The 62,847-nt window shown below is 42.9% G+C and overlaps 5 protein-coding genes and 1 long non-coding RNA gene across 7 annotated transcripts; 5 read left to right on the forward strand and 1 right to left on the reverse strand.

Moving 5' to 3' along the window:
• The first annotated feature begins 3,150 nt into the window (after nt 1-3,150).
• LOC134444332 (transcription factor Ovo-like 2) lies at nt 3,151-5,743 on the forward strand. Its single transcript, XM_063193664.1, has 2 exons — nt 3,151-3,515; nt 4,902-5,743. Exons 1-2 carry the CDS (start codon nt 3,347-3,349, stop codon nt 5,576-5,578), a joined length of 846 nt encoding a protein of 281 aa, XP_063049734.1. The 5' UTR covers nt 3,151-3,346; the 3' UTR covers nt 5,579-5,743.
• Nucleotides 5,744-6,594: 851 nt separating this feature from the next.
• On the forward strand, nt 6,595-17,825 carry vbp1 (von Hippel-Lindau binding protein 1). The gene is made up of 6 exons (XM_063193667.1): nt 6,595-6,725; nt 9,326-9,450; nt 10,864-10,930; nt 12,906-13,004; nt 13,946-14,084; nt 17,090-17,825. The coding sequence occupies exons 1-6, from the start codon at nt 6,648-6,650 to the stop codon at nt 17,161-17,163; spliced, it is 582 nt and encodes a 193-aa protein (XP_063049737.1). The 5' UTR covers nt 6,595-6,647; the 3' UTR covers nt 17,164-17,825.
• Nucleotides 17,826-24,222: 6,397 nt separating this feature from the next.
• On the reverse strand, nt 24,223-41,561 carry rab39bb (RAB39B, member RAS oncogene family b). The gene is made up of 4 exons (XM_063193677.1): nt 41,518-41,561; nt 40,136-40,362; nt 25,077-25,257; nt 24,223-24,594 (listed from the first exon to the last, which is right to left on the reverse strand). The coding sequence occupies exons 2-4, from the start codon at nt 40,348-40,350 to the stop codon at nt 24,349-24,351; spliced, it is 642 nt and encodes a 213-aa protein (XP_063049747.1). The 5' UTR covers nt 40,351-40,362; nt 41,518-41,561; the 3' UTR covers nt 24,223-24,348.
• On the forward strand, nt 29,983-33,101 carry LOC134444349 (uncharacterized). 2 transcript variants are annotated; one of them, XR_010033940.1, is made up of 3 exons: nt 29,983-30,259; nt 32,243-32,327; nt 32,453-33,101. It is a non-coding gene; the product is annotated as an uncharacterized LOC134444349 (long non-coding RNA). The 2 variants fall into 2 exon arrangements; XR_010033941.1 differs by lacking the exon at nt 29,983-30,259 and having other exon boundaries at nt 32,200-32,327; nt 32,453-32,602; nt 32,965-33,101.
• On the forward strand, nt 33,545-37,069 carry LOC134444345 (uncharacterized). The gene is made up of 5 exons (XM_063193675.1): nt 33,545-33,619; nt 34,215-34,438; nt 34,750-34,921; nt 35,017-35,144; nt 36,259-37,069. Exons 2-5 carry the CDS (start codon nt 34,337-34,339, stop codon nt 36,574-36,576), a joined length of 720 nt encoding a protein of 239 aa, XP_063049745.1. The 5' UTR covers nt 33,545-33,619; nt 34,215-34,336; the 3' UTR covers nt 36,577-37,069.
• An 871-nt stretch (nt 41,562-42,432) lies between the features above and the next one.
• On the forward strand, nt 42,433-57,545 carry zgc:162171 (uncharacterized protein LOC565931 homolog). The gene is made up of 4 exons (XM_063193676.1): nt 42,433-43,057; nt 45,521-45,651; nt 47,338-47,487; nt 57,244-57,545. Exons 1-4 carry the CDS (start codon nt 42,865-42,867, stop codon nt 57,448-57,450), a joined length of 681 nt encoding a protein of 226 aa, XP_063049746.1. The 5' UTR covers nt 42,433-42,864; the 3' UTR covers nt 57,451-57,545.
• Nucleotides 57,546-62,847: the final 5,302 nt, after the last annotated feature.

Consider the following 62,847-nt stretch of genomic DNA (forward strand, 5'->3'; position numbering starts at 1 on the left):
TGGGATTCTCCATAGAGCCAGGTCTGTTTTTTTTACAAACCTGCCATTTAAAAAGTATTGGGAGTTGGGAGATGAAACTTTGACAATTTGGAGACATCCCATAGAGCTCGCTAACAACGCGTCAACTAAACTTCTAGGTGAAAGTGTTGATGTTTTATGACCGAAAAAGCCTCCTACACTCTAATCTCTAGAGTGGCGGAACTTTGGTTCATGAAGGTTCCACCATAGTTTTCAATGGAGACCCAGGCTTTCACAAAATCGCCAAAAAAACGGGGGGGAAAACGACAAAAGACACGGAAAAGCCTATTAATATACGCGATCTCCAAGCCGAGCCGGTCGTTTTAGTGTTTGAACGGTGTCTCTATCTCGAAAGGCCTAGGAGGATATCCATTTTCTATTTTTACTGTCCCCCTGCACAAGAACGATAATAATAAAAAACTAGAAATGCATTCTCACAGAAAATGCTGGAAGCGGGCTTGCCTTTTGGGGCAGAGATGAAACAAAGTACTATTGAGAAAACAAAGCTAAAAGAAATCTTGGAAAAACTCCATCCACCCAGTCAGAAGTTATGGGCCAAACAATTCAGCCATCTTGGATTCAGCCATCTTGAAAGTGTTGTAGCTCTGCGTTTTGGGGATATACTAAATGACATAGATGGTATTTTAAGTTGGCTAAGGAACACTGCATATGATATAATTTTGAAAATCAACATGGCTTCGAGCGGGATTAGAACTCACAACCTCCATATCTGTAATCCAACCCCTTTGCCATTGATATTAAATGACATACAATACATGATATTTGAAGTTGGCTAAGGAACACTGCATATGATATCATTTTGAAAATCAACATGGCTTCGACTGGGGTTCGAACCTCCAACCCCCATATCCCTAATTCAGCACATTTGCCATTCATACTAAATGACATACATGGCATTTTAAGTTGGCCAAGGAACACTGCATATGATATCATTTTGAAAATCAACATGGCTTTGACTGGGATTCGAACCCCCAACCTCCATATCTGTAATCCAGCACATTTGCCATGCATACTAAATGACATACATGGCATTTTAAGTTTGCCAAGGAACACTGCATATGATATAATTTTGAAAATCAACATGGCTTTGACTGGGTTTCGAACCCCCAACCTCAATATCTGTAATTCAGCACTTTTGCCATCCATACTAAATGATATACATGGCATTTTAAGTCGACCAAGGAACGCTGCATATGATATAATTTAGAAAATCAACATGGCTTTGACTGGGATTCGAACCCCCAACCTCCATATCTGTAATCCAGCACATTTGCCATGCATACTAAATGATATACATGGCATTTTAAGTCGGCCAAGGAACGCTGCATATGATATAATTTAGAAAATCAACATGGCTTTGACTGGGATTCGAACCCCCAACCTCCATATCTGTAATCCAACACATTTGCCATGCATACTAAATGACATACATGGCATTTTAAGTTGGCCAAGGAACACTGCATATGATATAATTTTAAAAATCAACATGGCTTTGACTGGGTTTCGAACCCCCAACCTCAATATCTGTAATTCAGCACATTTGCCATCCATACTAAATGATATACATGGCATTTTAAGTCGGCCAAGGAACGCTGCACATGATATAATTTAGAAAATCAACATGGCTTCAGATGGGATTCGAACCCTCAACCTCCATGTCTCTAATGCAGCGGCATGCATTACCACTAAGCCAAGCAGCTAGCTGTCATACACAGTCCAGCAAGACTATATTACATTGCATTGAAGAGCTGAACAATACACTTCTAGAATGCTTGCTCGCACCTGCTCGTTAAGAATAGAATCTTGAGACAGTGGCAGTTAAGATGGAATCCTTCATTGGGAGCACCTGTTCTGATACTAACTGACAGTTAGTATTGAGCCTTTAACAGGGGAGAAAATCAGAATGAGTTTTTTGTCTTTACAACATCGTTGTAAAAAAACTAAAAGGAGTTGGCACGTGTCCTTTTCACAGATCGGAGTCATGCTTGTGATCTCTCTAACAGTCTTTGAATGAAGTTTATAGGTTAAATTTTTCAGGCACAAATGGACCTCCGTGTGGGACATGCGCTGATCTCTTGAAAAATGCACTTTTCAAAAGACTGGGATTCTCCATAGAGCCAGGCCTGTTTTTTTTACAAACCTGCCATTTAAAAAGTATTGGGAGTTGGGAGATGAAACTTTCACAATTTGGAGACATGCCATAGAGCTCGCTAACAACGCGTCAACTGAACTTCTAGGTGAAAGTGTTGATGTTTTATGACCGAAAAAGCCTCCTACACTCTAATCTTTAGAGTGGCGGAACTTTGATTCATGGAGGTTCCACCACTGTTTTCAATGGGAACCCAGGCTTTTCACAAAATCGCCAAAAACGGGAAAACGACAAGAGACACGGAAAAGCCTATTAGTATACGCGATCTCCAAGCCGAGCCGGTCGTTTTAGTGTTTGAACGGTGTCTCTATCTCGAAAGGCCTAGGAGGAGATCCCTGCACAAGAACGATAATAATAATAATCAAACAGGACTTAGAGATTACTATAAACGGGCCTTGCTCTGCAAGGGCCATGCTCTGCATGGTCCTTGCTCCGCAAGCCCGCTTAATAATAATAAAACAGGACTTAGAGATTACTATAAACGGGCCTTGCTCTGCAAGGGCCATGCTCTGCATGGTCCTTGCTCTGCATGGTCCTTGCTCCGCAAGCCCGCTTAATTAAAAAATACTGGGATCAATGTGGCAGGCAACAGAACTTGACAAATTATTAAAAGACAGAAAAAAACGGACAGAAAAAGGGCATTTCCAAAACGATTTTCTCATTAGGCTACTTTATGGAGAAATTGTTATTATCAAAAGTGGGTTCTTTCAGTGTCTCCTGACACTTCTGTTAGGCCTACTCAGCTTCCCCAACAATCACATGTATAGCACAACACAACACCACAATTATAAAGGTGGCACAATTTTTTTTTTCTTTTGAAGACATGCCTACACTATTGGTAATTTTCAGAGCATCAGATCAAACAATGTTGAGGGTGGGTTCATTTTCTCCTCCACACCACTAGGTGGCAGGAAGTATCCTGTTTCCTTACAATCTGCCAACAAAAGAAGACTTCCATGCAGACTACTTGGAAACTAATCAAAATAGAGCTAGGTTTTGTGTGGTTTGATGCATATATCAGTTCATGTCACAAAAATATAGTTTAAGGAATCAACTCAATTATCCAGTTGATTTGGAAGGCGTTGGTGTTCTTGGTTTTACGGTTTATTGATTGAACAACATCGACTAACAGTCGTAGATCTACTGTCGTTAGAAAAGATGTCAACAATAGAATTTCGTGTTGCGTTTATTTTGGATGACTTTGCCAAAAAGGCTGCCTCTGAAATCACGAAGTTATTTGAGAGCAATTTTGCTGCCTATATCGAAGAACTGAATAAGAAGCAGAGACACATTGATCAGCTCACAAAGACACTGGAGGCATACCGAGGTGAGTTTGACACAAGAGAAACATCATAGGGAAACTAGAGAGAGAGAGTGGAAAATACTCTGGCGAACAATTTTGACGATGAAACCTTTATACTGACCAAAGCAGTGCAACAACTCGCAAGTTCAGTCTGCCCATTCAGGAAATACTTGTCGTGAAGCCATTTTGCCAAGGTAGCTAGTGTCACAGAGCATTTCTCTTTTTCGTGCATTTTGACAGTTTTACACCCCTGAAGTTGCTATGAGGCTCTGTCTATCACCCACTAAAGTTGCTCAGCTAGTGGTAGGGCTACTCATCCAAGATCAGCACCAGATGACACATCATGAAGTCTGTTTCTGACCATTTGAGCAGAAACATGCACATCAGCCCGCAAAACTCATTTTGGTGGGCTCTGGCAGTGTTGTTTCATTCCTGTGACACCTGTCGCAAGGAAGGAGCGATTCCAGATGCTTGGTTGTACACTGCCCTATGGCCTCCTCCATGTCCCCTGGTTACTGGCATGTTTTGTGGCATCTCTATCTGCTCTGGACACTGTGCTGGTGGACACAGCAAACCTTCTTGCCATGTCCACTGATCTTGGATGAGGACCACTAGCTGAGCAACTTCCGTGGATGATCAACGCCGTCTCATGCTACCTACAGGCTTTTGAAACGTTTATAAAATGCACATGTCACCGAAAAATCAAGACACATTGTGTAGGCTACAAATATCTTACATTGATTCTGGATGTTACACAAGTACTGCACTTAAAATGCATAACGCAATATGGTGGGCAGGACAACACTGCAGCTGTGCAGAAAAAAATGCATTTTCAGTAGGGATGCATTAATCGATTAAAAAACATCAATCGCAATTAATCGACAATTCAACTGACAAGAGACCCAGGTGAAATGGGCATATGAAGTGTGTGAAGAGGGGTGTGAATAGTGGAAATATTTAAATCACCTTTTCTATTAAAGAATATTATTAATTATAATATAGTATTAATTTAAATGTGGTATTTTATCTCAATTTTTAATACAAAATTTTTGATTAGTAAGCTTAGGTTTTTTCCCGAGAAACATTGAGATTTCGTGGGGAAAACGCCACTTATCAATTAATCGTAAGTCGATCGATAAGACTTACGAATTAATCGATAATTTGCATCCCTAATTTTCAGTAATGCACAGTGAAGTTTTCATACAAAGGCTATACTGTGCAAATTATCTTGTTTTGTGACACTGGAGTCATCCTTTTAGGCCAAGTCACTTTTTTTATTATTGTTATTTTATTTCGAGAATAACCCCTGGAGATGTGGCATCTCATTTTCGAGGGGGTCCTAATGACAGTACAATAAAGGAAGGAATACATGTCATTACATGTCATTACCTGTGCTGTTTTGACTTGCAGGTACCATCAACAGTGATGATGGCCATGGAGTTGAGTATGAAGCGCACTCTTGGGTAAAGCTAGAACCAGAGGAGCTGGACAATGCTACCACAGCTTTAATACCAGCTAGAAACCAAAAGCTAGAACCAGAGGAGCTGGACAATGCTACCACAGCTTTAATACCAGAAGATCCTGGTGACTTCACCAGGTCCGAGAGTGACTTCGGTGCACTGGAGTTTGAGCCAGGCATGTTGGTGTCCAGTCAAACTCAGACGTCTCAACTTGAAGACATCATGTCATCTGTACCCGGGCGGTCAAAGACAGAAAGTCTAGGGTCAGACGCCTCTGGGATAGAGCCGTCAGGCTATGAGGAAACACCACATACTAAGACGAATCGGGGACGCCGAGGAGGGAAAACGAAAAAATCGACCGGTCTGCAGCACATCTGCAACCTGTGCCACAAACGCTTTTCTCGTGCGACCGCTTTGGTACGGCACCGCTTCGACCACAAACAGGAGGGCCTGCAGGTCTGCTGTTGGTGTGGGGCCGTCTTCCCCGGGAAAAGCCAACTCATGGTCCACATGCGCTCTCACACGGGAAAGAAAGCCTTCTATTGTGACTGGTGTGCCAAGGCCTACGATACTAAAGCCACGCTGAAGGTGCATATGCGGAGATGCCACGGTTCAAATTTGAAATGAAGTGTCTGTGTGAAGAGGACTGGACACGAGAAGAGCACACCGTCCCACCAGACATCACAATTCAGATTCAAAGTGTGACAAGACAGAAAAAGAAAACAATTCTATCAAACCATGTGACACTAGACTAAATCTGTGAAATGAAATATTAAACATTCCAGTATGGTCCCGGTATGTGTTTTTTTTTGTACCTAGCTAGCTACAGGTATGACCTTGGCATTGGTTCTGGCGAAAAAAGTTTGATGTCGAATATTGTGTGTGAATTCACTGCACTCAACCCACTTACTTTTATAGCTGTACTGTGATCAGGAAAGCCAGCCTGATCACAGAGCCGCATCTCTCTCTCTCTCTCTCTCTCTCTCTCTCTCTCTCTCTCTCTCTCTCTCTCTCTCTCTCTCTCTCTCTCTCTTTCTCTCTTTTAATGCTACAACCTACAGGACTGATGTGCACCTCACTATTGGGTTAATGAATGGTCTGACCTTTGGATGTTGGAAATGTACAGTTTTAATAAAGTATTTTCCTAAGCATTACATTCTGCCGTCTACACTGTTATCCCCACTCTGAGCCAAGAAGTTTTAGCACATGGCATAATGGCTAGGTTGGTACTTAGTCTTAGGATCAGCAGGTTGCAAATCATCCCAACTTTACCAGTAGGAGAAAAGTATGTGGTGTTAATATGCTTTTATTCTGAATTAAATTGAGTTAATTAATAATTAAATGCCCCATGTACACAAGCTGAGTGAGCAAGGCACCTGATTCCCCCAAGGACCGTAACCAATAATAGCCTGTAAAAATTCTAAACAATACTCAAATGTGTTCTTATTAGGTCTAGCTTCAAACTGAATATTAATATTTCTGGGCGAAAAATTATACAACGAGATAAAACTTAAGGTTGTAGGAAACTCCATTGACACCCATTCATCTTTCACTGGCCTGGGATAGCCAACTACTGCAGTACCACCCCTTACCACCAGCGTGTGCTGATTCTCACAGTTTACAGATTCCCTGAGGCAATCAAAAAAGGGCGAGGAGAAGAAGGAGCAAGACGGAAGAGTCACAAGTCTTTCCTAAAATGGCGACGACCATAGAAAGTGGCAATGCCGGAGAGGCAAAGAAAAAACATCTTGGAATTCCCGAGGCGATATTTGTGGTGCGTATTACAAAGCTGTCACAACACCATCCGCAAATCTTCAAAGAACCCTGAAGTTGGTGTTCTCTCGTGGTTGCTCTTTTGAGCCCTCCTGAGGACCTACCCCAAGTCATAGGCTATTCATTCACATCCTTTTATGGCAGTTACGGTGACATGCAATCGCCAGATTCCTTTTAGTATTTTGGACTCAGGCGTTTGGATTTATGGTATTGTGTAAACACTGGCAAGGCCTTACTAGAGTTGGACTGTGAAGGGAGGCTATTACTCCATGTGGCCATGAGACAGTTTGGCGTTACGGTTGTCTTGGGTACCACCACATTGTATAGCGAAATGTGGCTCACATAACTTGGCTAGCACACTTGGGATATCGTATGATTGAATGGCCACAAGCTAAACCTGGGACCTAGCCTAGCATGCTTAAAACTACTTCTTAGCAGTCCCACTGATTTCTTCATAACATTGTCTGTCACCATTAGTCGGGGTTGGATGATAGTCTAGCCATGTGTATCTCACTCGTGCAAGTCCAGGGCAGGGGCGGTGGACAGCTTCCTTCTTCAGGACGCTGCAGTACTGCATCTAACCGGCTGGGGTGGGTCGTCGTCGGGCAGGGTGGGATCACGTTAGCAAGAATGCTAGTGAGTGCAGTAGAATGGATGTGGTTCTAGAAGGGAGTGGCGGTGACAGCTGTCTGTGTCCGTGCATCGCCGGTGGTTTATGTCGTGTGTTGCTGCCACCGGCGCACTTGACAGATGCTATCAATCAGTGGTATATGGGTGTATCCACGCCATTATACTTAACGGTTTTTTTTATTATCACGGCCCTCTTACAAAATAAGACATTTGGAAATACATTAGTGACACTGACACTGACCACAGGAAGAACAGTGCTCCTGACAAGGGGAAGCTGACATTATGCCAATAATCAATCAATCAATCAACCTTAGTATTAGTAGATACATTAGCCTAAAGATGGAAACATTTGGAAAACATGAAATATATATTTTTGCCATTACCTGTTTAAATCAACTTTTGAATTCATCCTAGCATATTATATTTTCTAATGAAAATCATATAAAAATTAAAGGAATTCTATCCTATTCAATGCCATTGTAGTTCTCATGCCACGAACGCATGAGTGCTCAATTATGTCAGTGTGAGCTTAGACGAGGGCTATTGTTTTCTTGTAGTCACCTGCGGGTTACTTGACCTGCCGGGGTGCATATCTGTCCATTGTTGTGCTTTGGCTGCCCACTGCAGCAAGAAGTGTAGTGTAGTGCAATGCAAACTGTAATGTGTGTACCAGGAATGTTTGTTTGGCCACGTCCACTTGAGGATATGGTCAAAGTGTAGTGTATTGTGATGTACGGTTATGGTAATATAACGTGATGTGGTTGGTCACTGAAGGTGGATGTGTGCTGTATTGTGATGTGGTTGGTTACGGCAGGAGAATTGGCCTTGGCTAAGTGTAGTGTTATGTAATGAAGTTGTTAGTCAAGAGGAGAATGTAATGTATTGTAAATTACAATTTAATGTAATGTGATGTACATTGGCCACTACAGAAGGGTGTGGCATGACGTAATGAAACGTGATTGGTGTAAGCATGATGTAATGTAATGTGATTGGTCTAAGCAGGAGCATGTAATGTATCGTGTAATATGATTGGTGGTCTCTTCAGGAGGATGTGGACTCCTTCATGCATGGAGGTAGTATAAGAACTGGAGAGAGTGAACAAGTCCCGCCTCCAGTCATTTCAATGGGAAATGCTAAGCTAGTGAATTCAGCCAAAATTGAACACATTTTCAGCTTCAAAGATGGAGTCGTTTCCGCCGACAGTTTACTCAGCCAATAACGTGCCACGTTATTGTCTGACTTACGGTTAATCAGAAAGCTGTATGGAAGACGGGCATTGGATGCATGGAGGTGCCCAACCACAGACCTGTAAAGGTTGCTCACCCACCAATCATCATGACCGACCGAAGTGGAGCGAAGTGGATGTCAGAAATACGAAAATTGTGACTTGTTAATCGGCGAAGCTAACCAGCCAAATCTTGCCCCGCTGCCTTCATGAAACAGCTGGGTAACGACACTAATGTGATTGGCCACTGCAAGAGGATGTTTAATGTATTTTGTAATGTGATTGGCCACTGCAAGAGGATGTTTAATGTATAGTGTAATGTGATTGGCCACTGCAAGAGGATGTCAAATGTATCGTGTAATGTGATTGGCCACTGCAAGAGGATGTCTAATGTATCGTGTAATGTGATTGGCCACTGCTAGAGGATGTCTAATGTATCGTGTAATGTGATTGGTCTAAGCAGGAGGATGTCTAATGTACCGTGTAATAAGAATGTGATTGGTGGTCTCTACAGGAGAATGTGGACTCCTTCATGAAGAAGCCGGGTAATGACACTGTAATGTGATGTAATGTGATTGGCCATTGCTAGAGGATGTCTAATGTATAGTGTAATGTGATTGGTCTGTGCAGGAGGATGTGGACTCCTTCATGAAGAAGCCGGGTAACGACACTGTAATGTGATGTAATGTGATTGGCCATTGCTAGAGGATGTCTAATGTATCGTGTAATGTGATTGGTCTGTGCAGGAGGATGTGGACTCCTTCATGAAGAAGCCGGGTAATGACACTGCAGACGCCGTGCTGAGGAAGCTTGACGAGCAGTACCAGAAATACAAGTACATGGAGCTCAATCTGGTGCAGAAGAAACAGAGGTACACACACACACACACACGCTCACGCTCACACGCGCTAGTACACACACACACACACACACACACACACACACACACACACACACTCACACACGCTAGTACACACACAAGTACATGGAGCTCAACCTGGTCCAGAAGAAACAGAGGTAGTCACACACACGCTAGTACACACACACACACACACACACACACACGCTAGTACACACACACACACACACACACACACACACACACACACACTAGTACACAGAACTCAAACGGGCCCAGAAGAAACAGAGGTACACACACACACACACACACACTAGTACACAGAGCTCAACGTGTCCGGAAGAAACAGGTACACACACACACACACTATTGTAAAGAGCTCAACCTGGTCCTAAAGAAATGGATTTAGAGATGTACACACACACACACACACACACACACACTAGTGCACAGAGCTCAATCGGGTCCAGAAGAAGCGGACAGGCGTATGTAGGTATATGCACACACACACACACACACACACACACTTAGTACTCAGAGCTCAACCTGGTTCAAAAGAAACAGACAGGCGTATGTAGACTACACACACACACATACACAGCATAGTCACAGTGGTGCTGCTCATGGCAGTGCACAGTAAAAAACATTACATTTGACCACCACTACCCTGTCCTATTCACTTGGGGAAGAAAAAAGATCAAATGTTAGTTGATGTTTTTAAAAAGGAGAAAGGTGGGAGAGCGCTGCCTTGGGTCTCAATGAAGTGTTGTGCAGGTGCTTTTCAAGGGAAAAGGCCATCAGAAACATCAAAGTCAAGGAAGGTACCGAGGCAATACTGATATTTAATTTTGTTTTTTTTTCTACGCGCAACACGCGTGTGGAAAAAATAGAAATAAAAAAGGAGTGTTGCCCCGGGACCCTCCTTGACTTTGTCAGTTGATGTTTAGGGATGCACCGATACCACTTTTTTGAAAACCGATACAAGTACGAGTACATTAATGTGTACTTGCCGATACCGAGTACCGATACGATACCTTTTTCCGCCAAAATACAATGAAAATAAATGCTTGGCCTTGTTTTTTTCCACCTGTGATATTTGTATTGTTCATTTCCATGTAGATTTAAATGTTATTAAATGTATGAGGTGGCAATTTTTTCCCATGCTACTGTCAAGTCCACAGAACGTGACAAGATTTTGCATTGTTTTGTGTAATAGCAGTATCGTTCCTGGTATCGGCAAGTGCTTGACGAGTACGAGTACGAGTACAATGAGCAGTATCGGCAGCCGATACCGATACCAGTATCGGCAGCCGATACCGATACCATTATCGGTATCGGTGCATCCCTTTTGATGTTGCTTGGTTTGACATTGGTAATATGGGTATGAGTTCAAGTCACCAAGATGTTCCCTTTTCCTCTCTGCAGGTTGAAAAGCCAGATTCCACAGATCAAGCAGACATTAGACATCTTAAAACACATGCAGAAGAAGAAGGTGAGCCAACCCTAGGGCTGTAACGATATTGTATCGAACCGAGAAATCGTGATACACAGAGTCACGATACTGTATCGTGATACAAGGAGGCAGTATCATGATACGCCCTTTCAAAGTTTTATTACCCATTAGTCCAGAAAAGAACCTTATGATTTGATGTGATAGTGTTTCCAAACTTCAGTGGAGATACATTTCAGAAATCGTGGGGTGTATCGAACCGTAGGTCAAAAATCGTGATACGAACCGAATCGTGAGTTGAGTGTATCGTTACAGCCCTAGCCAACCCGCATGGGATTCTCTTCAAAGGATCAATTCAACTAAAGCCGGGCATACACTGTGCGATATTTTCAGGCGTGGGTATTAAGCTCCTGCTCAAACTGCACGAGGAAATTTTGCGATTTTAAAGGTCATATCTCACGACTCACGTCCTCACACGATACAAGCCGACGGTCGGATGTGAGCAGAATGGTCCGACTGTGCGACAGGGCACGCGTGTTTCCCGGGGCTGCAGAGGATTTTTTTTGCTTCAGAGCAGTTTTGATTTTCTGGCGACCCTGTTATTGCACAATCATGAGGCGAAATCGCTTGCAGGATGCGAGACTCACGATTGACCTGCGATTGAGCCAGAAATCAGCCCGACTTTCAAAAAGTCGTGCGAGTGCCCAATCGGAGCAAAATCGGGCAAAAAGTTGCACAGTGTAAGCCCAGCTTAAGGGGTGTACTATGATGCCAAATGGACTAAATGAAGAACTTGTTTTGAATTGTTTTTTGGGATGTATTTTTGGTTTTGTTTCACAAATAAGAAAAATGTAAAAATGAAAGAGAAAAACTAAAAAGTTTTAAAAACGGTTTCATGTAACAATGTCGATTGGTTGAAAAGCGATGAGTGGACACTTGGGGACACTTGAATTGTATATATGGAGAGCAGCTGCTGGATGAAATGTTTGCCCGACGCTGAAGAAGGTTAACCCCGAAACGTCTAACGGGGCAAAAGACTTGGAGTACTGTCCTGCTCTTTATTTCATACATTCTATTCAAAGGACAATTCCGGCCATGCGGTTGTGTTGCTGTATTGTATTGTATTGTATTTAGCTGTAACGATATTGTATCGAACCGAGAAATCTTTATACACATAGTCACGATACTGTATTGCGATACAAGGAGGCAGTATCATTATACACCCTTTTAAAGTTTTGTTACACATCAGTCCAGAAAACAAACTCATGATATGAAGTGATAGTGCTTCCAAGCTTCAAATCATCATGATTATTGTATTTAAACGTTTTAAAATTGTTATTAGCCTCTTGTGACATATTCTACATATAAACTTTCAGATTTTCAAATGTTGGCTAATGTGAAATCTTGGGGTGTATCGAACCTTAAGTTAAAATAGTGAACCAGAGACAGTCTGTATGAGCGAGGGAACACTCAAAAAACCTTCCATAGGAATGAACGAGAGCATTTGGCTACGCGAACATGGCGTTTGTCGGCGTCCCTACCACCTGTCCGGTAATGAGAGCCAATTGCTTGCTGAGCTGCGCTGTCACTTATCCAATCATCTCGCCGCCTCGATGCAACCCTTTACGACTGCTCGTAGTCAAGCAGCATGCCCTGAGAATCTGCTTCAGCCGGTCGGTTGCTGATGACGTGTGGTTCACATCGGGTAGCTACTCGCATTGGGTTGCAACAGAGTCCGCGGCCACTTCATCTCACAGACTGTGAAGCAGAACATATGTCGTGGAATTCCGCGCATGACTAATCTGAAATAGTATCCCAAATAGTCAGACCGGAAGCGTAGCCAAGATGGCCGCCAAGTGATAGGACTTAAACTAAATTACTTTGTACGAACCGAATAATGAGTAGAGTGTATCGTTACAGCCCTAATTGTATTGTATTGTATTGTACTGTAATGATGTAATCAATAGTCTGCCATGGGGTGTGCCCATTTCTCATTGGTTGATTCTCATGTCTCCAGGAAACCACAGAGCCAATGGACACCCACTTCCTGCTGGCAGACAATGTTTACTGTAAGGCGTCAGTCCCTCCCACAGATAAAGTCTGCTTGTGGCTCGGGGTAAGTGTGTGTAACATGTTCGACTCTACCATCCAAAAAGGGCAAATGGGGCAAAGTAGATTTGGCATGACATGTAATGTTCAGTTATCTTACACAATATTTACTGTAGGGTGTCAGTCCCTCCACAGTGAAATTTGTGCACTGTAGAGCTCTGGTTGCAGGTTCGAATCCCATGCTTCCACTCCCTATTGCACTCCATAGCTGAGGTGCCCTTGAGCAAGACATCTAGCCCCACACTACTCCAGGGACTGTAACCAATGCCCCATAAATAATAGCTGTTAAAGGGACACTGTCCCATTTTTTAGAATAATCTCATATTAAGCCTCCCCTTGAGTTAAATTATTGGATTTTACCTTTCTCATGTACTTTCAACCGTTCTCCGAGTATGACGGTGCAAAGTTTACCTAGCTAGCAGTTAACTTTGAGTCCTATGAGACCAAGTAGCCGCCAGCTGGTCTCATAGGACTCAATGTTAACTGCTAGCATGGAGGTAAAATTCGCACTGCCATACTCAGAGAACGGTTGAAAGTACAAGAGAAAGGTAAAACCCAATCATTTAACTCAAGGGGAGGAGTAAAATAAGCTTATTTCCAAAAATGGGACAGTATCACTTTAAGCTAGGTTTAGACTTCTCCTGCGCCGAAGTTGACATAACAGGAAGCGCAGTACCAGAGGTGGGGGGGTGTTCTTAGATCTGCCTTCAAGTACGTACTCCCAGGACAATAGAGGGTGTGGTGTTTTTTTCCCCGCAGAGAATTCAAGGACGCAGATGATGTCAATTCCTATTTGTAAATTCTGTCTACTTTTCTGTGCAATTTCCCTCAGGCAAATTTAATGCTTGAAAACGTCATCGACGAGGGAGGCTATACCACTTTCAGTGTTTGTAATTTGTAAATTATAATATTTAAAATTCTTTCTACTTTTCTGTGCGATTTCCTCAGGCGAATGTAATGCTTGAATACGACATTGACGAGGCGGAAGCTCTCCTAGAGAAGAATCTCAGCACGGCCTCCAAGAACCTGGAGTCTGTAGAGGAAGACCTGGACTTCCTACGAGACCAATTCACCACCACGGAAGTCAGTATCCTTTTGAAAGAAGGGGGAGGCCTGGAAGACTTTTTTTCCCCCCAGAAAGTGCACTCAATTCCAAACTGTTTCTTTCTAGGTGTTTGGGTACGGGCAAACAGATTTTGAAAAAAAAATGTTGTAGAAAAGCTGCACTCTTGAGACTAGTTTTTGTATTTCATTTTAGTGTCAGTGGGTTAGCATGACAGACATTTCGGCCAAAGCCTTTTTCAGCGTCTTGTGTTGAATGGTAGTTGTTGTGGTGTCAGTGGGGCGTCAGAGACGCACATGTCGAGGACGGGAGTTTGGAGAATGGACTGAGAACGGACTATACTCACTGCGTGAGTGCGTTACAATATGCGACCTTGCCTCCTCCACTTGTGCCTGTGGCCTCGCCCCACCTCCTGGCCTCTCCTTCGTGGAGAAAACGATAAAGTTTCCCAGCTGTCAGCCTAGCCACAACAACTTTTGAGGGACTGTTTTTCATTCACCATCCCAATTGCAAATGAGAAGAAGCCTTTACAATTGAGCTTTTGCAAGATATTGAAATATAATGCTGTGGTCAGTGATGTCATCATGACATATTACTTCCTGGTACGAGGAGACAAGCACAAGTGGAGGAGGCAAGGTCGCATATTGTAACGCACTATGTGTCTACAGATGGCCTTTACTGGTCCTCGGTGGCCACCGTAGACACTCCTACACAATAGGAAAAAAGGGAGGGGTACGGTTTGGTTGCAGGTCACCATTAAGTCCACAAGATGTCACTAAAGTGTGCATGCAGCATTCATGTGCAAAATGGAACAGCCATTTTTGCACAAGCCCCTGGGTGCCAGTACATTTTCATACTGCTAATTAGGTGACACTTAGGTGACAGCTCTGGGCTGTCACTGTCCTCGGGTCTGTAAATTGAATAACCCCACAGACTGATACATATAGGGCTCTTCTCGAAGCTAGTGTGCTTGCCTTGGTAGTCCTTCAGCCTTGGAAGTCACGCACTCGCAAGACAAGGCTCAAAGCCTCACAAGCATCTCAGATGATTATGAACGGAACATGCTTGAAAGCGTGGACGTGAACGTCACAGCAGTTCCGTGTTGGCCACTAAACACTTGTTTTCAACTGATTTTAAACTGTAAAAACATGACCGGTTGGCTGTATTTCTGTAGTGGGGATGTTTGAAAAGCACAACAAAACTACTAGGATGTTGATCTCAATTTATAACCGTGCACAAATTGTCCGTAGTCTAAAGCTGTGAAACGCAACACAAACGCAATGGCCACAATTACCAAGTTGTTCTGAGTTATTTGAAGCTGGGTCAAAGACGTCTTTGTCATTCAGTGTTACGGATACCTTCCGCCGACTGTAACTGCAAAAAAACATGGTTTTTAGATTGTTTCAAGTGAATGGATGACAGCCGAGGCTTTCATGAATTCCCTGTAACAATAAATAAATAAAGAGTCATGTTTTTTACAGTTACAGTCAGCAGAAGGCATCCGTTACACTGAATGACAATGCCATTTTGCACGTCTTTGACCCACCTATTCACGTCTCAGAAACAACATTATACCATATATTGTGCTTAAACATGCATGGCTTTCCACACCTGTAATAGAAAAAAGCCTAGCGCGAACGTGGAGAAGTGAAGGATTCTGGGTATTTTGTCTTGGCAAGGATGCATCAAGTGTAGCCTTGGAGAATGCCACGAATTACGAGCGTGGCACTTGGTAGATTTGGGACATTGGCCAGTGGCGATGATGTGAAAATGGGCGTTACTCGTCCTAGCAAGGCTAGAACACTAGGCTTTGAGAAATGCCCATAATCTTCAGGTGTGTAAGTGAGTCAGGCAGCCATTTTCATTTCCTCAGTCTTATCTAAAAGGTACAGTTTTTACTCTCCTTTTTTTGATTGGTTATGTACAGTGTAACTAATGTTAAGTGTTACCAAAAATTAGATATTCATTATGTGTAACAGTTAAAACAATTCTTAGTTTCTTTTATTTCAGACATGTAAGTGGTATCTTTTATTTCCGTCTTCATCAGAGGGCCATGCGAATGTTGATGTTTGACGTGCAGTCATGCTGCACCACCACAAGTGACCAACATGTCAATATTGGGGCAGTCATGGGTGAGCGGTTAGGGCGTCAGACTTGCATCCCAGAGGTTGCCGGTTCGACTCCCGACCCGCCAGGTTGGTGGGGGGAGTAATCAACCAGTGCTCTCCCCCATCCTCCTCCATGACTGAGGTACCCTGAGCATGGTACCGTCCCACTGCACTGCTCCCCATGGGGCGCCACTGAGGGCTGCCCCCTTGCACGGGTGAGGCATAAATGCAATTTCGTTGTGTGCAGTGTGCAGTGTTCACTTGTGTGCTGTGGAGTGCTGTGTCACAATGACAATGGGAGTTGGAGTTTCCCAATGGGCTTTCACTTTCGCTTTTTTCACTTTCACATGTCAATATTGACTGGAAGGTCATGCCTACACAGCATCAACATCCATGTGACCCTCTGATGAAGACGGAAGAGCCGTCTAAGAGTTGCGCAAACCGGGAACCAGGAAGTCGGTTGGTGATGTGATTCGCGTAGATTAAAATGTTTCTTAACAGTACACTTCTGTTCGTTGGAAACTAACACAGAACCATCACATACCAAACAAAGATTAAGTACAAACAAATTACATTACCTTTACCACATTTTCTGTGTTCTACGGCCACCTCCTAGAACTAAGTAACTTCTAATAGAACTAAAGTCAATGGGGATTTCCATGTTAACGCTCCATGAGGCTCCATGAGAGCCGCCATTGCTGTGGAAAGATTGGTCCATAGAGGTCTATGGGAGTGACCTAACTCTGTTATTAGATGGCTCTGGAATACGGAAGTCTCACCGTCGAAACATGTCAGGTAGAGATAAAAGATTAAACTATTACATGTCTGAAATAAAAGAAACTTTAAGACTTGTCACCAAAACATTGCTTTGTCAGCATGGCGGAGGTTGTGTGGCTGTGCTCCTTAACCATCTGTCCTCAGACATGGCACGCGTCTACAACTGGGATGTGAAGAGAAGAAGCCAAGAGAACGCTCTCAAGTCGTCGTCGTCTTAAACCCCGCCCCCTCCCGTTGTCACGCCAACGTCCTTGTCACCCTCAACTAACCTCCGAAACTTGCCCTCCCAATACACCTATCCACCCCCTAGTACTGTCGTTCAGTCCTTTGCATACGCTCTCACTCTTCATCTAACCTAATCTATTGATTTTGTTACTTTTTAAAAGTATTTTTTCAAGTAAAGACAAAAAAACGAGAGGTTTAAATAGCAATTTTTTGTATCGTTATTTTTTTTTTATTATCAGTTGTTAGTTCTTCTTTGAATGACTCCAACTTCATCACGCCACTCGTGTCCCGTCTTCTCTTATCCCCCTTTTCTGCTCACCCGTTCCATGCTTTCAACTTCCTCTACGTTTTTTTCTTTCTTCTCCCCATGTCTAAGTTTCTGTGCTAGTCAGGGTATGCCATGACCACATGACTTCCTGTTTGCCCCAAGGCATGATGGGACTTGTAGTTTTGGAGTCTGGTCAGCTGGCTGCGTTCAACCAGATGATAAACTACAGAAGTAACACCCGTTCCTGTTTGTCAGCCACTTTCTTGCGGTCTTCGAACATCTCTCTGTCTCCTTTTTTTTCTCCTTTTCTCCTCTCGCTTGTCTCATCTGTGTATTTATTTGTTCCACTGTATTCATTAAATACTGAATGAGAACTGAGGAAAAACAGACTAGCCGGTGTGAATTTCAATTTGGTGTATCAGCTACTTTGTAGTGTGTGTGTGTGTGTGTGTGTGCGCGTGTGCGCGTGTGCGCGTGTGCGCGTGCGTGTGTGTTTACACAGGGCTCTTAATTAACTTTTCAAAACCAGCCAAAATGGCCAAATGCATACTACCTAATGGGTCGAAGTGGTTAGTAAGTTTGTCAATGTCTATTCTACCAGCCAAACTCAATTTTCACCAGCATTTGGCCGGTTTCCGGGTGTTAATTTAGAGCCCTGTGTCTGCGCACCGAGTGTACAGGATGTGTTTACACAAACCTACTCCAATTAAGGTACTAATCTAGCCACCCAGTCGACCTCAATAGAACACCAACATGGTGTGCAAGATGGGTATGTTGGTCTTGAGCAGCATGCTTTTGTATAGATAATCGTTTTCGCTTCATTGAGGAAAACTTTTCTTCCTGGCCCAGCCTTGGCTCAATCGGCTGGGCACTCGACTGCTACACCGGCAACCCATTTGCCAGACCAGTGGCGGAAAAATTGCACACAGGGCCCCAGGTCAAGACACTTGTAGGGCCCCCCATTCGTCCTGCCAAGGTCACATTAGGGCCCCCACCACCAATACGGGAGGGCTCTGGGCCCAGGGGCAAGTGCCCTGCTCGCCCTCTCTATAACTCTGCCGCTGTGCCAGACCCTCCCAGTCTCTTTCTCTCCACGCTAATTTCCTGTCACAACTTGTCCTGTCATAATAAAGGCAGAGAAAACCCAGAATAATACTTAGAAAAAGAAAAAAAAAGCTTTTAACCTGGGGTGAAGATTGTGTAGGCAGGTTCAGGCATTTGAAACCTCAATCACTTACAGTATGTCCTGTTGAAACATTCGTTTAGAACTAAAAATTAAAATACAGAAAAAAGGGGGAAAAACACCAGAGTTTTGTTCATCACATTTTATTTATTTTTTTAGTACAGTTCAAGTTATTTATGATAAATAATGGGTACAGAGCACTCCATACCCATGTTGAAACGGTTGAAATAGACATCTCCCCCTTCAAATCAGGACCGCGGCCGAAGGGGAGTGGGGGGGTCCGCATCCAAAATGTCAGCTCGCTCACTACAGAGTGCACCACGGAGGGAACTAAAACCAAAGAATCGTCTATTATTGTACGATACCCAAAACCACGCCTACTCAATGCAAAGGAGTGTGCTCAAGTTTGGCATCCTAAAGGGGCGTTGTCCCCTCTACCGCGCGAAGGGAGATCCATTTATTGTCGACCTAAGGTCTCCAAAGGCCTCCAAAGGTCTCCTAGAGCAGTGGTTCCCAACATTTTTCTTCAGGGACCCATGTTTTTACCATTGTAAGCTTTGGTGACCCAACTGTGCGGGCGCCTGCACGAGAGGGAGTGACATGATACCCTCTGTTTCCTGCGAAAACTCATTTTAGTAATTTTATTCCTCAATTTTCGGTCAAATATAGAATAAATGTTTAATAGCACTGAAATGTGTTGCTTCTATGCATATATTAGTTAAATCCTTTCTCATTTATTCAACATGGGTCATATATGTTATTTATAATGAAACCCCTTAAAATCAAGAGAGTTTCGCGAGCCCCTGTGGATCTTTCGTGACCCATAGGTTGGGTCCCGACCCATAGGTTGGGAACCACTGTGCTAGAGGGGCATACACCTGACATCACATGGATACAGGAAAAGTACAGACTTGATGCATCTTACTGTAACAGATGAGTCTTTGCTAAAACATTGTGGCTGGTGCCCTATGTAGCAAACACTGTTCACTTGTTAAGTACATACTTTGAAGAGAACAAAATGCACCACACGACCTACAGTTATGCTCAAAATAATAGCAGGGTCTAAAAATGTGAATAAATGTCAAAATTCTTGACATCTTGAAGTTTGACATTTACTCAACTTTTTAAATACACTACTATTGCTTTGAGAATAACTGTATGTAATAAATGGGTTGACTGTTTGGATTCCGACAGCGCTGTGTCCAAAATGTACTTTACCTAGTGCACTACAAAGAGAGCATAGCAAGGTAACTCATGGCCTTTGTTGTACAGGGGCCTATACTATAGGCCTACTAAGAAGTTGGTTCAGGAGTAAACCCGCTTTATTCCAGAGGTAAAATCATCTAATAGAAGAGTCTGGATTTACCTCCTAACCTAATCTGGTTAACTCCTGAACCAGCTTCTTAGTATACCCCTCTGGAGTGGTCATTTCTGGATTCAGTCTGGGGTTTATGTATCAGAATGTTCGCTTGATATTGCACTGCTAGACTATGAAGGGGACAAAAGAATGCAACTTGTGCCCTATGTAGTGAACGAAAGTGATCATGTTGTATTCAGACTAAAGTCTGAGTCCGAAGTGTGCACTTCATTGTGCGCTATGTAGAGGGAGTGAGCGGACATTTTGGATTCAGACAGAGGCCTAGTAGTAGCCTCCCCTCCCCTAGCCTCGGATGCCCCTGAGGGGGAATTGGGACAGTTCAGATTCAATAGGTCAGCTCCACGGCGATATCTTGAAAGTATGGGGGCTGGTTTGGGACAAAATTAGGAGTAGGAAGGACTGGGTAAAGGTAGTAGAGCACAAATAGGGAGACAGGAGCTGGAAAAAGTGAGTAATATATATTTTTGGGGGAGGTGGGGTTGGGTGGGAGGTTACTTTTTTGTTTATTTTATTGTATTTTTTTTTCTTTCTTTTTGGTGTCAAAGAATAGAGAAGACATAAAATGTAACTGGTGAAAAGAGGGGAAAATATTTGTCATAAAATCTCCCTGGTTTGGGACTTGGGGGGAGAATGGAGGGCCTTGTTTTTTTTGGGGGGGGGGGTTCACTATTCCTTACTCAACACACAGCAGGGAAAGAGTGGGGGCGTTCATCCATCTGATCATCCGTTTGTTTGTGTGACACAACTCAGCATCCGGTCTGGTACACAGTTGTGCGTCAGATCCCCCTCCCCCTCTCCCTCTCTCCCACCCACAGATATGCCACACAGACAAGCCAACTGAAACAAATCCCGGTGTTGTGCTTCTGTGGGATCCAGGGAGACAGACAAACAGTCATGGGCAAAATGGATTCATTACTTACAATCCAGGGGTGCATTTCTGGAAAGCGTAGTTGTTAGCAGTTAGCATCTGTGGTAGTTGCGATTGGGAAATTGCATTGCAACCAACAAAGTAGCTAACATAATTAGCAACTATGCTTTCCAGAAATGCACCCCAGTGCCAAATCACCTAGGTTTACCTGTCCAATCCAGCCAGGTGATTGTCTGGTTGAATGATCACTTTGTTGAATTGGACAGGTAAAAACAGAGTCATTTGGACTACAGTATGTGGCCCTGGATTGTATCAAATGAATGCATTTTGCCCCTCACTGCAGACTAATAAATGTAGATTCAAAGTAGTGTAGTTACCATAGTCTTCATAACAGTAGCAATCGTGACTAGCGTGTGTTACTTTAACAATAACAGATGGCTAAAGTTAATCGATTAGTACAAATTTGTTTGTTTTTTTCCTCTGCTCATCATTTCAAAAGCCTATGACATGGCCTTCCTAAGTACAGCAAACCTCAGGCCTGTGTTCTGTAGTCAATCGCGTAGAGATCACCACTGATTGTTAGTCTGATGGCATTATCAGGAAGTACATTCAGTGACGCATAACAAATTAGCCATCACCTTTTACAAACAAACAAACAAACAAACAAACAAAAAAAACAATAAGTATTTTTTAAAAAAAAACAACAAACGAAATAAAGGCGGCAATGCAGTGAATGTTAGTTGTCAGTTAAATCTGCATACTTCCCTTTTGAAGTGATGGTGTGAAGCAAGAGATCAGATATGCAGAAGAAGGGGCTCACAAGCATAGACACATATCAAGACAGTACACATGTCTATGGGCACAGGTCTCTCTTGTCAACTCTTTAAAACAGTCCCATTCTTTCGGCCTACTTTCTGTTAGAGTGACAAGGTGTCTGATCAACGTTGACGTTCTCTGGACGCTTTGTTCTTCTGTTACACCTTGTTCACAAAAGTCCAACGATACTTTCAGTCCTAAATAAGTATCATTCCAGTCTGAAACGGTCTCAAACAGCTCAGCGAGGAAGGCAGAACAGTGTTTTTATACTCGTAAATATCCCTTCTTGTGGGTTCTTTCTTTTTGGCCTTTTTAGTGGATAAAAATGCAATAATTGAAAGCTAAAACACAACTACTACAGAGATGGTGCGATGTATGTATTTCACGTCATTTCAGATGGTCGCTCGTTTTTGTTTCTTTTTTTTTTCTCTTTTTTTTGTGTTTGTTTGTTTGGAATGCAATTTTATGTCATAAATGTGCAGTGTAGCCCGATGCCAGCTGAACAGAAGGTTGTACCATTGGAGAGTTCGAATCCCAGTATTGTTATTAGGCAGGCTTGGAAGGGTCATAGACACACACACACACACACACACACACACTCACACACACACACACACACACACACTCACACACATGCCGTGTCTGAGATGGCGCACTTGCGCACTTCGGGCACTATGTTTCAGTGCACATGGCGTATTGGTTACACACTGTAACACAGTGCCCGAAGTGCACAAGTGCGCCATCTTGAGACACAAGCAACGGCCACCACAACACACAATCTGAAATTGTGGAAATTTTGTCCCGCCGTTTTTCTGTTGACTCTTCTGTGTCCTGTCTTTTCATCGAGTATCAGGGTCCAGTGCAACTTTATCCAGTGTCACAGCCAGTCCACAACAGTCACAAGCTCAATCTCAGTTCAGAGGGGGGGTCTTTCACGGAGATAAACAAGTGTTTTTTGGTAACGGGGGAGAGAAGAAAAAGCATTGGTCTCTCTTGTCAGAAACACGCGCACCTATCTACCAGTACCAGTCCTGCCCGTCTGCTTGATGGCCGCCTGTCCTTGGCTTCTGTTCCATGTGCCGTGTTCAAAGACATGCTCTACTGTCCACCATGTCAGACACACAGGCCCAAACCAAAGCATTTAAGAAAAAAAACATCCTATTGAGTATATTTGTTTACCAAAAACTCATATTTCAACTGGATCATCTTGTCCCTCATCTAGCAGCAAGAAAAGGAGGGGGGGCGACGAGACGACAGGTGCAGGGACGGGGGTAAAGTCCAAAAATGGCTCCAAAAGACAAGAGTGGCGTTTCATTGGGGGATATGTTGTTGTTGTTGTTTTTGTTGTTGTGGGGAGCAATCTAATTTGACGAGAGGAGAATAACAATGGGCGGAGCTTCTATTTGAAATCAAAGGTCTTAAGGGGTCAAGCATCCAAAAAGCAGGCAACGTGAGAATTTTAAAAAAACATCCTTCTAGTGGAGATCAAACATTATGATGGAGAGAGAGAAAAAGAAGGAGAGAGGTGGAGAGAGAGAGAGAGGTTAGGATACTGGATGAATCGCCTCAGGAGAACAGAGGGTTATACTAAGAAACTGGTTCAAGAGTAAATCAGGTGAAGTTAAGAGGTAAATCATCTAATATAAGAGCCTGGCATCCTCATTTTCTTAGGGAAATGAGGAATGCGGGCTCTTCTACTGAAATTAGGTGAAAATGCTCCTCCACTGACTGAATGGAGACCAGATGGTGGGAGGGTGGGTGCGATGGACACAGAATATTGCATCCTTCTCAGCGCAGCACGGACAAGAGGACGATGAGGGGGAAACTAGGGAAGTTGTATGCGGGTCAGAGGGTCTCAGGTCAGGCAGAATGGAAGAATAGCAAGCACAAAAAGAGTCAAGAGAGATCATGATGGTTTGAATGTGTGGTGAATGGTGTTGATTTTGGGGCATAAAACAGGAACAGAAACTTCATCTACTCCATCCATCCATCTATTTCATCCATCCATCCATCTATTCCATCCATCCATCACATTCGGTCTATCTGTTCTCCCAGCTCAGCAAAAAAGGAGTTGAGTACCTCTAACCAGGTCAGAAAAGGTACAGTGTGATGTACTATGTAGTTTTAGGGCTATTTTTGAGAGGGTCCATCCAGCCATCGCGTTCCATCCATCCATCCATTCTCCCAGCCCAGCAAAGCAAAGAAGGTGTTGAGTAGTTGAGGTGGAAAATGAGGGTGTTGAAAAGGTGAGAGCATCTCAGTTCTGGTCAGAAAAGATATTGTAGTATGATGACGTTTTAGGGAGCTTTGAGGCGGTCCCTTCTCAGGGCAGTCACTCCATCCATCCATCCATCCATCCATCACGTTCTTCCAGCTCAGCAAAGAAAGAGTGGAGCAGTTGAGGAGGAGGTCAGGAAAGATAGAGTATGATGAAGATTTAGGGTGTTTAGCGGAGGTCCCAGGGCAGTCACTCCATCCATCCATCCATCCGTCCATCCGTCCATCCAATCCATCCATCCATCACATCTCTTAGCTCAGCAAAAAAGGAGTTGAGTATGATGTATGTAGTTTTGAGGAGGTCCATCCAGCCATCTATCCATCCATCCATCCATCCATCGCGCTCCATCCGTCCGTCCACCCATCCGCCCGTTCCCGTCCTCCCAGCTCAGCAGAGGCAGCGGCGGTCGCTCTTGGTCACCTCCTCGGAGGAGTGCACCACGTTGGGCACGAAGCCGCTCTTCACGCCCTCCCAGCCCTCCTGGATGGTGATGTCGCCGCGCTTCACCAGCTCGAAGATGTCGCGCGTCAGCTCGGTGAAGGCCCGCTCCACGTTGATGGCGTCCCTCGCCGAGGTCTCCACGTAGCGCATGCCGTACGCCGCCGCCAGCTTCTCCGCCTCCTGCCGACTCACCTGAGAGAGAAAAGAAGTGATATTAATCCCTAGCGTAAGGGTGAGATTCGAACCTGCAACCCTGTGATTTACTGTCCTACTCCCTAACCATTATACACCACGACTGCCCCAGTGCACATCTGTTTGCGTGTGTGTGTGTGTGTGTATACGTGCGTCCGTCCTCACCTGTCTCTGTGTCTCCACCTCACTCTTGTGCCTAGTGTGTGTGTGTGTGTGTGTGTGTGTGTGTGTGTGTGTGTGCGTCCGTGCGTCCGTCCTCACCTGTCTCTGTGTCTCCACCTCACTCTTGTGTCCCACCAATAGAATGACAATGCAGTGGGACTGCCTAGTGTGTGTGTGTGTGTGTGTGTGTGTGTGTGTGTGTGTGCATGCGTGCGTGCGTGCGTGCGTGCGTGCGTGCGTGTGTGCGTGTGTGTGTGTGTGTGTGTGTGTGTGTGTGTGTGTGTGTGTGTGTGTGCGTGTGTGTGTGTGTCCATCCTCACCTGTCTCTGGGGCTCCAGATCACACTTGTGTCCGACCAATAGGAAGACGATGCTGTGCGGCTGCACGTGACTACGCGCCTCCTCCAGCCACTCGTGAACGTTCTGGAACGAGCGTCGGTTGGTGATGTCGAACAGCAGCAGACCGCCCACCGAGTTACGGTAGTAGGCCCTAGTGATGGACCTGACGACGAGAACAGAAAAGATTATATTTTTGTATGTATTTCATATTATTACGTATTTCATATTACAGTAGTAGGCCCGGGTGATTGAAAATATCACACATATTACGTATTTCATGTACAGATTACATTTTTATTACGTATTTCATATAAAGATTACATTTTTTATTACGTATTTCATATTACGGTAGGCCCAGGGGATGGACCTGGAATACGAGGAAAGATCACATTTTTATTACGTGATCGCATGCTCAACTCCCCCTCCACGTGCCTGTTGCAATAGTTGTATCATATGAATGTTGGTATACTATTGTGTCCAGTGTTGGGAAAGTTCATTTTCTACATGAACTAGTTCATAGTTCAGTTCACAGCTCTCAGAGTGAACTAGTTCGCTCATAGTTCATAATCTATATTTATTTATTTATTTGCTGCTTGCACATCCTCCCATGCTTTGTCCACGCTATGGGGTTAACTGGGACTGACCACTGTTGATGGATGATGATGGATCTGTTTTTGTCCAACGTCTTGTCTATGTTATGGGGGAATGGGTTGTTTGGGGTAAATCTGCTTGGGAATCTGACTGTATTGTGTTTATTTTCATGTCTTACGCTCCTCTCACTAGAAGAAATTTCCCCAACGGGGGATAATAAAGCTACTACTACTACTACTACTACTACTACTACTAATCTTTCAGAATGAACTAGTTCGTTCATAGTCCATAATCTTTCAAAATGAACTAGTTGGTTCATAGTTCACAAAATAAACAAGGCCTAGTTCAGCAGTGGTATAACACTGTTTGTGTCCCCAGTCGGATTGCATCCTCTCTTACACAAGGGAAATCTCCTCAACTCATCTCCCTCTCTTCTTCCTCCACACTTCTTTCCCCTCTCATCCTCCCCTTCTCTACTCCACTCCTCCTCCCTGGGCCTGTATTCTCCACACTTCCTTCTCTCACCCCTCCTCCGCTCCGCTCTTCTCGTTTCGTCTCTTCCTCTGGACCTCTTCTCTCTACACCTCTTTGAGCTGCCATTCTTCCCTTCTTCTCCTCCTCTCCTCTCCACACCACCACACATGCACTTGATCACATTTTCTCACCATCGCAAACAAACAAACAAAAAAAAAAAAAACACTCACCACCCTCTCAACCCAAACTTTTTCTCTCAATTCATATTTAATATTCAATATTCAACATCCGACACCTCACTTGCACCTCAACTCCCCCTCCATGTGCCTGTTGCAATAGTGGTATCAGAGTGAACCTGATGAGGCAGTAGCGAAACGCGTTGTTCACCAAATAAACTACCAGCAAAGATACCAATGTGCGGTGATTCATCTTTCATTTACTTGGTATCAGATGTATGTTGGTATTACTGTTGTGTCCCCAGCCCGATCGCATCCTCTCCTACACCAGGAGTGCGTTGCAATATGCGACCTTGCCTCCTCCACTTGCTTGTCTCCTCTTACCAGGAAGTAATATGTCATGATGACATCACTGACAACAGCATTATATTTCAATATCTCGCAAAAGCTCAATTGTAGAGATTTTTTCTCATTTGCAAACTGGATGGTGAAACAAAAACAGTCCCTCAAGGCTGACAGCTGGGAAACTTTATCGTTTTCTCCACGGAGGTGGGGGCAGGAGGACAAGGCAACAAGCACAAGTGGAGGAGGCAAGGTCGCATATTGTAACGCACTCAAGGGAAATCTGTCCTCCCCCCTGTCTCCTCAGCACATCTCTTCTTCTGCCACACTTCTTTGCCCTCACATCCTTCCCTTCGTCTCCTCTTCCCTGGGCCTGTATCTTCAGACTTCCCTCTCTCTCACCCCTCCTCCACGCCGCTTCATTCTCTCTTCACCTCTTTTTCTCACTCATTCTCTCCTCTCCTTCTTCTTCCTCGTCTATGTACAGTACATCATTTCTCATGGCTCTTTTTTTTATTTTCAACATCTGACAATCCACCCCGCAGATGGTGCCTATGCTTACAGATTTTTACTGTGCTGTCTGTTGTTGAGAGTGTAATACGCTATGCAATCACTGTGTGGTTTGGAAACCTGACAGTGAAAGTGAAGTCTCAAATTAACAGACTGACCCGCTCTGTGCTGAAAGTAGTAGTGGGGGTGAGGGACTACCCCACCCTTCAAGCAATATATGAAGAGTCTGTAGTAAGGCATGCTAGGAAAATAATTGAGGACCCATCACATGTTCTGTATCCAGAATATGAGCTGCTACCCTCTGGTATTCAGATTACCAGTTAAAAACAAGAAAAGGTTTTTGAATAGGTATAGGTTTTCTTTTGTCCCTGTGTCTGTGAACCTATTGAACGCAGGTCATTAACAACTACCATCCTTGTAATGCCATGTATGTGTGTAGGAGGCTGTAGTAGATATGCACTTGAGTATCTCTATGATGGCACTTTATGTATGTATGTATGTATGTATGTTGGTATGTGTTTTTTGTTTTGTTTATTGTTTTTTGGCGTCATGTGTATCAGTGTTGTGTGTATGTGGCAGCTATGTATGTCCAAGACAAATTTCCTTCGGGACCATTAAAGAGAATCTTGAATCTTGAATAAAGAAACTATGTGATGGGCAGAGCTCAAAGAAGATTGTGCTCCATTGGAGAAAGAAGAACCTTGTGGCCTAGTAAAGGAAGGATGAATCACCGCACACTGGTATTCTTTGCTAGTAGTTTATTTGGTGAACGACGCGTTTCGCTGTTTCTTCATCAGGTTCACTCTGTGACCTTGTGGCCTTGTTTAGTCCAGACAAACAAAACCAAACCCACAGCATCCGTGAATCGTGACTACAGTCTGTTCCCACTTACCAACGCAGTTAAGAGACACCTCAACAGCCACAGATAATGAACACGGTGGTGTGAAGACTTCTATTAGCAGAATAAGACCAGGAAGGGTGAGAGGAGGGAGAGAGAGGTGTGTGTGTGTGTGTGTGTGTGTGTGTGTGTGTGTGTGTGTGTGTGTGTGTGTGTGTGTGTGTGTGTGTGTGTGTGTGTGTGTGTGTGTGTGTCAGAGAGAGAGAGAGATAATTGTGTGAAGTGACTCTAAAGAGGCAAGAAGAGGAAGGAGGGAGGACGAGCGGAGGAGGAGAGGAACTGAAGAGACAGAGAGAGAGAGAGAGGGCGAGAAAGAGAGAGAGAGAGAGAGAGAGCAGATATATTTGGAATGAAAACGACAGAGGATGGGGGTGGCTGATGGTGATGGTGGTGACTGCAAGAGAGGAGGAGGAGGGGTGTTAAAAGATGGAGAGAGAGAGAGAGAGAGAGAGAGAGAGAGAGAGAGAGAGAGAGAGAGAGAGAGAGAGAGAGAGAGAGAGAGAGAGAGTGAGAAGAACTTGAGGCAGCTGACAGCTAGATGTGTTGCGAGGAGTGAGAAACATAGACGAGGAGGAAGGGAAGAGGGAGAGGAGAGAATGAATGAGTGAGAAAAAGAGGTGTAGAGAGAAGAGGTCCAGAGGAAGAGACGAAACGAGAAGAGCGGAGCGGAGGAGGGGTGAGAGAAGGAAGTGTGGAGAAGGGGAGGATGAGAGGGTAAAGAAGTGTGGCAGAAGAAGAGAGGAAGAGACGAAACGAGAAGAATGAAGCGGAGCGGAGGAGGGGTGAGAGAGAAGGAAGTCTGAAGATACAAGCCCAGGGAGGAGGAGCGGAGGAGAGAAGGGAAGGATGAGAGGGTAAAGAAGTGTGGAAGAAGAAGAGAGGGAGATGAGTTGAGGAGATTTCCCTTGTGTAGGAGAGGATGCAATCCGACTGGGGACACAACCAGTGTTGTACCAGTGCTGAACTAGGCCTTGTTTATTTTGTGAACTATGAATGAACTAGTTCATTTTGAAAGATTATGAACTATGAACGAACTAGTTCATTTTGAAATATTAGTAGTAGTAGTAGTAGGAGCGGAGGAGAGAAGGGAAGGATGAGAGGGTAAAGAAGTGTGGAAGAAGAAGAGAGGGAGATGAGTTGAGGAGACATAAGGGAGGACAGATTTCCCTTGTGTAGGAGAGGACGAGATCGGGCTGGGGACTGTAGTGAAGGGGAGTAGAGTTGCCCAGCTGGGACTCGAACCCAGACCATCTGGGGTAGTAAACCGGGGCTCTGACCACTTCACCAAAGGCTCTTTGGAGTTGCGAGCAGAGCCCCGGTTTACTACCCCAGAAGGTCTGGGTTCGAGTCCCAGCTTGGCAACTCTACTCCCCTTCGCTACAGGGACACAACAGTAATACCAACATACGTCTGATACCACTATTGCAACAGGCACATGGAGGCTGAGTTGAGGTGCAAGCGAGGTGTCGGATGTTGAGTAGTAAATATGAATTGAGAGACAAAGTTTGGGTTGAGGGGAATGGGGAGTGAGGGGCATTGTTTGTTTGCGATGGTGAGAAAATGTGATCAAGTGCATGTGTGGTGGTTTGCACAGTGTAATTAGGGAAACGAAATTGAAAACGAGACATTATATCTCACATTATATCTCAAGGCCCCGCCCCCCTCCCCCAAGAACAATACACTGAAATTAGGCAACATTGAAATACTGCAATGTAGAGTAAACTGGTCCACTTCAGAAAGACTAGGCCAGGGATGACTGGAGCACTCAGATACTTTTCAGTATTTTATTGTGGTGAAAACATAATGACTGACGTTTCGACGCTGTGTGCGTCTTCTTCAGATTGAAATACTGCACTTGCATACTTTCATTTATATGTACACAGTAAAAAATGGAGTGTCAATATTGCAGTGTAAACACATTTTCCTCTGAATAGAGTAGTTATAACAATAGGCAGAGTAAACTCCTCCAAATGGTAGTGTCAAAAGTGAGAGTAAAAAAGTGAGTGTCAACATTTCAGTGTAAATCTATTTTTCTCTTGATAGAGAGGTTATAACAAAAGGCAGAGTAACTCCTCAGACAAAATAACTCTGCAGGGTGATGATTCCCCGCGAAAATTCTAGAACCGGAGCTGGAGCTGGCATGGCATGTTGGAAGTAGTTTCTCTCCCTGCGTGGTAAGTGGATTTGAATATTTATTGAGTTTTTGCTGTTTATGACCAACATTTTTCAATACACTGATGCTGATGATAGACTACTGTATGTGTATTAGGTTAAATTAGGCATGCATATATGTAGGCTAGCCAATTCGTATTTTTCACTGATGCATTCGACTGCAATATTAGGCTACATAGCTTTTAGAAGTTAGACCAATGAATAGTTGTTTTAAATGAAAACAAAATCCGACTGCATTTGCTTGCATGCTGACGCCGTGTGGTGTGGTGAGTATTGAAGTTTTCTCTTGTTTGCTGAATTTGGGTTACCCGTACCAAAATGTAGTGCTAAGCTAGCTAGCTTGACAACGTGGTTTCCCAGATTGTATGGGTTTCCCCCAATGGCATTAGCATTGCAAAGGTTCAAAAGTTCACTTGAGAACGTGCCCAATGTTTTGCAAGGTGATGTGCTCGTGCTTAATTTGTGGCTCTGAAACCAGAAATGCTCGATGTTAACATTAAGAATATGTTAGTGTTGGAACCCGTTTATAGTTAAGTGTTGCTCAGTTTTATGGTAAGTTGTAGATTTGAGAGATTCATCTACTCGTCCACCTCATAGATTAGCACGCTAAACTGCCCGCTCGTAGTTGATGCTTGACACCAGGAATGTTCTGTTTGGGCATGCGTGGACACACGTGTAGTATATAAAAATGATTATTGATTCGTCACGTAACATAGCTACATCTAGAACTAGTCCCTGCATGGCTTGCCAAGTCTTCGATGCCGGTAATCATACACATGCGTCAAATATGGGTTTGGTGTCAACTGTGGTGTTTTTGACTCATGCTGCTGTTGAGAACCACCGAGTTCTAGCGTTTCGCTTAGCCGGTGCAGCTTTCGTCAGTGCAGATCAACAGAGGAAGAAGTGTGAGTGGAATAGGAAAGGGTGTATTGTTGTCGACGCGTTTCAGTTGCTTTGAATGTTGTAGTAGTTGAGAGTCATCTGCTGACTAGCCTTTATTTTTGCAAGTTTGGTAAATGCAATCCAATTAATGGACGAGGAAGGGGATATGAGTGTGGAAAGGGTGTCGTGTGTGCACGCGCGCTGGCAGGCTCGCTCTGTCGTGTGTGTGTGTGTGTGTGTGTGTGTGTGACCTGACAACTGTTTTGTTTAGAACACTGGTGCAGCTGAAGGCCAGCGCAAATGGGTGAACCGAGGAGAGAGTGTGATGGGGAAGGTGTGTGTGTGTGTGTGTGTGTGTGTGTGAGCGAGCAAGAGAGAGAGGCCACGTGATTGGATACTGCAATTAGGAGCAATTTACCTGTTTTCCCATGTTTTGCTGAAGAATTATATGCAATCATCTATTTAACAGATGTTATGTGGATGTGTAGTGTTGAGGCAACTCAGTTGGCTTTAAGAAGTTCATAAGGACATGGACAAGGATGACTGTGTTTCATGTTCTGATCAGTGCCTCCCATACAGGTATCCTACAAACCAGCTCGTTAGTGTTCCTGATCCAACTGTGTGAGTGTGTTAAAGGGACAGTTTGGTCAATTTCAACATGCATTTGTATTGCTCACGCTACCCTTGACTTGTCAGTACCTGGTGATGCCACATTTTTCGGCTCAGCCCTTTCCGAGATATGAGCAATTCTAATGGGGGCAGCGTTTGTTTACATTTTTAAAAAATGAAACATAGGCCAACTACAAATATTTTCCCAAAAGGTACTGCTGTTTGCTAGTTGTCTGCTGATGTTTTATAACCTTTTGGATGTTTTTGGGAATAAATACAAATGTTTTTTTGAAATATAAACAAAGAGCTGCCCCCATTACAATGACCAGGATCTCGGAAACGGCTGAAGAAGAAGAAAACAAAATCTCAGGCACTGACAAGTCGAGGGTAGTGTGAGCATTACAACTGCATGTTGAAATTGACCAAACTGTCCCTTTAATATGTGAATATGTTGACGGGTATTAACAGTTTCTCAACTTTCTCAAATTTAACAGAAAATGCTGTTGCGTGTCTCATTTGGTGGAGTGCAGAAGTACATAAAGATGCTTGAACTGACGTTTGATGATTTCTTGAGAGAAGGTTAGTCGCCTAATTTGAATTGAAAGTAGGCCTATCTTAATGTAGCTTAATGTAACTTAAAGTGGTGACATACTGCAATTATTTCTCATCAGATAATTTTGTGCACTATTTATTTTGTACTCCAGTGAGTTTGAAGTTCAACATCCCCGAAGACAGATGGTTGGACCTCAAAGTTTATGACCAGTCTAACACAGAGGTAGACGCCGAAGTTTTTGAGGAGCTCGTAAAAGAGTTCCATGGACCTTTCCTAGTTTCATTGGCCAATGAAGCACCTGGTAAGTGTTGCCTACTTGCATATGATTTACACATACATCATTTAGGTGGAAGTGTTGAACTATGTAAGCCACTGCTTAGAAGCCATTGTTTAACACTTTTTTATGTATCTTATTTTTTTTTTTTGCTACATTTTATTTGACCATGTGTTGGACAATGCTGTTGCAACTGTACACTGCACCTAGATATCTTTGTTTATTATCTAAATTTTGCTACTAATTACTTGTATACTGCTGTACTCTGTGCCAACCCCTTACTCTGTACTTGCTTGAATTTCCTCCTTGTAGGTCGCTCTGTTCAAAGGCATCAGCTATGTAATGTAATGTAATGTAATGTAATTGTGTTAATATTTTCCAATGCTCAGGTAACCCTCAGTTCACATCATCTCCAGGGTCTACTGCATCTGACGACACAGTGATCCTCAACTTCTCCCTGCTTGAGCCAGCTGAGGAACCCCTTGAGCCAGCTGAGGAACCCCTTGAGCCAGCTGAGGAACCCGTTGCAGCCCAAGGCAGTCCACCTAAAAGGCCTTGCCGCATCAACTATGAAGCAAAAACTGTGAGTTTGTGGGTGTGGGTGGATATACGGGGTTTAATTTGCACATCGTGTATGTATCTTGTTTGTTTCAGAATTACCAACAGTTTTTCAAAATACATTGCTTCATATGTTATCTTTTAGCTGATTGAAAAAATCCTGACTACAAAGCCTGGAGGTGACCGTATCATCGAGGAGTATGCAAAAACAAAATCAATCACAGATTCAACCAGAAGACGGCTCATCAACATACTTGCTGCAGAAATGACGGAAACACATGGGTAAGTATAGGTCAAATGTGTTATCATGAGACAGTTAAACATCATTGCAATTATTCTTTCGATTATGGTGTTCAGTGTCCTCTAATAATGTTGTTTATTGAATACACCAGGACCTCGCCACCGCGGAGTGTGAAAGTGATGTATGCACAGGGGATTATCGCTCTGTTTCCATATCTTGAAGACCCATACTCACAGAATGGCTATGTAAGTAAAGGTTTTACAATATCACCCCTTCAAACTGTTGCTTGTATGAATGGTAACGCTTTATTTTAGTGTTACATCTATAACCACGAATACATACAATGTTAATGCCGGTATAAGTAACTTTTAAGGCATGTACTAAGCAAAATCAAACATTTTGTTAGGTCCTTACTAAGGTTATATTGGTAATAAATCCCTAATTGTGCATGAACAAGACATTTGCAAACACATGCCTAATGTTTGATTTTGCTTAGTACTTGCCTTACAAGTTACGTATACAGGCATTAACATTGTATGTGCTAGTGCTAATAGATGTAACACTAAAATAAAGTGTTACCGTATGAGTGTACATTATACTGTGCATACTGTATATTATACATAGGAACACTACTACGATCCGGAAAGTGGTTCAGGATACATTGCATGGCGGTTGAAGACCATTCAACGAAAGGCTTCTGAGGAAAGAGTTCCAGCAGTTAAATCTCCTAAAGGTAACATTTATAATGTGGGTGAATGGTCAACCTGTGAAGTGTGTTTAAAGGAAGATATACAACTGTGCAGTTCTAAACATTAACAACAAAATTGTTTTGTTTTAAAGTTGGTGGGCCAGGCCATGGACGTACTACACCCTTTACTGCCGAAGTCCTGACTGATGAGGAAGTGGAATCCGCTATCGCTGTGTTGAGACATTCTGCTGATGAGGAAACCATCCGTGAAAAAATGAAAACCACCTTCAGTTACCGCCAAGCAATGGTCAATGACCATGACAAATCTGCAGAGGTCTTCTCAGTTTTTCCACGGTTCCTGGACACACCAGGACTGGTAAGACATCTAGTTCTACATTCATTATATGTCTGTAATGGTATTTTATAGGTACTCTAGGTGTAATGTATGCGTATTGTCTATGTCTAATTGTCTATGTCCACACCTAAAGTCTACGTCTATGTCTGCATGGGAAAGTAAGAAATGTTATTTCAAATTCTTTGTATGACCACTAATGTAAAGAAATCGACAATAAAGACGACTTGACTTGACTTGATTGAAGAGTGAGGCCTATTGTAAAATGTTGCACAAGGTACTGACTGCAGTTGTCCTCCTTTCCTTTTTTTTTTTTTTTCCTTTTCAAATTACAGGTAGAGCAGGATTTCAGACTGATGTTTGGCGAGCAGACTGCCAATAAATTCCTGGAGAGATGGCCTACCACTTTCAGGGCAAGAGTCATTAAGGAAAGCCATGGACTGGTCCCCTCCACAGACCTTCTTGATTTGATGCACAATGCTGAGACATCCACTGAAGTTGAAAATGGTAAGTCTTTGAATGTGGAGAAGCATGTTGCTAAATATATTGAGGACCGTGGAAAAGTATGGCTGAATGTTAACATGATGCTTGTTTGACTTAAGGCTGGGACAGTGATACGTCTGCCATCATACTGCTGCTACATCTGCTACCGCCATCCGCACAGGGACGCAAGAAGCCAGGGAAGATATCAGCATCTAATGCAGTGGATCACCTCATCAAATTCCAAAAGGTACACTAGAATTATATTTGACAATGAATCAAGTCCTCCCACCACCCCTCCACTCCAACAACACTTCATACCCCATACATGAAGCCTTTCCTTAGACCAGACTAGACCACCACCGTCCCCCTGGCACACACACACACACACACACACAAACACACACACCATTTATAGTCGGGGAGTATAGTATAGTATAGTATGCCCTTTATTATCCCGCCATGGGGAAATTCATTTGTTGCAGCAGTAACATACAGATTGTGCAAAAACAGCAGACAGCATACATGCAACACAGGACCAGGAGGTTAAAAAAGTATATATAAGATACATAGAAATAGAGATGTTAAAGAAAATAGAAATATCTCTGTTAAAAACATCAAGTACATTAGTAAAAGTGAAAGTGCATTTGTAAAAAGTGCATTAGCAGCTTCATAAAAAGGAGGAGAGGGGGCTAGAACAATAATAAATAAGTTAAAAAGTTAAAAAGACCATCACTACAAAACACCACCATCATCATCATCATCACCGTGACCACCATCATCACCACCAGGAGGGATATTCTACCATGACGACTGGTAACAGTAGTATAACGCACTCCCACTATACTTTTTTTTTACACCATATTGTACATGGCCACAGAATGCTCTAATGTTTCAGCCCTAGTTAGTACTAAACTATCAAGTCAAGTGTGTGTGTTGAGGTAGTGCAGGTAGGATGTGCAGTCATTCAAGTGTAAGAGGCATGAAAAGCAGCAGTAACATGTTTGGCCTCTAGAGTCATTCTGCAGTTGGCAATCGTAGCTTGTTGTATACCATATGAAAGCTTGAAGTGTGCACTATACGAATAATATCCTGCACACGCACAGCCTCAAACATGAGTCCACTATTGAGCCCACCTCTTCAAACATTACTCCTCTACCCTTACACTTTCTAACATAATTTTAAACATGGTCACCCTCACTGCCAACTGCCACTGCCAGGGCCAACAGCACTCCACATCATTCCCTCAAACCTGAGTCAACCACTAGTAACATAACATTCTTACATCCTTTATTTTTTAGAGTTGAGAGTGATGTCATGTTATTGTTCTAATAAATTGTGTTATTGAATGTGTTTTGTCATAGACGGGAACAAGCCTGCAGCAGCATCTAGACAACATCACTGAAAGCCGTCAGCCCTACCTCCTTGCACAGGGACCCACAAAAAGCAGCATTCACTCCTTCTTCATTGCCATCGACAAGCACGCACTTCCATGCCAAGGCACCACCTCAGTCGGAGCCCTGGATGAACTCTTCAAGGCCCACTTTGTCTTTGGTACATCTTACAGTCCTGCCTTGAACAACTTTTTCACTTTTCTCCAAACTTCCATTTACAACATTGATGTAGGGAAAACTAAGGAAACGCCAAGAATTGCAGAGTTACGAGCTAGAATGGTGCGTTAGACTCAATTAAAGGATAACTTAAGCCACTATCAACATGCAGCTGTAATGCTCACACTACCCTGGACTTGTCAGTACCTGAGATTTTTTTCCAGCCTTTTCTGAGATCCTGGTCATTGTAATGGGGGCAGGTGTTTGTTTACATAAAAAAAAAACATCTTGATTTATTCCCAAAAACATTAAAAAGGTTATGCAACATCAGCAGACAACTAGCAAACAGTGGTACCTCTTGAGAAAATATTTGTAGTAGGCCTATGTCAAGAATTTTTAAAAAGTAAACAAAAGCTGCCCCCATTACAATAGCTCAGCTCTCTGAAAGAAAAAAATTGGCATCACCGGGTTCTGACAAGTCAAGGGTAGCGTGAGCAATGCAACAGCTTATTGAAATTGACTGAAGTGGTCCTTTAAAGTGACACTGTCCCATTTTTGGAAAAAGCTTATTTTACACCTCCCCTTGGTTTTACCGGTCTCCTATTCTTCCAACCGTTCTCGGGTTATGGCAGTGCAAATTTTACCTCCAAGCTAGCAGTTAACATTGAGTCCTATGACACCAGTTAGCCACCAGCTGGTTTCATAGGACTCAATGTTAACTGCTAGCTTGGAGGTAAAGTTTGCACTGCCATACCCAGAGAACAGTTGAAAGTAAAGGAGAACGGTAAAACCCTATTATTGAACTGAAGGGGAGGTGTAAAATAATTTCCAAAAATGGGACAGTATCACCTTAAACAATTTAGTGCTTTCTAAATGATCTTGGTGGAGTAAACAAACAATCTTGGAAGGCATCTCAAATTATTACATGGGCTCTGTACGGGAAGGACTCTTTATCTTCAATGTGGCCAAATGGGATGCTCATGTTTGTTCAATAGTTGTTTTTTTTGTTTTTTGTTTTTTTTGGGGGGGGGGGGGTAATCCAGCAGAACAGCCATATGGGGCAGAAGTTGAGTCAGAGCCAGCATTATCCTCACAGCACCTTGTAAATAATTGTGCCTCTGTCATTTCCGATCTAAAAGCAGCAGGTATTGCCCAGTCTGTTGTGTTCTGTTGTGACTACTTTTGGAAGATATTGTCCAGAAAATTCATGAGCATGCAAAAGAGTCAGTCATTCAGTTGTGATCATACAGGACAAAAAGGTGCTGCTCACCTTACCTTTATTTACAGAAGCTGTTCAAGAACATTTATTTGCTTCTGAAGTGACTCGGACAAAGATTTTGTTGCTTTTCCAAAAAGAAAAAAAGATTTTGTTGCTTTTCATGTTCATCTTCCTTATCCAAGAATGGAGAGAATGACTCGCTATGTATATTGAACCATATTGTTTTCTCCGAGGGGTTATTGGCAAATAAATGCTGCTACAGTACTTTGATTGTATGTATTTTCTTATGTTATAGCAGTTAAAAGCAATACTATTTCAGTAATATAATGTACACTATATAGTGTATTTTAAAAATGGAAACTACTCAATGTGGTGAACTAATTTTATATAAAATTAAATAAATATACACTATGTAGTGTATTTTAATAATGGAAACTACTCTATGTAGTGAACAAATTTTATATGAAATGAAATAAATATACACTATGCGGTGTATTTTAATAATGGAAACTACTCTATGTAGTGAAATAATTTTATATAAAATGAAATAAATACACACTATGTAGTGTATTTTAATAATGGAAACTACTCTATGTAGTGAACTAATTTAATATAAAATGAAATAAATATACACTATTTAGTGTATTTCAATAATGGAAACTACTCTATGTAGTGAAATAATTTTACTCTGGCAGTGTAAAGAGATCAGTGTTTTTACACATTCCATTGTCAATTTCGACACAATGTAGAGTCAGATTAACTCTGAAAATCTTACACTGTCTATAGTGTTAAATATTTTTACACACCTCATTGTTAATTTTGACACAAAATAGAGTAAAATTAACTCTAAAAATCTTACACTGGCCAAAGAGTAAATTTTACTCTATTTTTGAGCGGGACCAAATGTTATCTGACAGGGGGTTAAATTTAACTCTTAAAGAGTAAAATTGACACTCCAGTTTTTACTGTGCATGTACAATAATATACTAGGCCTACATTAAACAAAACTATATATTAAAATGTTCATTAAATGTTTATCAAACACACCCATTCTTCACTCAATTGATGGCATCTGTCAGTATTACAATATGGGCAATGGTCAATGGCAAGTGGTTATTGTAGGCTTGTAGTGGAAGGTTTGCTGGTTCGAGTGCCCACACCGCCTGCCCTCCTCCACCCTCTTCTCCACCACGAACGAGGCTACGTACCCTGAGCACATGGTACTTACAGACCCACCCCACCACTCTCTTGGGTCGCCTGTTGCATTTGTGAGACAGGCATAAAGGCAATTACATCCACAATGGTATCACTCCACAATGGTAATGTCTTCAAGTTATGTGGGTTGTAATGTATATGTATGTATGTATGTCTATATGTCTGTATTTGGTAGTTAGTTCTTATGCATGTGGAGCATGGCACATGTGCAATAGTCTTGTGATGTTATGTGCATGTCCTGTCTTAAACAAGTCTTTCTCAGCAATGCAAAATGAATTTCAGTGCAAACTGACAATAAAGTACTATCGTATCGTACATGGTGCACACTGTGTGTGCTGTGTTGTGTGGTGTCATTGGAGTTTCCCATTGAGTCTTTCACTATTGTGCTTCACTGACTCGGCCCCGGTGCAGCCTCGAAGTTACAAAATGCCCAGAGGATCTCTGTGAAGAGCTCTTAACTTAGCCAAGGAAATAAATATTTGACTAACAAAAAATACTCATTTGACAGCATTGGATGGAATGCAAAGGCTGTTGGGTTTGGCATCTATCCAGGTTTTGACATTTCTTCTCCCTCTTTAAAATGTTTGAATGTGATATATTGATTTCAAGCTTCGGTCTTTTGTCCATTATTCTGAACTGGAGAGGTGTGACATTCTTGTATGTATTCAAGGTTTGAAGGTTCAATTCCTGACAATATTGTATTGCAATCTCTATTGCAGCTGCTGCTGCTGCTGCTGCTGCTGCTGCATCTTTGCACCTTGCAGAGGGGAAGGTGGCACATTTTCAATAGTGCATTTGGCTAGTCAATTTTGACAACCCCTTGGTCAACTGCACAATAGGTGGGTCCATCCCATGCAGTATACAACTGACAGAAATTAACGTGCCTCATCACCTCTTTCTTTCTTTCTTTCCACCTTCTTCCTCTACGCCCACCCTTCTCCACTCCACTCACGCCCATCTTATACACAGCTTCCTTGGGCCTATCTATCTATCTATCTATCTATCTATCTATCTATCTATCTATCTATCTATCTATCTATCTATCTATCTATCTATCTATCTATCTATCTATCTATCTATCTGTCTATCTATCTGTCTATCTGTCAGTCTACTGTCTATCTATCTAACTATCTACCTGTCTGTCTATCTATCTGTTTATCTGTCTATCTGTATGTCTGTGTGTCTGTCTGCCTGTGCTCTATCTGTGATACCCCCAGTATCAACGTGACCTAGTGTCAATGTAAATGTCAAGCCCACCTGAAGCGTTCCTGGCCGGCGGTGTCCCAGATCTGAAGCTTGATGCGTTTGCCCGGCTCGATTTCCACCAGGCGAGAGAAGAAGTCCACCCCCACGGTGGGATCTGACACTTGGGCGAACCGGCCCTCCGTGAAGCGCCGGATCAGACACGACTTCCCCACGGTGGAGTCACCGATGACAATCAGTCGGAACTGGTACAGCCATATCGCCTCCATGTCGCCCCGGGTCTGTTGGTAGAGTCGGGTGAGGAGCGCACGTTACGTTACGTTACGTTACGCTACACAGCCATAAGCAAATGATAATGTATTTCAAAGTGAAATGATACTCCGGAACAAAACGACCATCTTGACACTATTTCACTACTCTTCGTGCGTGGCCCAAATAGCAGCCCCTGTAAATAATTGTAATGCAAGTGTCTGTGTGTGGGGAATACAATCTTGGCATTTATGTTGTGCGTTGCTCGCCCTGCGATTTGGGAGTCACCACGGGCCTTGGGTCATACACTAATCTTTCCCAAATTCCCCAATGTGTGCGCAGTAACTGGTTGAAGTGCGTGTGTGTAGTAGGTCCCCCATATGAATAAAGAACACATGACATGGCAGTCTGCTTTCACATAGTACTCTGGAAGTCAATTAGCCTACAGGCCTTCTCAAATGAGGATGACACTTGAGTATGCTCACATCCCTCCCCATTTGTTTTTACACAACCGCAGCTAATGCGCTTTGAACCAATTCCTCCTGCTGCGCGTTATTGTAGTAATTGTGTGTTTTTATCACACATTTCTCGTGGGAAGTAATTTATCACGGTCTTTTAGCACATGATATGCTATCTTGGAAGGACCCTTGTTTGGAGAACTGAGGCCCTATATTGAGCGATGATGACCACGTCGAATCAAACCCGCCGCACATTAGTCTGTCCAAATGTTGAAAACAGTGCGTCTGGCTGTGCGCAAAACGTCTTTTCAGCTCTCTGTAGTTGTACAAAGTGCCCAAAAAGCAGTGATGCGCCTATCGCGCATGAAGCCTACCGCCCTCCAATTATCCAACTGTGATACACCATTTCCTACAAGCTATAGCTTAGCAACCGCAGCATCCAGACGTTCAGTAGCCTAGATGATGCAAATGATGGGCCTGTTTTTCTTAAAAGAATCACCGCTGCTTTGACAGATGGGCAGCTGTTGGCATTGCGCCTACTATCATCCATTCCAAAAACGCCTTTATTTGATTGCGTAATCCTTGCACCTGTTTTCATCCACACTACGCATAATGGATAAACAATCTACTACGAGGCTAAAGGCCTGTGTTGCTATTTGCAATCACGGCGTTAGCATGGTACGAATAACACTAGGGCCACAGGCAGAGCATAAAGTGGTTTCTGCTTACTGTGTTTGATCGAGCCGTTCAGAGCTGGGAAACGGCGAGTTCCATGTCGGCGAAGGGATCCCTCGATGGTCTCGAAAGCACACAGTAAAACAGTCCCTCTTGGAAACGCATAAACGTGCGACAACACAGTTACACCTTTACGCACGCTGCCGTCTGCCTCCTGTTATGATTAATTCTCGACAATATCCGATGGAAAAAGGGGCACAGCCAGTCCGTCTTTGTTCTTGTCGAAATAAGCCTCAAAAACAGTCGTGACACACGCAACACTGGCGCAAGCACGTATCGAATCGACTGATGCTCTAACGGTGATATTGGGGTGTGTTATTTTCACTCCATGTATTGAAGATGAAGAAATGTGCGGAATTTTTGCTGATGAAATGGCAGCAACATCAGCAACACCATATAGCCTGACTCATCCCGCATCAGCACCACCGCCGTAAAGCCTGCACTAGTTGCGCAGTGAAATATTTGGTCCTATCAAACAGTTGTCATGCCTAGTGTGTTGTGTCCGCTTTTAGAATTAAACTGTCATTTAAATGTGCGTGAAAGATTATAAAGAACAGTAAATTGTTTTCAGAGAAATTGGATTTTGGGCCACACCTGTGAAAAATAGACAAAGGCGGATGTCCAAATATACAAACTTGTCCCAGAAGTTGTATGAAATTAAATTTGACAGACACAGAGATACATTTTGCTTAAAAACCAATAAAACGATAAGCATACTTTGTGTTGAGTCCGTTTAATTTATTCCGTTTTCCGGGAAACAATTCTAGTGCCACTTTGGTTTGTTTTGATTTACGGTCAAAGAACGTGGAGGCAGGCCGGAAGTGTTCTTGTCTGTGCATAGTTGGTAATGTAGTTTTCCTAGCTTCAGTGTTTGCCTACAAAAAACACGAGTGCGAAGTTTCTGTCGGGGGTGGGTCGTGTATGGGTGCTGTCCCAAACACCACAACAATTTGGCAGGTTGATGTGAGGTATAGCGAGGCGTATGGAGAGGAAGGGAACGCTGGAAGATGGATTGCATTTTAAACTTGTTTACTTCACTGCGTCGCTTGCTTTGAGACACGCGTCACGATGATCTGACAGCACTTTGACAGACCTCAGATGACCAGGCAAGAACAGATGGTCTCTTAAAAAGTTTAGACCGCGGACTTCAGCAATAGGAGAATGATAAGACTGTCTCGCCAAGTTGTTATAGTCGCGATGCAGCATCTTTTAAATATGAAGTTAATGAATAAGCCTATAGCCTAAAGAAATATTTATTGGTGTTTTCGAATCTTGGTCTATCACCACATCACTGATGCAAAAACAGAGCAACCTATTGAAGACCCTTTCCACAACATAGCAATGCAACAGGAACGTTTGCTGAAGGTTCTTGTGATAGGCGACTTGGGAGTTGGCAAGACGTCCATTATCAAACGGTATGTCCATCATATCTTTTCTCAACACTACCGAGCAACCATAGGAGTAGACTTCGCCCTGAAAGTGCTCAACTGGGACCACCAGACTGTTGTGCGCCTACAGCTATGGGACATTGCTGGTATGTATGCATTGCAACCTGTACATCTTATCGATAATTAAAACTTTACAAGTTTATGTGACGTCATCCTTGAAACCCTGCACCATTAAGTTGTACTGTCGTGCACATTGCGTTGGATGTAAGTGGAAATGATGTTCTGGCTGCTAAACAGCAGCACTGAATGCATGTGCTTTGAGGAAAATGCATGCGTAATGCGAGCTGTGCGAATGTCGGTTTTTTTACGTCGCCAGGAAGAGGTGACTAACAACATCCATGCACATGACAGGCTGATAAGACCTAACATTAAGCTCGCAGTAAAACACGACAAAGTGGTGCAACACAAAAGGGAACTGCTGTGACATAGGCGTGAATGCTCAAATAACCAGAATTCACTCGACTGTCTATAAATGTCCACGAGTGTTTCTAACACCAATTTGCATTCTGTAGTTCTAGTTGTATGCGTGTGGTTTAGGCTACAGATTACATCATGTGGCATGCTGTAGCAAGTAAACGCAGTTTACAATTAGTGGCCATTCGTCGTGGGTGAGGAATAATGGACACTGTATTGCCAAGTTTCCCCAGTTTGTTTGACAAGTGCGCACTGTTTGTGTCACTTACGCACGGTCAGCATTCTGTGCAGATAGACCTGCCCCTGTCTGTCTGTCTGCCTGCCTGTCCGTCCCATCCCTCGTGGCAGAATTCTCTAAGTAGAGAGAATGCGTGTCTCGTGCTCCTGTCATCAGCTGGTGCCCTGCCTGTGTGTGTCCTCTCCTCTCTACATTGAAATCATGTGAGAGTAGGTTCTAGCTTACCTTGTGTACTGCGGCAATAACAGCCCCTCACACTGATGGTTAGTTTGCATCATGTCTTGTTCAGAGGCACACAAACTGTATTGAGAGAGTTGAAGTTATTTTGCCAGCCAGCGCTCTCAACCAGGCCCGACGACAGGGGGGGGGACAACGGGGTATGTTATCCCGGCCCCCAGGGAGATAATAAGGGGCCCAGAATTGGGTCCCTGTTATTACATTGTATGTATTGGGCAGGGGGCCCTTTCAGATAATTTTGTCCTGGGGCCAGCAAAAGCTGTCAGCGGCCCTCCTCTCAACACTTATCATCTCACTAACAAACTTTGGCTCTGTAGTAATTCGGGATGTAATGTTTGGCCATAACCAGAGGCCTAACAAACAAACAAACAAACATCAACAAACCTGCAGTACTGGTGGTTTCAACAGGCAACTAACCCACATGTTGCACAAGGCCAGGCCATGCTACGGCATTGTCTTGGGGTAGCTGTGAAAATGCACTGTGTGATGTGATGTGATGTGATGTGCTCTTGACATCATCAAGTGGCCTCAACATGCATGGCACTATATTATATTGGGCTTGTTTAGTACAGCTGGCTTTTTGCACCAGACTGCTAAGTGCTAAGCACTCCAATCTGTCCGGGATTGAAATAAACGTTGCAAAATGTGAATGTTTACCAGCCACTGACAAAGTAAACAACAAAACCCATCAGCCAATGAAGCAGCAAGGAGGAACTCGCACACCACTGATGGCGATGCACAAATCAGTGCCAAAAGCTCTTTTTTGGCACTGATGATGGTCTGAAGGACCGAAAACGTTTCGCACTTCACTGGATGGCACTTTTGAAATGTAATTTCAAATTCTTTGTTTGACCAGTGCATGTAAAGAAATTGACAATAAAACCCACTTGACTTGACTTGACTTGACTTGACTTTCTTTATTTGCCTTATGCATTACATTTCTTTGTGCATCGGCATCAGTGGTGTGCGAGTTCCTCCTTGCTGCTTCATTTGATTACTTTGTGGACCCTACGCACTCTCCCGGTTACAAACCTACAGGCGCGACACCCCTTTGGAGTAAATAAAACCCATCAGACAGCCATCCATAGTGAAACTGTACGCTTCCGCTCCAAAATAGAGACCACTTTCATCCTTGTGCAGAGTCAACGGACACTGGTCAGCTGTGTGTGTGTGTGTGTGTGTGTGTGTGTGTGTGTGTGTGTGTGTACGTTCAGTGCAGGAGCGGTATGGCAACATGACGCGTGTGTGTGCTATTGATGATGATGATTATGGTGTGTGTGCGTGCGTGTCTGCGTGCGTGCGTGCGTGTCTGCGTGCGTGCGTGCATGCGAGTGTGTGTGTGCGTGCATGTGTGCTTGCTTGCGTGCGTGTGTGTGTGTGTGTGTGTGTGTGTGTGTGTGTGTGTGTGCGTGCGTGCGTGTCTGCGTGCGTTCAGGGCAGGAGAGGTATGGTAACATGACGCGGGTGTGTGCTATTGATGATGATGATGATGATTATGGTGTGTGTGTGTGTGTGTGTGTGTGTGTGTGTGTGTGTGCTTNCGTATGTGTATGTGCGCGTGCATGGTTGTGTGCGCACGCATGATTGTGTGTGTGTGTGTGTGTGCGTGCGTGCGCGAATGCGCGCTCGTGGTTGTGCGTGCGTGTCTGCGTGCGTTCAGGGCAGGAGCGGTATGGCAACATGACGCGTGTGTACTACCGGGAGGCAGTGGGGGCGCTGGTGGTGTTCGACATGACCCGCCTCTCCACCTTCCAGGCCGTCCTCAAGTGGAAGGGGGACCTCGACTCCAAGGTAGTGTTTAACCCCTTAAAGGGACACTGTGTGAGATTTTTAGTTGTTTATTTCCAGAATTCATGCTGCCCATTCACTAATGTTACCTTTTTCATGAATACTTACCACCATAAAATTCTAAGCATTCATTATGACTGGAAAAATGGAACTTTTCATACATGAAAAGGGGGATCTTCTCCATGGTCCGCCATTTTGAATTTCCAAAAATAGCCATTTTTAGCTGCAAAAATGGCTGTACTTGGACCATAGTAGAAAATATTTGTTTATTACTTAGTAAACTTTCATGTAAAGATCACATTTGGCAATAGGCAGCCCAGTTTCAATGAGCAGCATAGTTGCAGTACCTTTTTTGACCATTTCCTGCACAGTGTCCCTTTAAGACATTAAGGCATAATAAATGAGCTGTTACCAGAATGGCAATGGCCAACTCGTAATGTATTACTAAAGGCCCCGTGCACTGTAGTAGTGTAGTACTATAGTAGCAGTAATAGTAATAGTAGTGTAGTACTACAGTAGTTAACTTTCAATGCCTATTACAGCGTGCCACAGGAGGTACGGCATGCACTAAGGGGCTACAGAGTTTCATTGCAAAATGTTGTATCCAGCCACCATTTATTTTTTAACTTTTGCATTTTATTATTGGAAATGATTGTTCAGAAGTCCCATTACTAAGATAAGGGAAGGATCGGCAAAGTACCCTGACCGGAATCGAACTCGAGTCGCCAGAGTAGTAAGACAGTGCCTTACCACGGCAGGGCTCAGGAATGCATTTCAAAGGGATTTTAAAGCGGTATGTCACTATTTTGGGGCTGAATACGGTTAAAATTGTTGCCCTGGGTTTATAAAGGTGGTAAAGTGTCGTATTTTTCATGTTAGGCGTTGTCTTCTTTTAAGGAGGGAGTAAGTATCTAAGCTAGTGAGGGTCAATGGATCACACATGCTAGAGTGATCCATTGACTTTCACTAGCTTAGCTACAAACTCCCTCTTTTAACTTGTCTTAAAGCAAGACAACACCTAATAAGACACTTAACCACCTTTATAAACTCTGGCCAATGATTTTAACTGTTTTAAGCCTCAAAATAGTGACTGACAAAAGACCAACAAAGATCGGCGTCTGCGCCTTGAACTTAATACTCGTGTATTGCTTGGTGCGAGCACTCCCAAAAAGTAGTAATCACTCAAGATAATGGAAAAAAGGAGGCGCACACAAGACTTGTGTGAAAAAGTGTATTGAAGCCGAAAATATACAACAGAAGTCTAAGGTTAACTGGAGAGACAGACGTTTCGGAGCTAGTCCATTCTCAATGTCTCCAGTAGGACTCAAAAGCCCCAAAATAGTGACATACCCCAGGGATCAGGAATGCATTTTTAAAGGATTTTAGGTGTGCAAACTCATCACTCCAAACCATCAGTCAGCCTTTGTCCTGCACCATATCCTGGAATGTGATCAATTTTCAACCTCAACTTATTTTACATTACATTGCATTTGGCAGACAGTTTATAACCAAAGCGACTTACAATCGAGGACATAATCATAGTCAACATCAATAGCAGATGGAAAGTGCACAGGAAATACACAGAACAAGTGCAGATGCTAAGTAAGATTCGTTTTTTTTAGTTAGACTACACATACACACGTCGTGCCATTTCTGAGTGTGCCTGCATTTCCCATGCCGCTCCTGCAGGTGGCGCTCTCCAACGGCCGGCCAGTGCCGGTGGTGCTCCTGGCCAACAAGTGTGACCAGCAGCAGTACGGCCTGTGCTCCAAGATGCCCAAGCTGGACGCCTTCTCCAAGGAGCACGGCTTCGTGGGCTGGTATGAGACATCGGCCAGGGTGAGTTGGATGGATCAGATGAAGTTTTAGTTGTGTTGTATGAATTCATTCATGCTTTCATTCATGCTCTTACTGCTCTGACCTGTTTTAGTGTGAAGTCACCTTGGGTATTTTGAAAGGCACTTAAGCTACAATAAAGATGTATCATTAGATGAAAGCATGAAAGCCCACCTGGGAAATACCAACTCCCATTATCATTGTGACACAGCACTCCTCAGCACACAAGTGCATACTGCACACAACAAAATTGCATTTATGCCTTACCCATGCGCAAGGGGGCAGTGTCATTGATATAGCATTCACTCTTGCTCCTGCACCTGGCCTCAGTGAGGTGGAATGTGCATATTTTTTAAGACTTAATCTGATGACCTTGTTCACTTAGCCTAATAATGATTAAAGGAATAATCACTTTATAAATAATACACTAATTATCAAGAAAACATTAACAAATGTTTGTAAATTATTAAGAAGTAGCCTACTATGTTAACACAGCAGACACAGCACAGTCACGTCGGTCCTGGAAGTTTTTCCTCCAAAGTCCAGAAGGCTTGAAACCACTGTTTTTTAGTTCGGTCCTTACTCATTTACAAACATTTAAAAATGTTTTGTTTACGATCGGTTCATCAATAAAAGTTAATAACATGTTTATAAAGCTTTTTAGGGATAGCTATTCTACAGTGTTACCGATAATTATCATCATCCTGCTCATATTCATCATCATTAATCATTAACATCATAATCATATTGCTTTCATAACAGTGTCAAAATTCACACCAATACCACATTTGAAAGGACTAGAAACTAGAAGTCCAATTCTCATTTACTGTAATGCCCTGCATGGCAAACCGTTAACCCCTTAATGCACGCCGTACCTCCTCTGGAACGCTGTAATAGGCATTGAAAAGTTAACTACTATAGTACTACACTACTATGACAGTGCACGGGGCCTTTAGTCATACATTACGACTTGGTCATTGCCATTCTGGTAACCGCTCATTTATAATGCCGTGTCTTAAGGGGTTAAAGTAAACACAAATTTGTGTGCAAGTTAGTTTGTTTGCAAGTTAATTGTCATTATTGCATTTAATAATGCAGCATTTGGACTTGACTTGAGGCAAGTACCTAGATAACACTATAATGGGTGAGTGGTTAGAGCGTCAGATCTGAAGTTCAAATGTTCCCGGTTCGACTCCCGACCCGCCAGGTTTGTGGGGGGGAGTAATTAATCAGTGCTGTCCCCCATCCTCCTCCATCACTGAGGTACCCTGAGCATGGTACCCTCCCACTGCACTGCTCCCTTGGGCCGCCATTGGGGGGGTGCCCCCTGCACGGTTGAGGCATGAATTCATTTTCGTTGTGTGCAGTGTGCACGTGTGTGCTGTGGAGTGCTGTGTCACAATGACAATGGGAGTTGGAGTTTCCCATGTGGGCTTTCATTTCACTAATCCTTGCTAGGCCCCCATCCCCAGCTACTGCGTCCGCATTTTAATTTAATTCAATTTTTAGTAATAAAGTTAAAATTTAAGTTAAAAAAAAGCTGCACTCTCGGGTGTAATTCTTGCTGTTTTAATCTACTGATATGCTCACCCAGTAGATTAAAACTGCAAGAATTACACTCGAGAGTGCGGCTTTTTTACTAAACATGAACTTTGCTGTTTGCTCGCACCCAAAGACCTTGTAAGAAACAGTTGGGAGTTGAGCACACTTTTTTTAAAAAAATAATTTAATTCAATTTAACATCCTGACATGGGGCCAGCACAGCAGAGCAGCCGTAAACTTACGTAACGGCACGTGGAATGCCATACTGGGCTAGATGAGCAGGAGAGCTCAGCTGATTTTTGCCTAGGTAAACAGACTTGCAGAATAGCACCCTCTCTTTTATCAAGAGCCAATTCAGTAGCTTAGATAGGCCTACTGAATAAGATACCGGGTCATTATGCAGTGAAGTGCAACACTTTGAAAATACTTTGTGCAGATTACATAATAGTAGATGTAGTGCAGTCGCCTCTTTCTGCAGATGGGCCCGTCGACAGGCCTGTTCACTATTCTTAAGGGGACACTGTGTGAGATTTTTAGTTGTTTATTTCCTAATCCACTAATGTTACCTTTTTCATGAATATTTACTACCACCGTCAAATTCTAAGTATTCATTATGACTGGAGAAATTACACTTTTCATACATGAAAAGGGGGATCTTCCCCATGGTCCGCCATTTTGAATTTCCAAAAATAGCCATTTTTAGCTGCGAAAATTACTCTACTTGGATCATACAAGGAAATATTTGTTTATTACTTAGTAAACCTCCATGTAAATATCAAATTTGGCAATAGGCAGCCCAGTTTCAATGAGCAGCATAGTTGCAGTACCTTTTTTGACCATTTCCTGTAGTGTCCCTTTAACCTAGTGTTTCTACAGCCCCCCAGGGGGCGTTGATAAGCCCTAAGGGGGCGTTGAGGAGAATGCAGCAGAGTGGGGGATGGGGCTTAGTTCCTATTGGGGGCCATTAGTCTATTTTATTTTTCAATACTAAAGGGGACGTTAGGAGGCTTACGATGAGGTCAAGGTGGCGTTTGTTCAAAAAAGGTTGAGAACCACTGTTAACCCTTTAAAACAATTCAACAACAAATGTAACAATTCAAAGATCCATGCACAGCTTCTAGGTGTTGGTAAACGCAGGAGTGTTCAATACTTCAAAAGAAAGAAGTTTACCGCACACTTTCTTGACTTAAAGGGACACTGTGTGAGAGTTTATTTCCTGAATTCATGCCGCCCACTTACTAATGTTATCTTTTTCATGAATACTTACCACCACCACCACCAAATTCCAAGTATTCATTATGACTGAAAAAAATGCGCTTTTCATAGGCCTACATGAAAAGGGGGATCTTCTCCATGGTCAGGCATTTTGAATTTCCTAAAATAACCATTTTTGGCTGCAAAAATGACTGTAATTGGACCATACTAGAAAATATGGTTTATCACTCAGTAAACTTTCATGTAAAGATCAAATTTGGAAATAGGGAGCCTAGTTTCAATGAGCAGCATAGTTGCAGTACCTTTTTTGACCATTTCCTGCACAGTGACCCTTTAATGCTCATTTATTCAGAGCGAACAACGCGTTACGCCTCTGGTTCATCAGGTTCGCTCAGGCATAGGCATGGGCAATTGTAGATTTGTTGTTAGTTACCAGAATGGAAATGACCAAGTCCATTGCTAAAGGGCCATTGTTATGTCATAGTAGTGTAGTACTATGGTAATTAATCTTTCAATGACCATTACAGCGTGCCTCAGATAGTACAGCGTGCATTCATTTATGTATGTGTGTATGCTACTTGACACCTTAATTTCCCCCTGGGATCAATAAACGACACTCTACTCTACTTCAGGGGCTACAAAGAGTGATGGGGAAGCGCTGGCTTGGGTCTCAAACAGTAGTGGAGTGCAGGTGCTCTTCAATGGAAAATGGGACATCAGAATAAAAGGAGGGTCCAGCATGCGTGTGGCACTAAGAACAAGGACTCAACAGTTGCCTGGTGACCATCACTCACTCTTAACCAAAAAACACTCAACTACATCATAACAACATTGCTATGACAAGTCAAGTTGTCTTAGGTAACCGATTATGACCTGGTCATTACCATTTTGGTGACAATAAGGTTAGAACAGAGGCTCTAACTGCGTTAAGGGATTACATGTAAAACACTGTGAGATTGTGGGGTGCCATGGCTCAGTGGGTCAGACGCCATACTATAAATCCGCGAACCCTGGTTTGGGTCCGACCCAAGGTCATTGTTCAATTCCCCTCTCTCTCTCGCTCTCTGTCCTCTGTCTTTCTCTCTCTCTCCACCCCCTTCAATGCTCTCGTGTCCACAAAGCCCAAAATATATGATTGAATGGAATGAGTGTTTGCATGAGTGTATAATGGGCCATTGGTTACCATAAAATAAAGCTTTTGATTACAGTTTGAAGGTTTCCATTCATGCAAGAATTACATACATACTTGCCTGTCAGAATCTGCTACTACATGTTGCGGTGTTTCAAAAAATTCAGACAAGACTTTGTAGATGGTAACTGTGAACGTTTTATACTTAATCTATTCCTTTATCGCTACTTTGCATCTTTTTCCAATCTCCCTTACCTTTGTTCCTCCTGCTACAGCTTATGTAAGTAACTAATTAAAACATGGTCATTACAATTTAATGACAATAAGAGTATAACAGCGCCTCTCTATGACAGGGTTATATTTCTTCTTATTCTGTAATAGTCATCATGTTTTAACTCTAATCACCCTCCCGCTCTCTCTTCCTCTACACGGCTTCCCGCTCTATCTCTCCCACCCTCTATAGCAGCGGTTCCCAAACTTTTTCTGCTGGGGACCCCCTTCTGGACCTAAGAATATTTTCCTGACCCCCCCACTTCCCATTTTCCAAATGCAAAAAAAGACTAATCTTTAATGTACTGTAAATCAGAGGAAAGGCTACTACATTTGTTACCCATTGAAGTGAATACTGGTACAGTACTAGCAATGTCCGGAAAGGTTATACAAACATATATTCAAGCTTTTATGCAAACAGTCTTTTATGTCGGGGCAGTCGTGGCCTAGTCGTTAAGGAGATGGACTTTAGATCAAAGGGTTGCAAGTTCAAATCCCACCCTCCACTCTCTACCTCACTCAATGGCTGAGGTGCCCTTGAGCAAGGCACCTGACCCCTCACTGCTCCAGGGACTGTAACCAATACCCTGCACTGCTAATACACGTAGCTGTAAATCGGATTTTTAAAAAAGCGTCAGCAAAGTGCAATGTAATGTAATGTAATGTTATGTCTGCGACCCCTCTGCAGTACCTTCACGACCCCCCTCAGGGGTCCTGACCCCCTGTTTGGGAACCACTGTTCTATAGTATGAAGAAAAAACCACCAGCACAATGATTGTGTTCTCTCTTCCTCTTCTCTCTTACCTTCCACTTTTCCAACTACTACCTGACCTAACTGATACTAGCAGCATGGATGAGGGAAAGAGAAATGGAAAATAGTAAATGCATGGATGGACTTTATTATATAGTGCTTTTCCCCTCCTTTGAGCACTCAGAGCACTTATACACAATATATACTTCACATTCACCCATCCTCACACACACACTCTCACGCAGTTAGCAGAGGCCAACGAGAGGCCAACAGAGGCCAACAAGAGCAATTTCTAATATGTCTTGCTCAAGTATCTTGCTCAAGTGTACTTGGATGGGGGCCAGGGGCGGATCTAGTCATTCTGGGGCCCTATAGGCGGAACATAAACATGGAGCCCTCAAAAGTCACTATATAGACATAGAATTCAGTGTTCTGGTGCTATTTTAGTGTTTTGTCTCATACTGTATGTATCTTATGTTACTTTACATAAGTGATGGTGACACTGAAGGGGGCTCTGTGCGGCCGAGGCGTCTGTCATGTCAGTCCCTGCAAAGATAGAATAGAGTGGAGCCACAGGAGGGAAGAAAGGTTGAGTGCGATCCATTCCCTGCTGCTGGATTGCTTCGGAGGCGCACCGGCAAGACGGAGGAGCGCGGTGTGTGGAAGATAACTTTACATAAGTGACAAATTAAGATCAAGCCTATTTTTTTGGTGTGTTTACCACGACTGGTGTGACAGTTGGGGCCTCTTTCGAGGACAAATTTGGTCATGGCCCTATTGGCAATTGCCTAGGTTTGCCCAATGAAATGTCCACCTTGGATAGTTGGATGGGGCCAGGCAGAGCATGCAACCTTCAGCCTGATCTCCAAAAATTCTGTGCTCCTGGAGACGGATGTTAAGGACACGAAATCTGTGTCCAGGAGCACGGCTTTTGCCAAAATTCCGTCCTCCTGGACACAGAATTGTTTTCCGTGCTCCTGGACACGGAATTGTTTTCCGTGATGGGCACACGGAAGTGCTTTCTATAGGCTATTACCACAGCACTGTGTTAACTCTATCATTAAAAAATACATACCAAATGCTAATCCTAAACAAAATAATGCTATAACAATTTAAGTTGTGCCCTGACCAAAACATTCCCTAACCTTAACCTGTCATTAAAGACATATTTTTGAGAAATACCTTTTCCAGTTGGTTGCTAGGCTATCAAACTCATATAATGAATGAAAGAAAACTAGCTGTGCCCAGACCAAAACAATCCCTTACCCAAACCTGTCAGTAAGAAATGTTTTTTTTAGACAAAATATTTGAAATTAGAAAAATCCTGAGAAAACACAAGACTGTGGAAATAGAAAGCACTTCAAACAATTCCGTGTCCAGGAGCACGGAAAACAATTCTGTGTCCAGGAGCACGGAATTTTGGCAAAATCCGTGCTCCTGGACACAGATTTTGTGTCCTTAACATCCGTGTCCAGGAGCACGGAATTTTTGGAGATCATGTTGCAACCTTCCAGTTGCCGAGTGAGCAGTCTCCTTAACCACCTGAGCCACCATCTCCCTTAATTGGCACTAAAGAAAAGCTATTACTATATTTTCTCTTCAACTAAATTCCATCCATCTCTTATCCCTGTCTAACATGACACAGACTTTGATGCAGTGATAGAATAGAATAGAATAGAATAGAATAGAATAGAATAGAATAGAATAGAATGGAATAGAATAGACTTTATCGTCTTGCCAGCATGAAATTGCCTTTGGTCTCGCTGAATAAAAACACAAATCAAAAACACTTAAACAGATCGTTGCATCTACCCCCCTTCCAACCACCCCTTCCAGCATACACATCATATACGTACATAATCAGGCAGTAGCTCCAGATTACCATTATACAGTGGTGAAAGATGGAAACTGTTGAGCTATCGCACCTAAACAATCAAAATTATCGTTTGTGGTTGCTTTTGGGGAGGAAATGACCGTAGCCTACTACACGAACCATGTTTCAGGGCAACTACTGTAAATTAACGGAATGAAAACTCTGACATTATCGTACATCATGTGTTTTTGGTAGTACAGAGGATAAAAGTATGGTACAAATGCTACAATTATCGTACATTTGGCAGAACTGCCATAATGGCTCCTCACCATGTTCAGCAATGGGCATGTAATCTCTATGTCAAACAAAAGCATAACAAAGGCACACAAAAAATATAGAAACAGTCTGCTTCTGTTCTTTCAAATCCATTTCCCTCCCTATCATATTGTTTACCTAGGAAGATACATATAAGCACAGCAACTACCTGTACATTTCTATTTTTGGGGTTTTGTTATGACAGGATATATTGAGGAGGTGTAGGCCTTTAGGAAATGATGGGGAGGAAGAGATGGGGAAAGTACAGTTTGTACACAAACATAGATTTGTGTTTCTCAACGGGGGCGGTACAGCCCCTCAGGGAGCGTTAGAGAGCTCTAGGGTGGTGTTGAGAAGGATACAGCTGATAGGGGGCGGTGATTATAGTTGCCATAGGGGGGCATTAGTCCATTTTTTTTTTACAGTAATACTAAGGATGGGTGGGCGTTGTCAGTCTTATGATGATGTCAAGGGGGCATTGGGAGGCTTGTGATGAGGCCAAGGGGCGCGTTTCTTCAAAAGAGGTTTTAGAACCACTGTATTAGATGATTTACCTCTTACTGTAACTAAACCTGGTTTACTCCTGAACCAGCTTCTTACTGTAGCATAGGCCCCTGATCCCTCTCTCATCTAAATGTCTTTCTTTCTCCTCTCCATCTGTGTCTAGCACGATTTAAACTTTGATGTGGTGATAACCATAATGGCGCCTCACGATACTCAGCAATGGGCATGTAAATCTCTATGTCAAACAGCAGCATAACAAAGGCACACAAAAAAATAGAAAGTGTCTGCTACTGTTCCTTAGAATCCATTTCCCTCTCTGTTGTTTACCAAGATCGATATAAGCACAGCAACTACATTTCTATTTTTTGGGTCTTTTGCCTTTGTTATGAGAGGATAAATGAGGAGGTGTAGTCATAAACAGTACAGGAGGAATTGATGGGGAGGGAGAGATGGGCTAGGCTTTGGGAAATGACCCTGCCCAGATTTGAACCCAGGCCGCCGTGGGCATGAAAGCCCTGCGTTACGACTGAATTTCTCATCAAAAGTGTATTTCCGGGGGCGCTGTGGCGCAGCGCGCTAAGCCCCCCACATTTGGGCTTGCATGCCCAACCCCGGGGACCCCGGTTCGAGTCCGACTGGGGTCATTTCCCGATCCCACCCCGTCTCAATGTCCCATTCGCTTCCTGTCACCATCTTCGACTGTCCTGTCAAATAAAGGCATAAAAGCCCCTAAATTTTTTTTATTTATTTGTTTTACAGTTTTTCTCGATTGGTTTGGCTAATTTCTTGAAACTGAGATGACATTCCTATAACCATTGGGTCATTTGGCCAAACATTCTTACACTTCTGCACAACAGTTCAGATAACTAGCAAAATGTCATATACCTCCCAAAACACCTCATTCTTGCATCAGCACTAAACCGTCTCACATATAAATAGTCAGTACCATCAAAATGGCATAGATCCTTCTCAATTGCTTTGGCTCATTTGCATTCATTTAGTCCTTCTGTCAAAATAAACTGGATGGTTCAGCATAACTACATGGATCCTCATCACTCGCTCATATCACCCCAAAAACAGTTTACCCATGTGTCAAAACTAAATTTCTTCCCCACATATATCATCAGTACCCCCAAAATACATTGTCCCTTTGCCATTGTGTAAGCACTGCCAGTCAAAATGGTTAGGTGTTTTATCTACGTTCAGCTAACAGATTTCGACTATGTATAAAAATGAAAAAGTGAGTGAAACCATTGAAGTTTGACAACACAGATAATTTACCAAGGACATTTATCAGTAACTTTCTTTACTGTAAATTCATATACAGAAAGTAATGTCCATATATCACAGGTTTCTCATGGGTTTGGCTCATTTCTCAAAACAGAGATAACATTCTCAAAATAACATGGACAAATGCCAAAGCAACTAGCAATTGTTCAAAACAGAATGTCGTTTGAAAAAATGCCATGAAATTAGCCAAATAACAGAGGAAACTGTAGTATACACGGTTGTAAAATTATTTTCTACTAACTAGTAAAGTTACAATACCATCTGACCTGTTGAACACTGTCATGAATTTACTATGTAATGAAATTCTTAAAATATGATGTCCTTGACTGTTTTGGGAATTGCGTAGACCACTTTGCATATGCTGACTCACACAATGAAATAATGCTGACGTGTTTTGGAGAGGGCAACCATTAGACTGAGAATTGTCTAATTCGTTTAGATAAGCAAGGTCAATTTATTTGGAAAATGTGCTGAATGTATGCTGAATGTGTCAACTGAAGGGTATTTGTACATATCCATCTGCAGAGATGTACTAAACATTTGAGACATGTACAAAGCATTTGATATCTGATGAAAGCAATGAAAAATGCCATTCTGTTTTGGGATATTGCAAGTTGGTTTGGGGATTTGTCCGTGTTGTTTTGAGAATGTCATCTCAGTTTCGAGAAATTAGCCAAACCAATCGAGAAAAACTGTAAAGTGTATTTCCTTTCTCCTATCTTCTCTGCCCGTCTAGGACGATACAAACATCAGTAGTTGCCCTGAAACATGTGCCTCTTTTATTTGGTCAATCTTGTCGGAAGACACAAACATCTACTGTATGTAGCGATTGTGGGTGCTATTCTTTTCTGGCGGCGTCTTATGGATGTCCTACTGGTCCCCCTCTCATCTTACTTGTAATGTCTTTCTTTCCCCTGTCGCCCCGTCTAGGACGACACCAACATCGACGCGGCGATCATGTGCCTGGTGGAGAACATCATGCTGAGCAGTTCTATGGAGAACGTCGTTCCGCCTCCGGAACCCGACCCCAGCGTGGTCGTCCTGCCCTCGTTTGACTACAACCTCCACGACAGGAGCGGAGCGCCCTGCTCATCGTGCACCCGGCTGCCCCCCGCGCTCAGGGACCGCAGGGAGTGAGGACAGGACAGGGGAGATACCATACGGTATGGGGATAGAAAGAAAGAAAGAAAGAAAGAAAGAAAGAAAGAAAGAAAGAAAGAAAGAAAGAAAGAAAGAAAAAAATGAAAGAAAGAAACTATGTAGATAGATAGATAGATAGATAGATAGATAGATAGATAGATAGATAGATAGATAGATAGGTAGATAGATAGATAGATAGATAGATAGATAGATAGATAGATAGATAGATAGATAAATCGATAGATAAATTGATAGATAGAACGGTAGAACAATAGATAGATAGATAGATAGATAGATAGATAGATAGATAGATAGATAGATAGATAGATAGATAGATAGATAGAGAAAGAAAGTGAAAGAAGGAAAAAGAAAGAAAGAAAGGAAGACGGAGCAACAAGGAGTGCTCATTGTATGTCAGGATTCTTCCAATTATCAAGTCAAAAAGATAATGAAAGAGAAAGGCAACAAAAGTGGAAGATTCATTGCATTTAAATTCGGGGGGCAATGGACAGCAAATAACTAAGACAAAAACAGCTGATTGACTTCCTTTCTGGCTGATGCAGATGCAATCACAGATGCGATTTTCTGTTACACTTAGGGGCTATACCCGGCTATTTTGATAAACAAACACTTTTCTTCTCTGCGCAGCTCTTACCAAAATATTTTCGTTCACATCATAGGAAAAATATGCAATATGCTGCTGAGAGCTGTCATAAATGCGTTAAGCCTGTGCACGGTAAGGAGAACGCCATTCATGTCTCCATTTATCTCTGTTTATATACAAATGCTAACCGGAGTTTTAAAAGAAAATGCTGAGTTTTTTGAGGAATTTTGAGGAAAAACCTCTGTTTGTTTGTAAACGAAAGGCACAAACGAAGGGAAAGGTCTACCTGTATCAAAATATCCGGGTAGCCTATATATAAGCTGCCCTACAGTTTAGCTGTAGCTAGAGTAATTCAATGGCAAGTGTTTAGTGTGTCAATGGTTTACAGAACAAGTTGCTACTGACACACTTAACCTTTAAGAGTGTACCGTCATACCGGTGTGACGGGAATGTTCGGGCAGTGAAAGTTCTATAGAATTCTAGGGGTCATTCAATACAATATGGAATTGTAGAATCTTGCATTGTTATAGAACGCATTGTTTTTATAGAATGTTCAAAAACCCACACTCTTTAAGGTTAAAGCACATCACAAGCTATGGCTGATATGCTGACATGTTTGTGTACAGTAAGCTGGTGGTTAAAACTGAATAGATAAGTAAAAAATACAAAATAAAACACTGGTCCTGTGTTCTATGAGTGTTTTTTTTCTTTGAGGCATTGTTCGGTTTTGCGGTCTTGGTAGCAATTATAAAATATCAAAATGGCACAAAATCCACAAGAATCAGAACGTTTAGACCAAAAGACAAGTGGCATATAGTCGCAAGGATCAGGGCACTCAGATGTGGCCCCTGGTGGCAACAGGGGTGATGGGAAACTCCCTGGGTGCATTCCAATATGCACACTCCCGTCCTCCACTTGTGCTTGTGGCCTGGCCCCGCCTCCGTGGAGAAATCAATATAGTTTCTCAGCTGTCACCCTAGCCACAATAGCTTTTGGGGGACTGTTCTTCATTCACTATCCCAATTGCAAATGAGAAAATGACATTGGAATTGAGCTTTTGCAAGATATTGAATTAATTTTCTGTTGTCAGTGACATCATCATGAGGTCACAAGCAGGCAAGTGAGCGAGGGAGGATGGAAGTCCACAGATTGGAATCCACCCCCTATGTCAGATTACCAGTCCAGCCCAGACTCGTCATACTCAAGCAGAATCACACACAGTATGCAAGTAGCCTATACTTCGGATTCCAAGAAAAAGGGACCAATCAAAGAACTATTCTCTTCTTCCAATGGTAATCTGGCTATGATAGATTTGTGATTCCATACCGAACTGTTTCAGTTTTTAACTGAAATTGAAATTGTTAGGTTGTAATAGCATCAATTTCTGTATAATTACGACATTCATATGCCATTGAATAGATGTGATGATCAGGAATGCCGCCAGTGGTGAGGGGTGGGGCAAACGGTCCCGGCCCTATAGGAAAGGAGTGGGGCCCCGAATTAGGAACCCCTTACGACAAGGGGCCCTCTCTGATGATTTTGTCCCAGGCCTGGTCAAAGCCATCAGCGGCCCTGGTGATCAGGGAAGCCGATGGGGGGGGACAAACGGGGTTGTCCTGGGCCCAGGGAAAGAGGGGGCCAGAATTGAACCTCGTTACATGTAATGTTCTGAAAGGCGGGGCCCTCTCTTATGATTTTGTCCCAGGCCTAGTCAGTTCAGTCAGCGGCTCTGGTGATGATAATTAGGGGCCAAGCAGCGAAGCTGCCTGGCACCTTATAGTGTTTGTACTGTTTCTTATTATTTTACTTTCCTCTGGGAGTCTATGGCAGCCCATAGAACTGTATGGTCGAAAATGCTGAAAATCGGCACACGCGTTCAGGATCGTGTCAGCATTACCCACAGTAATTTTTAGGTCCCCACCCCCAACCCTCTAGCGCCACCAGCAGGCCAAAGTTGCATGTACATTTCTGCTTATAACTTTTGAACCGCTGGGCCAATTTCCAAAAACTTGGTATCCCTGGAATCCTTGGGCCGAGACGAATCCAACGCACCCTATGACGTCATTTTCCGCCTGGATAGTTTTCCCGCCATTTTGAATTTTGTGAAAATCACTAAAAATGGGTCTCCTCCCTCAATTTTTCACATTTTTTTCTGAAACTCGGTATATAACATCTCTGGACTGAGCCTAACAAAACTTGTGCCTTCAATTGTTTCTATCTTTTATCGTTTGGCCGTGACAGCCAATCAAAAACGGCCTAAAAGTCGCCAAACAGGAAGTGAAGTCTTATCTTGGCAACCCATGGTCACAATCTTTTGCAAATTGTCACAGACATTCTTGTCCATGCCAAAACAAATTTCAGGTCGCTAGCTCAAACTCTCTAGCGCCACCAGCTGGTCAATTTTTTTGCTATGTTTCTGCCCGTAACTTTTGAACCGTATGCTCCATTTTAAATCTGGTGGTACCGTTGAAATCCTTGGGCCAAGACGAATCCAACGCATGCTATGACATCATCGTCAGCCAATCAAAACAGCCTAAACGTCGCCAAACAGGAAGTGAAGTCATATCTTGGTAACCCATTGTCACAATCTTCTGCAAATTGTCACAGTCTTTCTGGTCAGTTCCATGACCCACCAAAAAAAAATTCAGGTTGCTAGCTCAAACTCTCTAGCGCCACCAGCTGGTCAAAGTTTTAGCTACATTTCTGCCTGTAACTTTTGAACCGCATGCTCAATTTTTATTCTGGTAGTACTGTTAAATTCCTTTGGCCAAGACAAATCCAACGCACCCTCTGACATCATATCCGCCACAAAAGAATGCCCGCCATTTTGGATTTGGTGAAAATCAATAAAAATTGGTCTCCTCCCTCAATTTTTGACATTTTTTTCTGAAAATTGGTATATAGCATCTCTGGACTGAGTCTCACAAAACTTATGCCCTCAATTGTTTTAATCTTCTATCGTTTGGCCGTGACAGCCAATCAAAAACGGCCTAAAAGTCGCCAAACAGGAAGTGAAGTCATATCTTGAGAAGCCATGATCACAATCTTCTGCAAATTCTCACAGTCATTCTTGTCTATCCCATGACCCACCACAAAAAAATTCAGGTCGCTAGCTCAAACTCCCTAGCGCCACCAGCTGGTCAAAGTTTTAGCTACATTTCATCCTATAGCTTTTGAACCACATGCTCAATTTTTAATCTGGTGGTACCGTTGGAATCCTTGGGCCAAGACAAATCCAACGCACCCTATGACATCATATCTGCCATAATAGAATGTCCGCCATTTTGGATTTGGTGAAAATCAATAAAAGGCTCCTCATCCTTCAAATTTAGTCTGATTTTCACAAAACTTGATACACATGACCTCTGGAGCACTCTGAAGAGATCCCTAAAAGGGTTGTATTACATCTTTTACCGTTTGTGCGTAACAGCCAATCAAAATCCTCCACACAGACGCCAAACAGGAAGTGAGGTCAAATCTCAGCAACCCATGGTCAGAATCTTTTGGTTATCGTCACACACATTCTTGGCTATCCCTTGACTCCCCACAAGAACTTTCTGGTCTCCAGCTCACTCATTAGCGCCACCTGCAGGTCACAAATCAAATTTCGAGGTTTATTTCTGCTTGTAAAAATTAACTTTATGTGTTTCTCTGACAGTCTGCCTGCTCAGCCCTTTCAGTTGCCATGGCGACTTAGGCGGACATACTGCTTGGCCCCGCATTGCTGCTTGCAGCTATATTTATGTTTATTTTTAGTCAGTCGAGTGGAGAGAATCACTTTGTGATTCCAATTGTGGGCTTCGATAATACCCACCTTCGCCTGGATATCTTTTTGAAGACTGAACCCAAGCCAACCCGTCCAGCAACGTTACCAAGCAACAAGATTTGTGATGCACTACCAAATGATATGATCAGGAGTCGTCGGCAGGCTTTGGTTGGATTACAACACTGTTTGTGTCACTTGCCATGAGGAAAGTGGCCAAGGAATATCTCTTTGTACATCTGGGGTTTTTTTTGCGTAGCAACTTGTTAACTTGATCTGTTGACTTGAGTATCTATTTAACTAATTCAAGCCTAAGGCACCTGCAAAAAATGTCTGCTGAATGCCTAAGCCCTGTTTTGGGAAAATGTGCCCACAGCAGCCTATAAAAAACAAAATACCTCAGCCTCCGCAGCACATAAAATGAGTCGCATTTAAACACTAGGACCCTCATCTTGCATTAGAATGTGTTGATACTGCTTTAAAGGGACACTGTGTGAGATTTTTAGTTGTTTATTTCCAGAATTCATGCTGCCCATTCACTACTGTTACCTTTTTCATGAATACTTACCACCACCATCAAATTCTAAGTATTCATTATGACTGGAAAAATTGCACTTTTCATACATGAAAAGGGGAATCTTCTCCATGGTCCACCATTTTGAATTTCCTGAAATAGCCATTTTTAGCTGCAAAAATGACTCTACTTGGACCATACTAGAAAATATTTGTTTATTACGTAGTAAACTTTCATGTAAAGATCAAATTTGGCAATAGGCAGGCCAGTTTCAATGAGCAGCATAGTTGCAGTACCTTTTTTAGACCATTTCCTGCACAGTGTCCCTTTAACATACCCACGTTTTTAATTTTAAAAAAAAACCTCAAATCTCAAGAACCTGAATGCTGCATCCATGCAGCCCCAGGCACCTATAGGGCAATGCAGCACATACGCAGCATCAGGCTTATATTCGTTAAAACAATTGGGAGCTCCAATCAAGCACTTAACCGTAACAGTACATTTACAGACATT

The sequence above is a fragment of the Engraulis encrasicolus genome, unplaced genomic scaffold (genome assembly GCF_034702125.1).
Source record: "Engraulis encrasicolus isolate BLACKSEA-1 unplaced genomic scaffold, IST_EnEncr_1.0 scaffold_51_np1212, whole genome shotgun sequence".
Lineage (NCBI taxonomy): Eukaryota > Metazoa > Chordata > Actinopteri > Clupeiformes > Engraulidae > Engraulis > Engraulis encrasicolus.

Excerpts from the sequence above, each read along its gene's own strand:
- zgc:162171 (XM_063193676.1), top strand. The coding sequence starts at position 42,865 with ATGCAACAGGAACGTTTGCTGAAGGTTCTTGTGATAGGCGACTTGGGA. Across the intron at positions 45,652-47,337 it reads AGGGGGACCTCGACTCCAAG|GTGGCGCTCTCCAACGGCCG; the intron begins GTAGTGTTTAAC and ends CCGCTCCTGCAG. Across the intron at positions 47,488-57,243 it reads GGTATGAGACATCGGCCAGG|GACGACACCAACATCGACGC; the intron begins GTGAGTTGGATG and ends CGCCCCGTCTAG.
- LOC134444332 (XM_063193664.1), top strand. The coding sequence starts at position 3,347 with ATGTCAACAATAGAATTTCGTGTTGCGTTTATTTTGGATGACTTTGCC. Across the intron at positions 3,516-4,901 it reads GACACTGGAGGCATACCGAG|GTACCATCAACAGTGATGAT; the intron begins GTGAGTTTGACA and ends TTTGACTTGCAG.
- LOC134444345 (XM_063193675.1), top strand. The coding sequence starts at position 34,337 with ATGAAAACCACCTTCAGTTACCGCCAAGCAATGGTCAATGACCATGAC. Across the intron at positions 34,439-34,749 it reads TCCTGGACACACCAGGACTG|GTAGAGCAGGATTTCAGACT; the intron begins GTAAGACATCTA and ends TTCAAATTACAG. Across the intron at positions 34,922-35,016 it reads ATCCACTGAAGTTGAAAATG|GCTGGGACAGTGATACGTCT; the intron begins GTAAGTCTTTGA and ends GTTTGACTTAAG.
- rab39bb (XM_063193677.1), bottom strand. The coding sequence starts at position 40,350 with ATGGAGGCGATATGGCTGTACCAGTTCCGACTGATTGTCATCGGTGAC. Across the intron at positions 25,258-40,135 it reads GCCGGCCAGGAACGCTTCAG|GTCCATCACTAGGGCCTACT; the intron begins GTGGGCTTGACA and ends TCTCGTCGTCAG. Across the intron at positions 24,595-25,076 it reads ATCTGGAGCCCCAGAGACAG|GTGAGTCGGCAGGAGGCGGA; the intron begins GTGAGGATGGAC and ends TTTCTCTCTCAG.
- vbp1 (XM_063193667.1), top strand. The coding sequence starts at position 6,648 with ATGGCGACGACCATAGAAAGTGGCAATGCCGGAGAGGCAAAGAAAAAA. Across the intron at positions 6,726-9,325 it reads TTCCCGAGGCGATATTTGTG|GAGGATGTGGACTCCTTCAT; the intron begins GTGCGTATTACA and ends TGGTCTGTGCAG. Across the intron at positions 10,931-12,905 it reads AACACATGCAGAAGAAGAAG|GAAACCACAGAGCCAATGGA; the intron begins GTGAGCCAACCC and ends TCATGTCTCCAG.